The sequence below is a fragment of the Anomalospiza imberbis genome, chromosome 5, assembly GCF_031753505.1.
Source record: "Anomalospiza imberbis isolate Cuckoo-Finch-1a 21T00152 chromosome 5, ASM3175350v1, whole genome shotgun sequence".
NCBI lineage: Eukaryota > Metazoa > Chordata > Aves > Passeriformes > Viduidae > Anomalospiza > Anomalospiza imberbis.
In genome coordinates this window covers 52,096,232-52,168,320 of record NC_089685.1, presented here as the reverse complement: position 1 = coordinate 52,168,320, position 72,089 = coordinate 52,096,232, and the positions used below count along the sequence as shown (strand labels likewise).

General features: G+C 44.5%; 1 long non-coding RNA gene across 2 annotated transcripts; it reads right to left on the bottom strand.

Annotated features, from left to right (window-relative positions):
* Positions 1–32,367: 32,367 nt before the first annotated feature.
* LOC137474322 (uncharacterized) lies at positions 32,368–65,408 on the bottom strand. Of its 2 annotated transcripts, XR_010999297.1 has the most exons (4): positions 65,093–65,408; positions 51,273–51,409; positions 38,581–38,756; positions 32,368–32,685 (listed from the first exon to the last, which is right to left on the bottom strand). It is a non-coding gene; the product is annotated as an uncharacterized lncRNA (long non-coding RNA). The 2 variants fall into 2 exon arrangements; XR_010999296.1 differs by lacking the exon at positions 32,368–32,685 and having other exon boundaries at positions 37,069–38,756.
* Positions 65,409–72,089: the final 6,681 nt, after the last annotated feature.

Here is a 72,089-nt window from a genome sequence, read left to right as displayed (position 1 = left end):
CTGGGGCTCTCACAGAAATTCTCCATGTCTGGACGTGTTCCCAGTCTCCCCACTGGGGAGGATGGACTTGGATAGCCCAGGTTACTGGTTAGGCTAAAACAATAAAGTTATGCAAAGTGTTTTTCTCAAGGAAATGACATATTCTGTGAAACTGGGATAACCTATCCCATGGCTTTCCCCAGAAAGGGTCATAGCTGGATATGGTCTCCCATAAAGGATTCCATATGGGCTCACCTTTTTCTTGGAGCTTGCCTGAATTCCTCAGCAATGCCAGGGAATGAGGCCATTTGAGGGTTTTGGCAGATTTGGCTCATTTGCCTTTTTAGGCTTTGTTTCCTCCTCTCAGCTTTACCACTGTATTGTGGTCTCCAAGGAATATGTCAATCCAATTTGATTCCCATCCTTTTGGACAATTTTTGCACGATTCCTATACAAAACGAGTCCTCCTAATAAGATGATTTTCCCTACCATTCCCCAGCACTTTTATCTGCCAGTCAATTCCCTATATTACTTGGAGTCTTCCAAGATTTCTGAACTCCAAAAGACTTTTGAAAAAAAAAAAAAGATGGACTTGCCTTGGGAACTAAACACTCCTGAGTAATTGTCTGATAACATCTCCACATTTGACAGCTAATCCTTGTGCTGTCCTTCAGACAATTCCAAGGCTCACTCTTCCCATCTGGGAACAGTCCTCAGTCTGGATCTTTCCATGGAGTTTTCATGCTGGGATCCTGCAGGAATCAATGGGATACAAATTTAGCAATTAGTTCTTCTCACCCGTGCCCAGTTCTAATTCCAAAGGACATGGTGTCTACCTTACCCAGCTGGAGTCTGGTTCCAGCTCTGCTCTTCCTCCTTCTGCTGCTTTCCATTCCCCAGGAATTCTACCAACGGAGTGACAGTGTTTTCCACCTCCTCTAGGATTCCCTCTGTTGGGTTGTTTGCTGGAAGAATATCAAAACTTTAGTCCCCAGGACTTTACTACCAGGAATTACATCCCTGAATTTTTTCATTTCCTAATATTATCTCTTCCCAACCAAAGCACTGGACATCCAAGGAATATAGAAATGGATGTGCTAATCACTGGTTACCCCTCTGGAATGTCAGAGCTTAGAAAAATGGACTTTTCCTGGTGGTACCCATGATGTGTGTTTTACCTAAGAGCCCCTTCCCATGTCTTCCCCTGTATCCACCAAAAATCCACCTGTTCACTCCCCAGCTGCTTCCTCCCTCTTTGCCTTTATCCAACAGAATTTTAACAGGTGAATATTCCCCTCTGGAACAGCACCTTTCATTCCAAACCCAATAACAAATGAATAATTTCCTTTGACCTTCATTATCAGGGTTCCACCAAGAGCTGGTGGATGCAAAATGATCCTCTCCTGCTCCCTGCTGGATTCCTGGAATACTACTCCTTGACAGAGCCTATCAAGCAGTCGTAACCATCACTTATGAAGTAACATCAGGAAAACAGGAAAAAATAAGGTGAGCTTTAGTGGCATGATGATGAACACCGCTAATCTTCATTCATATTCGTATTCAAGTAATTTCTGCCACTCATGGGACTAATTGCTATCACTGACAGCGTCTCTCTGAGATGAGTATCTCACTGATCCAAGACCAATCAGAATTTCACCTGGTACTCACACAGAAGTTCTTAACATGGAAAGAGCCTTTGTGCCAAGAGACAGAGATGTGGATAAGGAATAATTATGCACTTCCATTTTATTTTTTCCTGAGACTGATTCAGGAATCTGATCCACTCCAATTCTTGAGCTGCTTTCAAAAACACCTGGAAGGTGTTCATCCAGCATTGAAAAGCATATGGATGATAGAAATTCAGGACAACCATTTGCTGAGGGGCAGAGTTTCCAACAATGCAGCAGATCACCAGGAGGATTCTGTGTCTGTGGTGAACATATTAAGTGTGGATGCCACCAGATTTTCACTGGAACACAGAAACCACTCCAAATCCAAAGAAGCCAAAGGGCACAAAGGATGAGACCACTACTTGAAGGCAAGTGACAGGTAGAAGAGGTTTCCTTTTATCCCAACAGACTCTGTAACCTTGTCATTGCAATGGCATATACAGAGACTAATGAAAAGTCAGATGGCCCTGACCCATGTTTTGTTGTTCTTGGAAAGTCTGGCCATAAATCTCTTGGAATGAGTACAAGTAAAGATAAAAATAGTCCATCCGCAAATGTTACTTGTGTCAATATGGAAGAGACTAAATATGAAGAGACTCTACCTTACAAAAAGACATTTTTGTAAAGCAATAAACCAATCTTTCAATAGAAATAAGCTTTTCTACAAGAGAAGGGTAGGACAACAAGAGAATGAAAAATACCATCACAAATATGTTTTGGCCAAGACAAATTTTGCAGATAGTTTAAGCAAAGAGATACTGATGTATGCAAATAATGAGGTTTCACTCACAGTGGTCTCATGGAAGACCATAAGGTCACGAAAGACTCAATTAAAGTTTGTATTGTGCTGAAAACTCATTACTAGGGCTGTGGTTTCAGACTTTGCAGACTCCTGTACAAAAAGCTTATGTGATATAGCAGACAAGCTCTTGAGTAATTCAGATTTTGTTTCTTCAGCAAAGCAAACTCCATTCCCCCCAGACAATTGTAAGGCTGCAGAAGCAATGATGCATCAATTTCATTGATAGAGCAAAAACCTGAAGGAGATAACACCCAACAGATGTCTCTGTGAAAACAGGTTCAAGAACTGATGCAAAGGCTGAGAACTGAGGTCCGCAGCAATAAGGACTGAAATGTTGCCAAAAGAAAAAAAAATGAGCTGTGCAGATGCAGTGGTAACTACATTATTAATCAAGGGTTTGAACATCAACAGCAATGCATCCAGTATTCAAAATCACAAGCAAGAAGGGAACTGAAAAAAGATCACCAAAGAATGTGCCCTGGAGCTCAGAAATTTGGGATGTAGCCATATTGTTACTAGATTAGTGGGCTTAATTGTGACTGCAGTATTGCCCATAGATTGTCAACTAATCTAGCAGAAGAATACCAGCAAGGAAGTAACAGAAAGTGGCAATGCTGGCAAAGCAGGTCCCACTGCCTTTGGGTTGTCTTATCGGGGGTCCCATGATAGCACTTTCCAAACATTTTTAAAAAGATGTCAATATCCACAAAAAAAAAAAAAAAAAAAAAAAAAAAAAAAAAAAAAAAAAAAAAAAACAAAAACCTGAAGAACCAGATTCATGCAAATCAGAACCTTCAAGGCAGAAGCCCAAAAATGACACGTCCTGTGCTATATTAATGCTAATGTGGAAGTTAATAAAAATAGAAGAGGTTTTTTTCTTTGCAAAGTAGAAGGTCTGGAAATCCAGTTGCTGATGAAACAAACCAAAATACTGGCAAAAACCCACTAGGGAGCATACTGAGTTATCTGAATAATCCTGTGAAGAATCTTAGAGTTGGAAGAGACCTGTCAGGACCATCGAGTCCAACACCTGGCCAAGCACAGACACTCCAACAACCCCACTCTGTGCCTGAGAGCGTTGTCCAAACACTCCATGAGCTCTCCTGGCCTTGTGGCTGTGACCATTTCATTAGGAAGCCTGTTCCAGTGTCCTTTTCCTAATATCCACCCTTACTAAGAGGAATAAAGAAAAATCCATCATTTTAGCTCAACACAATTATTTTATATTATTATTCAATTAGCTCAGCACAATTATTCTATATTTATATTTATTTTATATGGTGTATCTCCAAAAAAATCACTGGGTCTAATTTTAAAGGTAACAAATATATTTGCTTTTAACATTTATTGCATTAATTAAGATGTTTACATTCAGAAATGTTTCTGAAACATTCTAAGAGCAGTTCCATATAACAAAGAAATATTTACACTATAAATATTATGAGTTGTTCATAAACATTTTTACCCTTGTTGCTGTTTTGCTATGTGTTCCAAGTACCCAACTCATAGACTCATAAAATCAAAAAGAATTCTCCTTGAACAGTAAATCTAGTGCCAGAAACTACTTTACCAGAAATACTGAAACAATGAATTTAGAAGACATGATAGAGGTCTACAGGATGTAATTTTTTTGAACGAAGAAACATAACTACAGACTACAAGATTTCATATGAATAGACATATAAAATGCTGCCTGCTTGTACAAGAGATCTTTAAATATTAAAGCAAGAAGGGCATTTATTTAGAAATGTACTAGAAAGCCTAAGTAAAATAACAGAGGTAAAGAAAACACCAGTAAGTAATTGTTCCCCTTCATCAAGATTTATATGTGTGTACTTTGTAGCTGATCCCGACCAGTCATCTGTGTTGTTTTATGAACATTTGCACAGCCAGGAGACAAACATTAGGGTTACAAAGAAGGCCAGTGAATTGAGAACTCACCTTTCTGTTCCTTACAGCCTATTGAATGTGTATTTGCCCCAGTTTGAGCACGTTTCCACTAGCACTCAATCTGGAATGACTCTCCACCCTCACAGGGAAGAATCTTTTCCTCATACCCAATCTAAATCTCCTCTCTGTTGGTGTGAAGCCATTGCCCCTTGTCCTGTCACTCCAGGCCCTTGCCAAGAGTCTCTCTCCATCTTTCCAAGAGTCTCTCTCCATCTTTCCTATGGGCTCTCTTCAGGCACTGGAAAGGCACAATGAGGTCACCTAAAGCCTTCTCCTCTCCAGGCTGAACAATCTCAATTATCCCAGCTTTTCCTTGTAGCAGAGGTTCTCCATTCTTCTGATCAAATTGGTGAGACCCTGGCATAGGTTTCCCAGAGAAACTGTGGCTGCCCCATTCCTGGAAGTGTCCAAGACCAGGCTGGATGGGGCTCTGAGAAAGCTGGATAGTAGAAGGTGTCCCTGCCCATGGCACAAGATGATTTTTTAAGTCCCTTCCAACCCAGGCCATTCTATGATCCTATGACTCTGTTGAGTTCAGAGAACAAACTGACCCTTGCACCCTAAAGGGCTCTGTGACAGACCTGAGACCACAGAGAGGGGACAGGAGACTTGAGAAGCCTGGGCTGTATCCTCCTAGATGGCTCAGCTCCCTGCATGGGCAGATTTTGCCAATCCTGTATTTCTCAGCAGGAGCAGGAAGCTGCCATGGCTTGTGCCAGCAGTTGTGCTGCATTTTCCACCACCGACGGTCCTCAGAGAGGATCACACACAATGAATTCAGTGATTTTGTCCAACACAGCTTCTCTGTGCTTTATCTAGTGAAGTTCAACATCAAGCCCTTTCAATAAGGGTTTGTAAGATACAGGAGTAGCAATAAAAAAAATATCAGACAATGAAATTCCTCTCAGGAACAGGAAAACTTTCATGGAGAAAAACACTCTGCATTGGAAGACCACACAGATCACCCTCATTTGCCAGAGTGTAGCAAGTGCCTTAATTTCAGTCCATGATGTAGTTCAAACAGGGAGATCTAATTAAAGCTCTGTTTGGATAGAGAAACAGTATCAAGAGGAGGAAGAGGGGGAAGGATAGCTTTACTCCATGGCTATCATCTCAACAGAACCAAGAGACAGACATCCAAGGTTGTAGGTCAGTTCCTTTGGAAACATCACCTCCTGTTTCCTGCCACGTGGAGAGGTAAGAGCAGTCAGGAGTCCAAGGGAACATCCAGCTGGAATGGTTAGGAAAGAACACAACAACCACAAAGTGAGTATTGGAGGCAGAGGGAACCATGCTTATTTTAATATCTGGTAATGGACATTGAACTTCTGCACTAAAATGTGCACATTCACTGTGGGAGTCCAAAAATCTCCCACGCAGCAAACACAGACTTTCCCTTCGCCACCATCAGCTGCTTGGACTTGTGCTTATGGCAGGAGTTGCTGGGTGTGCCACTGACAGAATGGAAAACTGCGTTAAAGAAAACACTGACACCAAAATTATTGCTCCTGGAGTCTGTGGAAATAAGTCTCTGAAATTAGACTGTTGTTTTTCTCTCTAACTGGGTAAAAAGTGCTGCCACCCATATAGCAGGTGAGGTGTAGGATTTCTGTCATCTCTGTCTAGCCACATTTTAAGGTCCCTTGCAAGGGCCTTGGAACTGATTGCTCTTATCAGGTGGTGAAGGAATTTTTCCTCAATGGATTTGGATTTCTTTGTGAACAGAAAGGTAGGGAACAGAATTAGTAGCCAAGGCAGGTAAAAGATACTATGTCTCATAATTTGCAAGAGTTATTGTCAATATCTGTGTATGTGGTGGGGTTTTTTTTGCCAGTACTTCATTCTGCTTTCTGTGATTTACCTCATCACTTGAATTCTTTTCCACTTGCCTAGTATTTTCTTCCAACTACTCTCAAAAATTTTGAATATCCACTATTGGTACAATTCTTTGTCCCTAGAAGCCAGCAAGAGGAACTTGAATCTTTACTAATGTCAGGGAGTCAAGATCTTCCTCAAACTGCCTTACTACATGTAAATTGGGGAGAGGTGGGAGGGTGCCTGCTTCCTTGCTGTGTTGGAAACAGTGTCCAGCCTGATTGTCATCAGGCCCTATCTCCAGGCACAGCTGATGGTCTCCAGCTGAAGCTTCAGAGACTCACATTTTCAATCAAACTATAAATCAGCTGGTAGACTCTTACTGTGAGTGCTGGGGGATTTATTTGTGTGCCTCAGGTTGCAGCAGCAAATCTGAATTTGGAAGTTCCAGCTGAGCTCCAGCTGTTATGGTGGTGCTTAAAACGCATCTATCTGATTCACTGTCCTGAATCAGCCCAAAGATTCCTTTGTAAAATAAATGATTTCCAGGTTTTGCTTTCCCACTGAGGATATTATTTAGGATTATATTTCCCCAAGTATGTTAGCGTGGATTTTCCAGGCTGAAGCCTGTTTTATTTTCGGCCCACATTTCAAATGCCTGTGTGTTATTTCTCTGTCATCTTTCATTTGCAGTTCTTCATCTCATATGTATATTTTCTTAAACTTTAGTTTGTATATAAATGGATTTAAAACATTACTGCACACCTTCCCAAGTTTAGCATGTTCTTGGCAAACACTCCTGTTTGTAGGCACAGAATCCAAGAAGATAAATTTACAGGAGACCTGAAGAGGTCTATTCCCCTGCTCCACTATTGCATCAGCACCACCTAAACGGTTCCTAGCAAGCATTAGCCTGGTCTTTGCTGAGAATTCTCTAAAATTAAAAATTCCATTATTTCTCTAGACAATTTATTCTGAAAATGTATTGCAGTATTTAGTTTATCTTTCTCATGAAAGATTTAAAATGGCTGAAGAATCACTTTGATCCTTTGTCTTAAGCAGTTTTTATTCCAGTGTCTTCCTTCAGGCTGAACCTAAAGTCTGTGTTTCTGACTAATTATCAGTGAGGGTGGAAACGAGGAATATTTCCCATTCCTTTACAGCCTCATTATTGCTTTTTGTTGTTGTTGTTGTTGTTCTGTTTTCCCAGTTTAACTTAAGAGCTGTCCATAACAGAAAGTTCTCAAGGAAACACCCTGACTTGCCATTTAAAATCTTTCACAGCACATCAACTGCAATAACTAATAGCCACACAAAGACATCTTGGGAAACATTTTACACAAAACTCACAGTGAGAACAGATTCTAAGAAATCTCAGTTATGTTTGGCAGTGTAGTAGTTATAGGTCCATTCTTGGATTTTTATTTTAAAACAGCAGTTCACTGCTGGTAAAGGGCCTGATCAGCACAGCGACTCCAGCCTGCAGCTCCCTGGATCTTTTGGGAAATAGAATGGGGTTTACATCTCACTATTCTTCTAGACTCCTTGGTGGGAGCAGGTGTGGACTGAAAAATTCATTATTATTGCCTTCATGCCTTTTCCTCCCTGGTCTTCTGACCTCAGACCACTGTGAAGAATGAAAAATATCTTGTGTCTGCAGCCATTGGTCACTAAACATGTTACTGCAACCATCTTTTTGCTTAATGTGACCCTCTGAGTAGTCATTGGTTGGTAGCAACTTCTGGTAACTATGGGCCTCAATTGGATCTCATCCAGTCCCTCGCAGACCAATTCAACACTCAGAGAGACACAGAAATCTTTCCATTGACTTGAAAATGCATTAGCTTGGGCCTCTCCTTGGACTTCACCTTCTATCACAGTATTCTGAGCCTCTCAGCTGTTACTTGCAACCTTCTAGAGTCTATCACTTAGCCACAAGTAGAGCTAAAGACTTCCTCTCAAAATGCCTGAAAATTGCATTTTAATTTTATTTTAATCCATAAATATTTCACACTGGTGTGTTGCTGAAGACAGCCAGGCCCCAGATAGCCAGGTTTTAGCAGAATTATATTAGCACAGGTAAAAGATGACCCCTGGAGGACTAATGAATGCTGGCAGAGTGGTGTGCTGGGGATATGGTTGTGCTGGGTCCTTAAGGAGAGGTTCCACTGCCTTAAACCAATTGTTTTACAGGTTCAGATTACTGAAGGTTTTTTAGGAGATCATGAATGGGGAACTGGGATTAGCAGAGGGCTGGTGAAGGGCAGGATGGTTTTCCTGCTCACTTCTGTGTTTAAACCACTTTCAAATTTCCCTCTGGACAGTGGGAAAGAGCAGGCGTCAGCTGATTTTGGAATGACTATGTTCTGTCTGTGCTCTTCTGCTATTTGTTAACTCCCTTTTCTCACTTTTTAATTTTTCATTTCAGGCCATTCTTTCTCCCTGTCTTCTCTGCTCCTTCACATTCTTTCACCCATATCTCTTTTCATGCCCATCTGCACTCTTCCACCAGCTGATTTGGTTGGTTTGTGTAAGTTATTTACATGTTATTATTTGAACTGCAGTAGCAGCAACAGGCCTGAACTGAGCTCCAGTTGTGCAGTTTAAATGTACAGCAAGGGACAGTCATCACCCTCAGGAGTTTATACTATGAATGGGCAAGAAAACAGAAGCAAATTGAGTTTCCCAGGTTCTGCAGCAGTTCAGTGGTGGAGCAGGAGTTAGTGCTGAAATCTCTCAGCCTGGTCTCCTGAGTCTCAGCCTAGTCCCTGTCTATCTGTCACCACTCTTCCTCTTTTGTGTGTGAAAGTGCATCATTTGTACCTGGCAGCCTTGATCATCTGTCCATGCAGGACCAACCTGGGGAATGTTGGTGTTTTTGTGCTGTTTTTATGGTGTTGTTTTCCTAGAGTTTTGTCCCCAGAGTTGAGACACCCTCCAGAATTTGCATACAAAAATGTTATGCTGTGCATGCTCCAAAGTCTTACAAGCATTCAGCAGTCTATGGAGGAGCAGAATTGGAATAGTTTCTGCTCCTTAAGGTGTGCCAGAGCTCCTCTGTGCAAGGCATGGGACATAGGGATAAGCAGGAATAACACAACCAAGGCTATTTACATACATTGGGTTCATATTGAAGAGGAGACAGTCTAAGCTCTTGTTACAATTAGTCTTGTGGATAGAAAGCCACTGAGCCTGACCTGCTTAATGCTGCTTCTCACCTCACAATACAGGTTTAACACCTGCTATTCCTCCACTTGGGAATTAACACATTTCTAGAAGGAATTGTTTCAGAGCTGTTTCCCTTTGAGAATGAGGGATGAAATTATCTTGTTAACTGCTTTTTCCTTTGCCAGTTCAGCTTTTGGTGGAAACTCTGCAAAGGTACTTCCAAGAGCTCATAGGTGTCATAAGTAGGGAGGTCTATGCAAAAAAAGTACCCCCAGAAGATTAATCCTGAGAGATTTACCCCTTTCCCCCTTCCTTTGTCCTAGATACTCTCCCTACTACATCCAAACATTGATCCCAATCACTCCAACAGTCACTAGGTTAAAAAAAGCCTGTATTTTCAGTCACTTGAACAAGTGTTTGTATATTTTTTTCCAGCCTTGTGGTAAGAAATCTGAATTTCTAATCACTAACTTTGTCAAAGTCAGTCTGGGACATATTAGGAGAGAAAGAAAGCAAACCAAACCCCAAACCCAGGACACAAGCTCACTCGAGAGGCAAACAGAAGGCATAGAATTAAGAAAGAATCTGTGTGGACAGCCTCCTCTCCACAGAAAATCCTGAGCTTGGAGACATTTTGGCAAGCCAAGTGCTGGAGTTGCATGATTTATAGGTGCTGCTGTCAGTAGATTTATTTTGTGGGTCTCTTCCGAGATTATCTCCAGTTCCGTGGTTTTGTATCCTGATGCAGGGTGCATTTTGCACTTTGATTGTCTATGTGCTGGAGATGTTCATTAGGCTTTCAGAGGGATATTCCATAGCTGTAAGCCTTTTAAATCACATACAATGTGTTTCTTATTTCCCTATGGCATTCTGCTTGCATCTGCTTGGTATGTGGGACGTCCAGGCCAGCCGCATTTCAGTGGCCCGTTTGTCTCCCAGGGTCGGAGCACGTGGCCAATAATACAGGGACATGCAAGCATTCATGGTGCTTTTCTTTCGAAAGCACGTGCCCAGTGTCTAATACAGTCAATACTTTTAGGGACAAAAACAAGACAGGATTGTCCCCTGTGCCCAAGAAGGCAGAAAAAACTGGAGCATTTGCACTTATGGAAACTTCGCATTTAAGATTCATAGAAAACAGGCTAGAAATTCATCCTCCTAAGGAAAGGATGAGGATTCATAAAGAATGTTTATTATGTTTGTGAGTTTATTTGCTAGCAAAAACCCTGAATATGTCTCAGAGGCTATGGAATCACTGCATTGCTGCTTTACAATAAAATCCTTTAGTGAAGGCTGCAGCAGACACGCAGGGTGAAGCCTGAGGAATGCTGAAAGAGTATCTGAGGGAAAAATCCTCCTGCTTCTCCTTTTTTTTTTTTCTTTGCTGCACTCATTGCAAATGAGCAAGGAGAAAAGCCTAGGACATGGGCTGGGATTCCTTAAATTCCACAAACACCATGCAGCTGCCTAAGTGCCCTTGCCTCTCCCAAGTGTTTTCCCACAGGTCACTAAGCATCCGAACATCTGCTGCTGGATAGATGTACTTCCCTCCTCTCCCTGGCCAGGGTGAGTGCACTGAACCCTGGTTAAGCTCTGTTAGTCTCTGCAGGAGCTCTCCGTGTAGTTCAGCTGCAGAGTTGAGTCTAATCCATGTTTTCAGAGCACACTTCCTACTAGGTGAGACTCCCCACAGAGAAGGAGTTTCTTTCCTTGCCTCCTGCTGGGCATTTGGATAAAGCAGTTAACATCCAGAGTAGTTAAAATCTCTCTTCAGCCCAAGCACGTGTGTTCCAAAGCAGGTGGTGAATACTCAGGACAACAACTTCAGAAAAAAAAGACTTTCTGGGTGCCTTCCTTAGTCAAGGACTCTGATTTCCATTGAATACATTGGGAATATTAGAAAGCTGAAAGGCCTGTCATGGATCTAGAATGGAAAGCATCCCTACTGGAGTGGTAGTCCTGCTGGAAGAACTCCAGAGAGTTATTGGTACAGCTGTTCTCCCTGCCTTCCCTTTTCAGCGGTTCCCAGTTTTATGTAAAAGGGATGTTGGGTGTATATTCTGCTATTTCCAAAATGAAGATATTTAGGGAGACAGAGGCTCAGCTCCATTAAGCCATAGTACTTCAGAAAAATTGGGAGTGTCAGTTCATATTCACTAAGGAACTGCCATGGGGTTTAGCTTTTTTACTGCTTATTAGTGTTATTCAAAGATCAAAAAATCTCCATATCATGCTTTTTAATGGAGAAAACTGCAGTGTTTTAGCAACTCAGAACCTTAACAAGACATAACTGTGCCCATTTTGTTTCCCCACTTAAAATTTTGCACAGCCTGACTGAGCAGGAGGCGCCATCAAATGGGCTCAGTATCCCCTTTCACAAATAAAGCGTGTACAAAGTGTGTCAGCATTTCAACTGGGGCCCTTCTCCTGAAGGCCTTTAATTAGTGCAGAACGCAGACTTCAGTTCTTTTGCCAGGGTAGATGAAAATGATTTTGGAAGACAGCCCAGACAGAGGAATTTGTCATAGGTTAGAACTGTTCCAACTCTAAGAACCAAGTGTACAGTTTATGCAAATCACTTTGCTAAACACAGATTCTGTGTTAATTTTTTTAAGGCTTTTTCTTTGACTAGCAACAAGAGCTCACTTGCCAGATCTTGTCTGAAATCAAAAAGAAGTGATTCCTTCTCTACACCCAGAAAAAAAAATGTTTCTAGTCTAAAACATGCCGAGAAAGAGCTGGCATGTGAGAATAAGGCAAATGTTCATAGGAAGTAGAAATGGAAAAGTCAGATGACATCACCGCTCCATCTGCCCAGAGCCCTCGGATTCCTCAGGACAATGTGCTCCACAGTCCATTGGGGATGAGGCTGGATGAAGCAGTCAGCAGTGTCTCAGACTGAACTGAAGAAATGGGCCTAAAAATGGAATGTCAGACTTTTTTCCTAAGAACTGGCAGGTGCTGCCACTGTTTCCCCCAACAGTCCTATTCAGAGTGCATCATGCAGGTAGGTCTGGCACCTGCTTCAAATTATTAGTGCCAAATTACATCAACTGTTATCAAGTTTTTTTGATGCTTTAAAATCTGCCAAACCAACATTTGAAAAACTAACAAAATCAACCAGAAAACAAAGCTTGATTGGGAATTGCCCAGGGGGGTTGGAATGAGATGATCTGTTAAGGTCCCTTCCAACCCATACCATTCTGTGATTCTCTGATTCGGTCTTTAGTGGTTGCAGTGACAAAAGTCCCAGCAGATGGTGCCAGCACTTCCCTCAATGAAAGAAATTAAACAAAATTCCAAAACAAGGCACTGAGTGTTCATCAAAGAGAAAGTGGATAAAGGCTTTAGCCTTTGTGGTCTGTCTGGTTCAGCGGAAGCCATGCAGTGATGACATTGGTGGATATTATGGCAGAGTAAAACAAGAAAGATATATTCTTCTTAAAAATTTAAATAATTTCAGAAAGATGTTTGGGTTTGGGCTGTTTTTAAAATAGTTTCTTCTTTTTTTTTTTTTTTTTAATCCACAGAGTTTTGCTCAGGAAACTGCTGATTTCAGTGAAAAGAGATGACAGACCTGGCTTTGAAGCAGAGATGTTACTACTGAAAGTATGATTGTCACCACAAGCAGTGTGCCATAAACACATCAAGGCTTAGGCAGAAAAAAGAAATCATTGGTTGAGGTTAAACCTTGGACTTAACCACGGCAAAAAGAAGAAGTGGATTTAAAGTTGGTACTTTTACACTAGAAGCTGGTTAGTATTTCAAGCTCTTTAAGTAACAGTGCTTAACTATTGCAGGGGTTTATTTGTTTTTTGATAAGTCCAACTCCAGCAAAACTTCAGAGGTACCATTTTTATACTCTTGTAAAGGCAGTGGGAGGATAAGAACTTTAATCACATTTAACCACAACTCTGCAATGGGACTTTAGAGGAATGTTACATTATTTTCTCTGCTTCCCGTGCTGTTTTCTACCAGAAGGGTTAAGTATGTAATTTTTTCCTGCTCCATCCTTCTCAGATCGGGAGAGATCTGAAACAGAACCTCCAGTTACACCAGTAAGACTACAGTTTGTCTCAAGGTCCTCTTAGAGTGCCATGTGAACTTGCCCATCCCTTGCTGCACATAAACCATTTCAGCTGATTGAATTTACAGGCATGTCAGTCGAAGAAAACATAGGTACTGACTGCTGCTGGAAACTAAAAAACCCCAAAGTACACCAGTTGTGCCTTTTGCAAAGGAAACGTGTTGGCCAGAGAATAAGCTGCATTCCCAGTCGGATCTTTGAAACTGACACAAAGCATTTCTAGAAATTATGCATGTTTCTTTCGATGGCAATTCAATGCATTTCTCTCTCTCTCCCCCACCTGCCTGAATCTTTAGCTTCAGTTTGCCAGAGTGGCTGAGAACAGCGACTGACACACTTCCCCAGACATATAAATGTAAGGAAAACCCCAAGGCCTGATTGTATCTGTCTTTTGTACCAACAGTTGTGGGCTGCAAAGGCTGCAAACAATCGTCCCCCCTCCTGTGCCAGGACGGCGCAGTTATTGTTGTTCCCGCTGTTTTGTCCTGCGGCGGTGACCCCGGGATCCCTGGCATGGAGCGTGGAGAGACAGGGAGCAAAACCCAGGGCAAACCGTGAACCGCTTCCAAAGGGGTTCAATAGATAAACAAGGGGGGGATGATAGTTGTTTCCATTTTGCAGTCAGAGAAGCAAGAGCTGGGTCAGTGACACCAAAGGAAGCCAGGAAACCTCTGGCTTGTAGGTCCCAGTTGACTCCTTTGGTCAAAGGTATTGCTGGTTTCTCCCAAAACATCTCCTGCCTCTCCAATGGATGGGTTCTGCTCCCAGTTAGCACCTCCCAAGGCCTCAGGCCTGGTGCATAAAGAGTGCAAAGTGACAAAGTCATGGAATCATAGAATAGTAGAATCACAGAATCATAGAATCACAGAATGGTTTGGTTTGGAAGGGATCTTAAAGACCTCCTCATTCCAACTCCCTGCCATGGGCATGGACACATGCCACTATCCCAGGTTGCTCAGAGTCCAAATCCAGCCTGGCCTTGGACACTGCCAGGGATGGGGCAGCCACAGCTTCTCTGGAAAACCTGTGTCAGGGCCTCAGTACCCTCACAGTGAACAATTTCTTCCATATACCCAATCTAAACCTATTCACTATCAGTGGGAAGCCATTCCCCCTTGTCCTGTCACTCCAGGCCCATATCCAGAGTCTCTCTCCATCTTTCCTGTGGGCTCCCTTCAGGTACTGGAAGGCCACAGTGAGGTCACCCCAAAGCCTTCTCCTCTCCAGGCTGAACAATCCCAATTCCCTCAGCCTCTCCTCACAGCAGAGCTGCTCCATCCCTCTGACCAGCTTGTTCTCCCTCCTGTGGACTTGCTCCAGAATCCATGCTTTGTACTCCTCGCCTTGTTCATGACGGCATTCTCCATGGCTGGGGTGCGAACATTTCTGCCCTGCCCCATGACCACTCACATCTGTGCCTCCATCTCTACTCTGGTCTCATTTTTCCACATATAAGCTATACTTTCCTCCTTTATCCCATGTTCTTCTCTGCTCTTTTCACCTTTCTGCCTTGTGTGTATCTGATACTTTTATTAGTCTCTTGTATTTTCTGTTTCTGATCTATATGCAGTTTAATTCCTATCATGACTATTTGGGTCCTATAAAAAGTGAAGATTATTGTTGGGTCTGATCCAAATCTGGAAGGAAAATGTCATCACTTTTTTTTCTCCCCATCAAAATTTGAGGTTTCATATTCAGGTCTCTGAGTGGGTAGGGGTTTTGCTATTTTCAGAAACATTTCAGTCAAAATCTCCTATTCTGTTGTCAAACAAAATCTGAAATCATGCTGAAAGTTTTCACTGAAGCTCTGAGTTCCAGCCAACTCTGTCCTATTGCTGCAGCTCTACAATAATGTCACTTTGTGGCCATGTCCTAAAAACAGCTTCCAGTATGGGGGGGAAACAGCCTATTCTCATTAAAAGGATTGCTTACCCTGCAGAGTCCATCTCACACAATAATAAGACACCTAAAAGAAATCAGGAAGATGCCTCAGCTTCAAGGGACCCAAATTTTGAAGGGCATTTCAAGTTTCTCAACAGAGAGAAAAGGCTCTTTGCAAGCAGAGCTTATTCTGCTTCCTGTCATAGCCAGCTTTGCACATTTAGCACAGGAAAACCCTGATCTCAACTTGAAAGATGAAGCATGATTTCTAAAAGGTACTAACAGCAAAAGCAACATGAGTTCAGAGTGGTTTCATAGCTCATACCATGGGTAAAACCTGTATTTTCTGCTGTATTCCTATCCTTGCTTCATGACATGGTGGCTGAGATGCCCAGAAAATGGTTGGGAAGACATTTCACAGGACATGGCAAGATCATTTGAGGGTGTACCACAATGGCTCAGGAGGGTTTTGTTTCCTCCTGGATGCAGCTCCCTGAACTGTGTTGCAGCTCTCACTTTGATGGTTCAGATATGCACATCCCATGTGGCAGCCTACAAGATGCTGTTCCTGGTAGATACCAACACAGAGGCATTGCACAGTGCATCATTTGAAGAAGTGTGTTCCTATGCACCCTGTTTCCAAGCAGTCCAGAAGAAGTGAGGACCTTGCTTATATCTGGTGTAACACCACATTAACACCAGATATTAAGGTGTGACAGGCATGTGAAGTATGATGCTCTCACTGCTTTTCTTTGTGGAAAAAAAATGTGTCTGATACTGCTTACCTACATAATGTTGAGGAGATCTGGCCATAGCAGCAATGAAAGACCCAGCTCAGCACTTAAGCACACACTGAATTTCATGAAGGTCCTTAATTGTTTTCTGCTGGTTGGATTACTTTTTCAGACCTCTGGATAGCTCTGCCAAATGGAGGGACTCAAACCACACCACTGAGGTGTCCAGAACAGAGACAACAAGAGCACAGTCCCACTATTGCTGTATATAGAGAAATGGCTGGAAGAGACACAAACCCAGTGGCTGTCATTGTCATGCGAGGCTCTCTCTGGGCACAGCAACATCTCAGCTCTGCATTCTGCACGCGGCTCTCGGAGCAGCTGCTCACAACAATGGGGCCTCTATTCCTTCTGGACCAGGCAGGGAAACAGAAGCATGGTGAAAACATAAGCTGCTCAGACAAGATCAAATGAAGGCCATGTAGTGATGAATCCCACGAGAAGCATTTAGGTTTCCATTCTCGGGTCTGTGCCCTACTGCCTCGAGTAGATGCCTCTCTGGGACTCCGGAGGCTCACCTCCACCTCTATCTCCATTTGTGTTTTCATCATCCCCAGGACAGACATGGAAATGCTGGAGTCCTATTTGAGCTCAGCTAGCAGAAATTCCTTAGTAAATCTGTGAGCAGATTTGCAACTGAATGCAAAGACAACATTTCCACCTTTACTATTGTGAAAGAAGTCTCCAGGACAGACCCCAGTACAGATCCCAGAGCTCTGCTAGTTCATACCATCTAACTATGCTTTCTTCTACATGAGGACACAAAGATATTTTCACAAATAATCATAGGGGCAGGAGGAAAAATTTCCACCAAGGTAGAAATTTTCAGAGTATTTAATATTCCAGCTTTTGTGCAGAAACAATTAACAAGCAAATACATGCTGTATGTCTGATCCTGGAAAATTCTGTCTCAAATCAGCACAGCATTGTGATTAACTGAATGGGTCGCACTGCATAGTCTGTCTTGTAACAGTTGGAAGAACAGCCTTTTCCCTTGATAATGCCTGAGTGTCAGGTTCAGGGAGCCGGTGTAGATTTGGTGGCCATGCCTTCTCCCCTGACTGAGATTAGCCACCATCTGGTAGTGCTTCAGAGAAGAACCTTTCCCCATTGTCACTTCCTTTGTCTGATGGTCTGTAACATCTGACCTCTGCTTCACAGGTCGTGGCCTTCACCTCCTTTCCTTCCAACAGGAGTAACGACAGCAGGGTTAAGTTTATATGATACCTCTGGTAAGTGCTACTTCTGAGCGCTGGGCTTTCGCAGCACTCCTCCTTTCTTTGATGCTAAAGTTTCTGTTTTGACCTCCGTGCAGCATTAAATCAGTCTGCCCTATCTGCCACCAATCTGGCTCCTTGGTTGCAGGGCTCTGCACTCCTGTTTCTCTCTTCTGGCTCATAGTCTGTGAAGAGCGTGTAAGGTGTGTGCCAGTTGTCTTTGCAAAAGTAAACATTTTTTTCTTTTCCCATAATCAGAGCCTTAAATTCTCTCTCTCATTCAATTATATAGCTCTTATTCTTGTTTCATGATGGAGTAAAGGTCCACCAACAATCAAAGCAAGAAACAATCTTGCTCCAAAGTGCTTCCTCTCTGATGTCAAACAGGAGACATTTTACATTTTCCTTTATTAACGGACTGAATTCCATGGCAAGACTCCTATGAGCTGCTGTGAGAACAAGATTCCATGTTAAGTGATTTACTTAAATTTATGGCAGAATGTCATGGCAAGACAAGTATGGGGCCTAAATTCCTGAATGTTGAATCCTGTTTCACACCACTAACAAGAAGAGCACAGAGGCTTCAGTGATAAAAGGAAACCATGGTCTTCCTTCGTCACTCTTCCTGCCACTGTGGAGTGTCTTCCCATTCTCATTCCCTAGACTGAGAGATTCAGGCTGACAAGGAAGTGAATTTAGATTCCATATAAATGACAAACTTGACAACCTTGGAAGTAAACATTTAGCCACACACAAGAGGCTTAGACATGGAAACAGACATACAAATATTCCTTGCATGAACCTGCCGATTCCTGGGCTTGGGATGGAAGCTCTCTCTGTACAATAGCAGTTTTACTTTCCCTGAACATTCAGAGACATGTTTTTGAAGCATTTGGACAAATGCTGGTGCTCTGCTCTCCTGAAAATCAGTTCAGGTCAGATACTTGATTACTTTATATCCCCTAACTGCCATGAGAGTGTCAAGAAGAGCTGCTGAATGCATGGGCAGGTTGGTGATATACCTGGTAGTGTCCTGTGTAACAGTCCCTGCCACTGCCTGGGACCACAAACCAAAAGCAACCTTTGGTTCACAAGCTCTGCAAGCACATGGCTTCACAGTATGACCAGCAGCAAGGATGTGGTTGCACAGGGGAAGCTGAACAATCTGAAGCCCTTGCTCCAGTTAGAGGCAAGGAAAGATAGATGAGAGCAACCATCCCCAGGTCACCCTGGGAACAAGTCACAGGCCCAGCCAGACTTGCTTCAGTCCATGATGGAACAGGGACCCTAGGGCATCCCTTCAGTGCCTCTGTGTCTGATTGTGTCCCAGGGCACCTCTTCTCTTGCTCTCCAAGGTGTGGTGTTTTCAGGCACACACAGATTTTGGTGTCCAGTTCCTGGTTGGGAAAGGCTGGAAACTCCTGATGTACAATTCACCTCAATGATATGTTTGAGACATAGGGCCAGACAGTGCCATCACTGTAATCAGGAGCTGCTTCCGGTGCCATTTCATTTGTAGGTGCTTTTCAGGCTGGTTCCTCTGACACAGCCTTGGAAATTCCATACAGGCAATTTACAAAGGGGTTATCACCAATACTGTTTATCCAGAAAGGCTTGGAGTGACAGGACAAAGGGGAACGGCTTCAAACTGACAGAGAGTAGGTTTAGGTTGGGTATTAGGAAGAAGTTCTTCCTGTGAGGGTGGGGAGGCCCTGGCACAGGTTGCCCAGAGAAGCTGTGGCTGCCCCATCCCTGGCAGTGTCCAAGGACAGGCTGGATGGGGCTCTGAGCAACCTGGGATACTGGGAGGTGTCCCTGCCCATGGCAAGTGGTTGGAATGAGGTGATCTTTATGGTCCCTTCCAGATCAAACCATTCTATAATTCTCTTGGGAGTACCTTTTGCATTTCATTCCCCCCTCTCTGGGGGAGCTGGGCTGGGATGCTGCTGCTTCTCCTTTGGCAGGGAGGGGTGAATCTCTTTCAGGCATCCTTTTATATTTTGGAAAATGTCGGCCTAATAATTACTGAAGCTGCTTTAAAAATTTTTAAAGTCGTGATATAAAGCTCTTTCCAGTATTTCAATGGTCATGCAATTAAGTTTTGGGGGGAAAAAAGAAAAGAAAATAAAGACTATGATTCTGTCCTGGATATTTTGAAAGAAGACCACTAGGCCTCATCGCTGGCAGTGTTCAAGACCAGGCTGGATGGGGCTCTGAGCAACCTTTTCTAGTGGAGGTTGTCCCTGCCCACGGCATGGGGGTTGAAACTGAGTGTCTAAGGTCTCTTCCCAGCCAGGCCATACCTTGATTCCCAGACGTTCCAAACTCCTCCAGCAGGCTCCCGGCGCAGCTGCTGCCGGTGCCGCCAGGGGCCGCGCGCGGGCCGCGGTGCCGGAGCGGATCCCGTTCCCCGCATCCCAGAGCGCTGCAGTGGGCGCTGGTACCTGGCTGCTGCTCTAGCAACAAAAAAATAGCAACAGCCCGTGGCTGAGGCTTTTTAAAAGGCAAGTTTTCTATGTTCTCTTTTCCATCGGGATTTGCTCCTTCTCTTCCTTCGCTTGCCTGTTGAAGCTTGAACTGCTGGGATGGATTCTCCTTCGCAACCACCCTCCGTTCGGCAGAAGATGCCGGCATAAAATACCTTGCCTTTCCTGAAGGGCTCCTCTCTGGACTAGGAGAACCTCGACGGAGAGTGAAGCCCGTGTTTTACAGCTTTTTTAGCCTGATGTCTCAGAGTAATTGCCAACACAGACATGCAGAACTGCTGGAGCTGTGTATAGGTAACACAAGGCAGGCAAAGATTTGCGTGTCATCATTCCTAGGGGATGCCCACTTAAGAATAATTATGTACGTTGTAGTCAAGATGCATATTTTTCCCCCTCCAGAAAGGAAAATGAAACATTTTCTCTGCACATCCAAGGAGGGCACACGATGTGATTCTTGGACTCGATGGTCCTGATGAGTGCCTTCCAACTCAGCATATTCTGTGATTCTAACAACATGGAAAACCTAGGGAAAGAAATTCCAGGGCATCTGACTTTGGATTTGGCATTGACTGTAGCACTCAGAAGTTAACCACACAGCTAATAAAAGAATGTGCAGCAATTCGTTTTTAATGATCGTTTCCTGGGTGTGGCAAGTGGTTTTGTCACTTTAAATTCTTATGCAAATAAAATCAGGCTAATCTTCTTAAATAGGTAGCTGTAGCTGTGTCAGCCTATTCTGGATGGCAGGAGTGCTGCATAATACTTGGAATTCTCAAAATTGTTCATGTCAGTGGGATACCAACTATCAGCACAATAATAATGATAATAGGCATGTGTTTACTTGCATAGAAGTTATTGCATAATTAAAGGCCTCATTAAGGGTTTTCAGTACCTCAGAAGAATGCCCCTAACTTTCTGGTTGTTTTCATCCTATTAATACCAACATCACACAAGCCACTCCCCAGGCGACTTGTTGTTTTAATCACTGGTTAGCTGGGAAATTCAGATGCAGCAACATATCTGAAATTAATTAACAGTGCAATTATGGCCAAAGTGCTTTCATAAAAAGGGAGGAGTGCCTGCTTATGAGACTGCCATCTCTCCAAAGTGATGCTCTTGCATTCTGGCTTTCTTGGATGGTGTGACCATGCCCCTAATCAGATTCCTGTCATGCCACATAAGTGGTATGGGAACAGTAATTGTTAAATGTAAACCTTCTAGTATTTTCAATTCCACTAAAACAAAGTAAGCAGTATCAACACTGCCCCACCCCAGCAACACAGGAAACCAAATGATAGTGCTGTGGCACCCAGGAAAGGTCACCCACATCCACAACTCCAGGGCATCACAACCAAAAGCATTCTGCAGGCTGACAAGTTCCAGGGAGCATCCATATCCCAGTACTCATCACAAGGTGCTCCATCACCCAAAACAACCTGAAAACCTGCTGCACCACAGGGAAAGAACCAAGAGAGAGTTCTAGCATGCCCAGATTTCCAAGTTGCACATTTACAGGGATTCTGTTAGGTTGAGATGCCCACACCACAGGGCAATCTGAAGGATGCTGAGAACCCTGAGGATGCCTTGTGCTGGAGTCTCTGCACAGGGGCCCAAAGTGGCTGCAGTCACTCTCTGAGGTAGGCCTGAGACCTTCGGGGTTGGAGCTACAATTCCACCTGTGGACCTAAAGCCTGGGTCATTAGCATTTCTTAAGATGGCAGTAGATAATCTAGGAAGCCAACCACAACCCACACTGAGAAGCGAGGGAAACAAAAACAACACAGTCCTCCCTGCCAATGTGACCTAGGGCAAAATTCCTTCCTGACCCTAGATCTGGTGATTGGTTTAACCCAACTATGTGAGCCACACCTGCCCACAGGTACTTGAGAAATTTTCCAATACCACTACAAGCATAAGCATGCTTGTCCAGCCTCCTTTTTTTTTCAGCCAGGGCAGTGCCGGTACTTCAAAAGTGAAATTAAACTTTAAGGTGTGGGTGATAAATCATAGGAGCTGTGAAGACTGTTTCTTCCTAGTCCTCAGGCAGCCAGCAGAGCATGAAGTCTGTGACTGACTCTAGCTACAGTAGAGAAAATGGCATCTGAGTCACCTTCAAACTCCTTTTGCTCTTCCTTATTACATGTTTGAGAATAACAACACATCAACCCCAGCATCAATTTTGTAGGTGAAAGCAACACCAATGGCACAAAATCCTCAAAAGAGTCTTCAGCACAAATACTTCTGGTAAAAAAATCTTCAACCACACAAATACTTCTGGTAAAAAATATCAGCCTACCTGTGCTTTTACCCCTCCTGCTGTGGAATGGTAGGCAACTCCCTTTTTTCCTCTGAAATGAGGATGAGTCTATGGATTTTAGCATAAAACAGTGCAAAGCAAACAAGGCAATCACATCACTTTGTGAAAATTAAAAGGTCTGTGTTCTACATTTTAACCCTCTCAAGCTGTATTAAAAAGAAAGAAAACTGGCTACAGCTTTGTTTTTAAACTCCTGTTCTGACAGCCTAAGATAAGGTCAGGTCTGGAAGTAAGAGCAAGGCTGGGGAAAGAATTATGGTTAAGGATAAAGACATCCAGGACTTCAGAAGTGAGGCAAAATGAGCATGTGCAGTTCTTCTTAGGTTATCCTGAATCCTGGTAATCTTGAATACACTAAAGAGTGGCCAGCAAATAGAAATTGGATCATATTATTTATGAAGCCATAATTTTCATGTCTTGCAAACTTGGTTGTGTGTTACAGCAATAGGCAGGAAAATCAGAACCTGATCAGTGCAAGGTGGGCTGGGGAACAACTTCACCCTGATTGTTACAAGCAAGGTGTGAGGTGTTCGGCCTCACTTCCACCCTGGGCATAGACTTGCTGCAGGAACTCTGTCAAATCCCTTGGTCCAGGCTTCTGCTTCCCCCTCACCTTTGGTCTGGTGTGATTTAGTCTGAAAGCCTGGGAACAGGCACGTTTTTCAACAGAGTGTTTTCTTCAGTGCCTGGCATGACAGAGGCTGATTTCACAAGACTTTCCATCCTACAGAAAAGAGACAAAAGCTGCACTAAAGGAATGTTGTTTACACTGTGATTATCTGTAAAACTGTGATCCAGCAATAAAAAAAAAAGTGGTCGAACTCATGTGCCAGGCAAGAAAGGGGATGGACTCTGCATCATCTAGGAAAATGTTAAATCCCCTGCCCTCCCTTTATCCCAATTTCCATGGCTTGGACAATAAGGATGTGTCATTTCTCACTTTTAGACACATGGCTGTGCCAGTTCAGCAAGCCTGGTTTTGCACCTGTTTCCCTTGGATTTATTTAGAGGTAAAATCCTACAATAACTTTTATGCCAGAATCCTCCTACTCATCAACCTGGCCAGGGAAGAGTTTTTCACCAGAATACCTAGGACTGCAATATGCATCCCTAAGGCTTTGTCTTCAAGCCTGTGCTCAGTCTCAGCAGGAATCCTGGGAGCTCAGGAATGGTTTCCTCAGGCACTGTCAGTGGGCTTGGGATGAAAAATAAAGGCCAGGTGCCTCTGTAAGAAGCTACCACCAGATATTCCCAAAGAACACTGGTCTGAAGTGACATTTCATGGGGGGCCTCAAGTGCCCATGTCCCATTGTGGAGACTGCCCATTGTGGAGATTTTCCTGACAATGACAGGGAAAGAGCAAAATTATTTTTAAAGTGGTTTCAGCAGCTAAATCTCTCTGTAGTTTTTTAGGCGACAACAGGTTTTGCCATGTCAAAATTTGCCTTAGGTACATTCCAAAGGTCCACCATAACAGAGGAAAGCACAGATAGGGGTCATCATTGCTCTATCCTGTAATCTCAGCAACAACACCAGCAGAAGACAGACCCAGTAAGGTCAACAGACCCAACTTGGAGCTGACAGGGCTACTCTGTTGAAAGCAGTGGAATTATTTCCATGAAAGTGAGAGGAGAAACCTGGCAGCGTTTTGTCCTGTGGAGCTGAGGCACCACCACCACCATCGCTGTTGTCACCTGCTTTTTCTGCAGGACCACAGGTGACATTGCAGTGACAACAGCTGAAACTGAACCCAAATACTTAGATTTGACAGCAGAATGAAATATGTCTGAAAGAAGGCTCCAGCAACTCTGTCTTTCAGGCACTGAAGGAGTAACAAGCCATCAAGGCAGTGCCTTAACATACCAAGATGTTTCTGAGATAATGCTTTCTGAGAAAGAGATCAAATGAGAATCTGTTTTGTACGGCTGTGTTTTGCCCCACTGCCTCCAGAGTTGTGCAGCTCTTTCTTCTTTGTTTTTGTTCCAGATTGTACCAAGAGTGTCTTGCATCAGGTGCTTCTTAGAAGCCCTTTCAATAGGAGCAAGATAATTGAGGCATCAAATTGCATCCTTTGGGAGTTCCAGGATTAGGCCATAGAGCAGGTCATGTTATATGTTTGAAAGGACAAAGAGCATTTTATGTTTTGTCTGTTCATTTAGCTATGAAATGGTGAATTTTGAAATACCTATCATTTGCCTTAATATTGTTCTCCTAGACTGCCACACCCCAAGTGGTTTTTGCTAGGATGGTATATTATACTCATCATTTCCCGATTCAACAAATCGAATCACAGAGTGGTTTGGGTTGAAGGGGACCTCAAAAATCATCTCTTTCCAACCTCCTGTCATGGGCAGGGACACCTTCCACTAGACCAGGTTCTTCAGAGCCCCCTCCAACCACTGCCTTGGACACTTGCATGGGAGCAGGAACTTGGCATGAGGGACTAAACATCAAGGATTCAGTATCTGGCCTTTTCAAATTCTAGGCCTGAATACTCAGTGGGTTGGCTCTAGACTTCACTCTTTCCTTTGTACACAATTCAAAGCAGGAAAACCATGATCCCTTTGGACCACTAAAGGACTGCCCTGGAGAATTTCTCTTTTCCTCTTGTGCAGCAAGTTAGGCTTCTGCCTTTTACCCTGCCAGACCAGAGACTAGTGGATAGTTATGGTAATTTTTGTGGCTGGTGAAATATCCTGTGGAAGAATTCTTGTACTGTTGCTATTATTTATTATTTGCTGAGTGTTGGCAACATGCTTCCATGCCGAAAAGGAGACTTTAGGCAGGGAAACCTATTTATTTGCATGTGCACATGTACATGAATATGCCCTCACTTCTGCCCCTTGATCCTTCTGGACTTGAGAGCCACAGCCTGAAAGCTCTGGGGCAGCTCCCTTTAAACTCAAACTGGAATTCAATATGAACATGAAAAATACAAGCTGCACATTAGCCTCTATTGTTTATTTTGATATTGAGGAACATTTATCTTAGCCTTTCCCTAAACATCCTCAGCAGTCTTCCGCTGAAGTGGGAAGAGCAGCACAAGGAATACCACAAATACCAAGGTAATGTTATCTGTTTTTTCTTCAGCAAACTTGGCAGATTTTGAAAGGATACCCACTGTGGCAAATTCAAGGCTTCAATAAAATCTTTTGATAATGAAAATAAGGAATGTCAGATATCAATAATGAAGCCAGATTCTGTGTTTTGTGATGGCCTTTTCAGACTGAGGCAGAAAAGGCTCCATTCAGCTTTGCAGCGATGCAGTGTGGAGAGAAGCTCAGGGATGTGCCCTCCCCTAAAGCATCTGGAACAAGGGACTCACCAGGGAGATACGGAGATGTGCTGGGAACACATAGCTCCAGCTGGTAAAACAGCACGTAAGGCTGGGTCAAACTGGCTAGGGAGGCATCAATAAGTGTTCAAGGACAGGCTGGATGGGGCTCTGAGCAACCTGGAATACTGTAAGGTGTCCCTGTCCATGGCAGGGAGTTAGAATGAGATGATCTTTAAGGATCCTTCCAACCCAAATTATTCTATGATTTAGGAGTAATATTTTCATTTTGCATTTCTTTGTTCCTCAACCAACCCAATAATTTTCAACTGAACCATACCTGGACACTGGGCTGTATGGAAAATCTGGCCATTGAACTGGCAATTAAACATTTCAGAGAACTTTTAACTTTGATCATTCTGCCATTTACTGTCATGATAGGGCTGCTTGTGAACACTTGCTCCCTCCTCTTTGGGCAAACAGATGCATATGCAGCACATTATCAAAACAGACTATTTAGGCCAGAAGATTGAGGAAAATATGATGATGATGATGATGAGACATATTGGCCTGCTAAGTAGCATCACTGTTTAAAGATGCTGTATTTGAAGCACCAAGGACTTTAACATTTAAAACCCTAGATCCCTCACATGGATGGTCATGCCATATGCTCTAGCAAATTTTTCTCTCCCTGAATGTGCAATGTAGACAGCTCTGAGGAAAAAACCTCTATCTCTGTTCCCTTTTGTAGGACTTTGTATCCACGCTGGAAGTAGGCTCTGTTTGTGTTGGCCGGAGATAAAGCAGTCCCTTTGCATCCATCAGTGTGTTTGTTTTCACCTCTACCTATGCACAGGTACCACAGCAAATGTTTCCAAACAGCAGATTAATCAGAAAGCACGAGGTGCAGCTGCAGCCAGACTGTGGTTTCTTCTCTCTCTTTGAGGCAGAGAGCATTTGTAACCACTTTCCTGTCTTCACAGAGCTGCTGATGATCGCATCTTCTTGGAATTTGCTGCTTGTGCTGGAGTACAGTGACAGCAGAACCACGGCAGCCGCCGGGGGCTCGCTGATTGTCTCTCTTCTTCTGGGGCTTGCCGTGGTCACTCCAGTTCCTGCTTCCAGAGAAGGGGAAGCCTGGAAGGGAGGTGTGTGATCTGGCTCCAACTAAACTCACGGAGGAGAGCAAAGTCGGGGTGGAAGGAAGTGGAAGTGAAAAGGGATTAACTCCACTGGAGGAGGTGAAACCCCACAAGGTGCTGAAACCTGCAGCGGCAGCTGATGGGCTGCAGGGTGGGTGTGGGACATTTGGTCGTTACCTCTCCACATCAAAGCTCCTGAGAAAAAAAACAGCATTCTGGAAAAAGGGAGGGCAATTAACCAGTGTGACAGTGCCTCTTCCAGGGAGAGCCGGCACTTCTAACAAAAGGCAGCTGATCAGGGCATGGGGGACTGAATGCTGCTTAGGGAAGATGTCCTAGCGTTGAACTTCTGATGAAATCTTTGTGTGGCCTCAGAGGTCCATGGCCCTCTGACCTCTCCCTGCACAGGGGTTGATCGTGGGCTCAGACAGAAGCAGCAGCAGCAGCAGAACACTCAGTAAAGTTTGCCTCTTGCCATCAGCACACCGGGTTGGGTCTCAGCTGGGATGAGTCCTCCTCTCCTGGTGGGAGACCTTTCCCATTTCTCCAGGTGAGGATTTAGCTCACCTCCTGGTATCCATTCAGTAACACCACCTAGCCAGTATTTGGAAAAGAATACTCTGAGGAATTTCCCCTTTATTGATTAAATCTTTCTGCGTGTAATCTGTCTTGCTAATCTTGCCTGCCAGGATGTATCTCTCTATCACTCTATTTAAAGCTGGAAGCTAGTCATCCTTTCTTTTTTTTTTTTTTTTTTTTTTTTTTTTTTTTTTTTTTTAATAATTTTTGCTTTTTTTCCCTGCCCAGTTTAGTTATATCCAGTCAGGAACATGTGTGCTTGCCCTAGTGCTGCTCTCTGTTGGGAAGCTGCTGGTGGGTGCAGACTGTTGATACTCAGAGTAGAAATGAGGAGGTTGAACCCTGTGGACCACCTTTTGCAGCTCCTCCTGCCCAGGCTGCCTGTGTGACCTCCTTGTAGGCTCTGCCATGACTTGTGCAACCCATGGTCATGAAGAGCAGCAGCTTGAGGGAGGGAAGTGGCTGCTCAGTTTTGCCCAGGCCTGCTCAGGCTTTAAAGTATGTTTTGCTCGTTTGCAGCCTATTTAAGCACATACAGCAGGGGGGGTGCCAGCCTCCTGTGCTGATCCATCAGCTGTTTTGGCCTGATGCTTCCAGGGAGGGAATGTGGAAATGATGTGGATGTCCCCATCTTTCTGGCTGACAACATCCCCACCTCTGTGCCAGCATCCTTGCTTGAAAAGCTGTGTGGGTGTCAGATCTGGGACCCAATGCATTGACAGATAAACCCGGGATAGTAAATTATTTGTTTTCAGCCAGGTTGGTTCCCCCATTCCCCTTACCCTGTCACAGTCTGAGATCCCATGGAGCTACAGCACAGTGGACACAAGCAGCCAGAGCAAAGGAAAGAAGGAGTGCCATACTTTCAGTGGCTTCCCAGATAAAAGTAATTTTATCTCAGCTGAGAAGACCACATCCTTGCTATTGCCTTCATTCTGAATGTCCTGAGTCCTGAATCCTGTTCCCACTTTCCATGCAGTCCCATCTGTCTTCTCCTATCCAGCTGTGCTAGACACATCACTCTCTCCCAAGTCTGGATCTTCTGCCTCCTCACCTCAGACCTTCTGATGTGCAGTTCTCAGCCTGTGAATTGCTCCCTGATGGTTGATTATCACCACAGATGACACAATTAATTGAAGCGGCACTGGCCAAATCTTCTACCAAAACCATCCCCATCCTTTCCAAGTAAGAGAATACTTAGTCCTACTGCACGAAGCAGGAGGACAGTATGAACAATTAATGCCAAGAAACAAAAAAGGAGGGTAAGATTAAAAAAAACAGATCCAAACCCCAGATATTTGGCTTAACACAGATCTGTTGCAAAAACAGTGTCTGTGTTTCCATCAAAATCCGGGGAAGATATATATTGCTGAGAAGGACAATGGGGAAATCAAGATGTAGCCCTAAACAGCATTTGGGAACTCCCTCCTGGAGGAAAAGGGGAGGCAGAACTAGGGGGAAAATTATTCTCATGCTTCAAGAATTTTTTCTGGATTCCTTGGGGCGTGTCAGGCTCACAGCATGCCAGCAGCTGGAAAGTGCACATCTGAGTGCTCTCCTTTGCCATCACCTCCCATTGCTAATTGGACAAATAAAGGACCTTCACTACATCTGACTTACTCTGTAGTGCTATTGGAATAGCCCTCTTGAATTGTAAAGTCACAAAGGGCTCTCAGCCTGGGGAAAAATGGTGTTGTCCACTAGATGAAAACACTGGGGTTTCTTATAGAGGTCTTGAGAACAGGAATTACAGAAGGAGGAATTCACTGTTCTTCCTCTTTTTATTCCATTTCAGCCTTAATTCAGAATGATGGCAATGTGTCTGCCTGACTTAGGCACAGAGCCCAAGTCTGGATACCCACAGAAATTCCTCAAATTGGCTGCCTGCTGGCACTGGAAAACTTGAGATTTTTGTTAGTAGACATGATCTCTAGCATAAGCAGTAAAAGCAAATTGAAAAAAAAAAAAAAAAACCCACAGCCAAAGCCACATTTAGTTCAAGAGCTAAACAGATGAATAAAGAGCAGATTAAAAGTAAAAAATGTGCCAGGTCGAAATATCAAACAAATCTATGTCCTTTGCACATCAAAGACTGCAATACCCTGAAAGGCAACAGCCACTCCAATTCTATTTAACCTCAGTAGTGAGGCGAGGAATTCAGGTGTGACTCATGCAGGTGAGTTAAACCACAAACCAAGAGCTGTTCCACATTTGGAATAAAGTGATTTGTAAAGACCCAAGTGCTGGAGGAGGGGCACACAGACCCCACAGGGGTTTCAGATGTGGGTGCTGGTTCTTTCTGAAGTCCACAATCACTTGGAACAGTGACATGAGTCTGGGAGCACTGAAGAGCTTCCTGACTGCATTCTTGAATCCTCCTAAAAAGACTTGCCTCCTCAGGATTGCTATAATCTATAGCCAGAGCACAGGAGGTAGAGCTAAAGGATGCTAAAGGACGCTCAGGACAGATAAAGGGAGGAATTTCAGTTCAGGAATTTATAAACAGAGAGTTGAGAAACATTTAAGCATCAAGCAGAATCAGACTGAGCTCCTCCACAACTGCCTGCATGTGAGCAGGAGGCTCTCAGGGTCACCACTCTCATTAGGGGGTGCTTGGCACCCTCTGCCTTTGTTCTTGTGTCTGTCCTTCCATGCACACCTTCCAGTTTAAGGAAGAGGGAGACCTCATGCTAACACAGGCTCAATCCCACTGGACCACGGCACTCCTGCCAACCCCAGCACCAATTCTGCGAAAGGGACCTGGGAAATGACCAGGCAGCCGAACCTGGGGCTGTGGTGTGCCAAAGGGACACTGCTGGGGTGTGTAATGGGCTGCACATGTGCTGTCTGCTTTGTGTGTTTGTGTGAGTGGGCATGAGCCTTCATGGTTTTGAATGGCTTTTTTCTGCTTTGGCCAGCATGAGAAGGCTGCCTCCCACCACTCACCACAGCCTCTCCCTCCTCCCTGGCTGCTGCAAACCTTTCAGCTGCATCCATCGAACCCATTCGAATATTAAACCTGTTAAATTGATGGGCTGAGTAAATAGGATTAGCTCTGTGTGCCCAAGGGGGGAGGCTGCTGCTTGCACAGACTGATAGGGAGACAGGGGAGAAGGCTGAGGAGGAGAGGGTTGCTTTCAAGCCGACAAGAATATGCTATCTGGGAGGTACACGGATAGCTTCCAATCTGCCCCTGATTGGATTAGACATGCTCCTAAATGTGAAGTGCCTATACAAGTCTGGGGCTTAGCTGGTGCCGGGCTGCTGAGAACCTGCCGAGGTGCTCCCCAAGGATTGCTGCCACCCCGGCGGGCCCTGGAGATGTCTGACTGTCAGGGGGCAGAAAGCCCCTGCTGCTGGGCCCTGTCTCGCCCACCGTCCCAGGCGTCGGATCTTTAACCCGCTCCCGTGAAAGCTGAGATCCTTTGCCTCCATCTGTTCACATGCGATGGCTTTACAATTCCCCTCTAACCTACCAAAGGGAAGCGTGAAGTGATCTCTGCTGCCTGGTGGAAGGAAATCTCTCCCTCCCGCCATCTCCCCCTCCTCTTTTTTCTCTTCCAGATGAAGAATTTGAATGTCTTTATGGTCTGTTTGAAATATAAAGTGAGTTCTTGACACATTTTTTGAAGCTGTGCTTGTCTGGGCATTGATTATTGTCACTAACAGCAATATGAGCCACATGCTTTCCTTTTTCCCCAAGCTTTGATAATATTTCCAAGAACTTTGACTGCTTTTTTGCAAAGTTAGTTCCAGAACCAAAATACTAGTAAAGAAGATTACACCTAGCCTGTTATGTAGGATAGCAGGGAGTGGCAGTGGCTTGGTTGGACCTTTCTAACGTTTATAGAAGAATAGCTCTAAATATTTTTAATTGGAACAGAAAAAATCTGAGCAAAAATACTGTAGATGCTGAACGGAGGAAAACTGTACAACTATGATAACTGTGGTTTATTCCATGAATAAACCTTTACTTATTTTCTAGTCACAGGGAAAATATTGGGGAGGGAAATCTTCATATAACACCTATTTTGATAGTAGTTAGGCAGCACTCTGATGTCCATGTGCTCACTCTAAATTAAACACTGTCCTTATTTTGGAAACAGATGCTTGCCCTGATATTCTATAGAGGTAAAAGTTATGTATCTTTATTTTCTTTTTTCTCTATTTTTGTTTATTCTGGCTGGAGATAACAGTAACTCACCTGTGAGGTCTAAGCTGCAACAATAATTTAGATTAATAGAAATAGCTGAGAAAAATACAGGAAGGACCATGAGCTCTGTAGTCTGATGCAATAATTATTCCTGTTTTAGCCAGGGAGATAAAAAGGAAAAAGGAAGTGATTTCACTTCAAGAAGTGAGCTGTGGAGCCAGAATTCAGGCCCTGGTGCTGGTACTGACTCCTAACCTAATGCTCTTGTTACTTTTCCTGGTAAAGGCAGGTAAAAGTGTGAGGCGGGAATAGAGCAACGGGAACATCCAGAATGGAATTGCAGCACTTATCTCTGCAGGAAAGGTCTAGGCTTCCTTATCATCACCCAAAAGCTGACTGAGAAATACATCTAGGCTTCAGGAAGACATTTTTGTCAGAATATCCAGCTATGAATACAGCTGTGATATGCCACATAGATACTCTTAGTAAATGATGTCATAAATAGAATGCAAGAACATCCATCAGTGTTAGACACCCTGTTTTCCCCCAGCCCAGCCCACATGAACACCTGAAAATATGAATTACCCCCCCATTAATTTCGGAGTTGTGGTGACAACATTTGGTTGTGCTGTTTTCCCATTAGGCTTGGGGGTATCATAAGTGGGCCCGATTGCATTACCTTGTGTTGGAAATTGAATTGCTGTGTCCAGTGCCCTTGAACTACTGTGTAAATCAAAATTTCTGTCTAGCAGGCAATGGCATCCTTCACCTTCCTCTGGAATAACTGGATATTAACAAACACTCTTCATAGGAGATGAAATTCCCCTTCCTTCCCATCTTTGTATCAGGTTTAAATTTAACTGATAATTTAATACAAGTTAGTGCAGCAAATTGATGCTTTCTGTGTAAATGTGTGTTCCTCAGCACTCCCCCTCCCTGGCCAGCATCAGTCTTGGCCAGACCTCTGTGTGGATGTGGCTGTTCTTCTGTGGCCATCCATCTTATCTGTGTCACTCCCCTCAGTCCTTCCCCCTGCAACAGACACATCACTTGACAGCAGGCAGAGGTGCCTCAATGGGATGTTTGATGTTTTCTTAGCTCTGTGTGTTCCTGACACCATCTAACTTTAAGGCTCCCTGCTGAAACCAGTGAATGCTCTGCTAGTTCCAAATCAACCTTCTGACTCCACCCAGCTTCTTCTGTTTTAGCAGTATTCCCATTTATTTGCTTGAATAGCACCAAAAGGACCTTGAAGTTCTCCTGAGTTGACTCCATTTTTCTTCCTTTTCTGGCCTCATTAAAGCTGTTCTTGATTTTATCACTTCTTCCTGCACTCCTGCACTTGAATGCTGTGTAATTATATCAGATAACCTATTCAAACAAAGAAAGGGGAAATTAGAGATGGAAAGGCTTCTTTAGATTGAGGAGAGAAGCCCCACTCCCTTGGGAAGAGGGCAGGAAAGGACCATGCACTCCTCACTCACCCAAGTGACATGGGGTTCATTTCTCCCTTGAGATCCAGCTACACTTTCAGACCACACTGCTAGGAAGAATTTCCTGATCCTTTCCTTAACGGTTCCACTGCTTAATTCCTTGGCCCACACCTAGTTTTGCCCTTCACCACCCAAAATAATTTCTAAAAGGTTTATTTTTCACATTTTGTAGTTAAGAAAAGTGACACTGAGTAGGTTTAAATGATGGCTGTAGACCCACAGTACTTGAGACAGATAGGGATCTCTTGGACACTTAAATTTGCTCATTGAAATCCCATAAAATATGTCCTAAAATTCGTTCCCAAAACTCACCAAGCATCACCTTAATTAAACATCTTAATTAGCCTTTCTGCCCCCATGCCTTTAGTCTGGCTGACCCCCAAACTGTAGTTCATATGCAGCTGATATAGGGCTTGCCCTATGCACAAAAGTCACTGGTATGCTGAGCTGGGTTTGAGGTTTCCTGCCATGAATTTGGGGAGGTTTAGCATTTAAGCAGCCATGTCTGCTCTTTACTCAGCCACACTGAGGTGACATTAGGACATGGCACTGTTCTCCACCAGTTGGCTGCAAGGTCCAGCACAGCCTGGCTGAGTGCCCCCTGATTGTTGAGTCACCCTCGGCTTGCTGTGTGGATCCCTGCCAGGGCCACCTGAACTGTTCCTGCTTTCCTGGCCAGGCACTGCTGCCTCCTGCTCCTCAGCCTTCACATTCCACACTGCTGCAAGCACGTGAACAATGCATGGCATCTCGGGTTGTTCCCACCCAGCCTCCCTGCTTTTACTGGAAATGAAAGTCTTTCCAGGAGGAAGGAATCCCTTGAGATCCAAGCAGAGGTTCCCTCAGCTGGCTGCTAAGAATAAAAGATCTGAGAGCTATTTCCATTCCTGGTTGCGCAACACAAAGCAAGTCACTTAACCTTTCCATGCCTTATTTTCCCTCTGAACGAAATGAGACATAGTATCCCACATTTTTTGGGGAAATGCTGTGGTGTAATACCAGGGCAGGCCTTCAGATGCCTCGGAAGGCTGCAACTGATCCCTACACAAGCTGGCTGCCATCCTATGGGCTATGAAAGACCCACATGAGGGATGGAGCAGCTTTGCTGTGAGGAAAGGCTGAGAGGATTTGGATTGTTCAGCCTGGATAGGACAAGGCTTTGGGGTGACTTTATTGTGGCCTTCAGTACCAGAAGGGAGCCTACAAGAAAGATGGAGAGACTATTGACAAGGGCCTGAAGTGACAGGACAAGGGGCAACAGCCTAATTCAAAGTAGGTTTACTTTAGATATAAAAAACAAAATTGTTCCCTCTGAGGGTGCTGAGGCCCTGGCACCGGTTGCCCAGAGAAGCTGTGGCTGACCCGTTCCTGGTAGTGTCCAAGGCCGGGTTGTACAGGACTGAGCAACCTGGGATAGTGGCATGTGTCCCTGCCCATGGCAGGGGTTGGAACTGGGCAATCTTTAAGGTTACTTTCAACTCAAACCATTCTATGATTCTATGACTCTGTCTATTTTGCCCTTATCACCCTGGAGTCTCTCAGCATCGAATGCTTTCCAAATTCCACCCTCCTGCTGAGTAGTTCGATTTCTGAGTATTTTCTCCCAGATGTTTAAGAATCTTTTTTTTTGCCAAACAGTATTTCCAGTTCCCTCTGTACTGTCTGTCCATCCCCACTGTGCTGTTGTATAATATGCCAACATTTTGATCTTCTTACTCATGTCAGCTAGCAATTCCTTGCAGGATTTTCAGCAGCACAATCTGTCTCTCTATTTTCATTCTGTACCATAAGAGTCTTGCAGTACTCTTTAATCCCCCCTTACCTCTTTGCAGATACAGATAAAACCAGTTTTAACAGCAGTCCAACTCTGACCTCTATCAGACTACTATACACTCTCAGAACTACCCCTTGCACAGCAACTTTCAGCTCCCTCTACATATCTGACTCCCCAGCTAGGCTGAATTTAGTTTTCACATTTCATTTCAAGCTCTGCATCTCCTGCATCTTTGTTCATTAATTAAGTGAGCCGGCTTGGACAGGTTTATCTAAAAGGCTGAGGCTTTGAAAATAGTCCTTCGATTATGAGTTTTACATGATTTTAAAGCTCATGGGTGAGGCTTTCTTTGGGATTTGTCAAAGGAGAAATAGGCCCACACAGAGTTTTCTACAGCTAGCTAAAATGCAGAGGGGCTGGTTTTATGGGTACATATTATCACTGCAAGAGGAAGCAAGACAGAGTGTTCACAGAATCACAGAATCATTTAGGCTGGAAAAGATATCCCAATATCATTGAGTACAACCTGTGACCAATCACCACTGTGTCAACCAGATCAGAGCTCTGAGTCTTGAACACCTCCAGGGATGGTGACTCCACCACCTCCCTGAGCAGCCTGTTCCAATGCTTTCAGTGAAGAATTTTTTCTGATGTCTAGCCTGAGCCTTCCCTGACATAGCTTGAAACCATTTCCCCTTGTCCTGTCCCTTGTTCCCTGGAAGCCGAGCCCAATCCCCCCTGGCTGCCCCCTCCTGTCAGGGGGTTGTGGAGAGCCAGAAGATCCCCCCTGAGCCTCCTTTTGTCCAGGCTGAGCACCCCCAGCTCCTTCAGCTGCTCCTCATATGACTGACTCTCCAGACCCTTCCCCAGCTCCATTCCCTTCTCTGGACACCTTCCAGCCCCTCAATATCTTTGTCATGAGGGGCCCAGAACAGGAGACAGGATTTGAAATGTAGCTTCACCAGTGGCCATGGCAGGGGGACAGTCACTGCCCTGGCTCTGCTGGTCACACCATTGCTGATCCAGGCCAGGTGCCACAGACCTCTTGGCCACCTGTGCACAGCTAGCTCACATTCAGCTGCTGTTGCTGAGAACCCTCAGGTCACTTTCATCTGAGACAGAGCTCTAGGATGGATAGCCATGGGATCCATGCTTGCAGTGCAACTGCACCTCCCCAGAAAATACACACATCTTCACTCCATGAGGAAGAAGCAAAACTGTGTTGCCATCCAAGAGGGTGCTCTGGGATAACAGCAGGACACAGCTGATTGCAGCTGGGTGTGATGGAAGCTCATGCTCAACCCTCTCGATAAGCCCTTCCATCAGTGCAGGAGGTGTTTCTCCGCTGCTCTGCCCCTGGACTGGAGGTACACAGAGCAGTGTCCGGCTGGCTGAGGTTGTGGCAGAGCTCAGGGAGCAGGGACCGTGCCGGTTCCTGCCGTTCTTGCGGATGCTGCAGGAGGCAGTGCCCGGTGGGACGGTACCCAGCAGAGGGCAGCGGTGCCCGCGCTACCGCAGCCGCCCGACCCGCGGCTTTCCCCCACACTAACCCCCCCAAAAACCACCCTGCATTGCCTCTAGGCTGGCAAACAGCCCACACGTGTAAACCTGCTCTCCTTCCCTTTGCAGCTGTAATCTCGACCACCCAAGCATCGACATCTGCCAGCGCTTGCTGACCAACCAGCGGGGGTCATGGCCCCCAGTTGTTCAATCATAACATGGAATGGCCTGGTTTGGAAGGGACCTTAAAGATCATCTCATTCCAACCCCCTGCCATGGGCACGGACACCTTCCACTTGACTAAGTTGCTCAGAGCACCATCTAACCTGGCTTTAGTCCTCCTGTCACTTGAACAGCCATGTGATAAGAAAGCTTTGGGATGAAGGAAGATAACAGTGGGAGTACTTCTAAACGCCATCCCCCCCTTCTGGGAAAACTGGTTTTCTCAGGGTAAAAAATAAAACTGTGACCTAGTGGTTAATTTACATGCAGAGGAGTCAAGAGTCAATTTTAATGTGGTTTGAACTGGTTCATTCATTTCTAATTAAAACAGTAAGGGGAGGAAGGCTCATTTTATGCTCAGTTAATCAAAAGACTGCAGTAGCTACTTCTTTTCCTCTGGGGATATTGATAACTGCTGGATTCAGCCCTCTGGAATTAGGTTGGTTAAACTATTCCTCTCCAAAATCTGTGAAGCTTAAATCCACTTGAAGTCTTATTCCAATCCTGAAATACATCTGATCTCAGCCCACATTATAAATGACTGGTCCTGTGCCTACAGGCTATTGCAGAATCATGGAATAGTCTCGGCTGGAAGGGACCTTAAAGCTCATCCAGTTCCCACCCCACTGCCATGGGCAGGGACATCTTCAACTATCCCATGTTGCTCAGAGCCCTGTCCAACCTGGCTTTAGACACTTCCAGGGATTCAGGGGCAGCCACAGCTTCCCTGGGCAACCTGTTCCAGGGCCTCACCACCTCTCACAGGGAAGAATTTCTCCCTAATATCCAGTTTAAACCTACTCTCTCTCAGTTTGAAATAGACATATTAATACATATCAATATTGGGATATTCAGAACTTAGCTAGAAAAGATCCTGAAATTCTTTTTTGTAAAGACAGAAATTAACTTGGCTCTAAGTGGGGTGTAGGACTTCACAGATGTCTGTGGACCTCAATTTTTCTGTCACCTTCTGAATTTATGGCTCAGATCCTGCTCTTCGTGTATATGCTGAATATTCCATGCAGGAAGGAGCTGGTGAAAAGGATCTTCAGCCCTTCCCACCCTTTCTGCCCAGTCCCCTCGGACTCACAGTGTAGCCAGGTAAGCACTGAAATCTACTTCCCTGTTGAACAGCTCTGCATTTTGTGATCCTGTTCCAGGACAGGAAACTCAAGATGCTCCTTCATAACACACTGGCATGTTGCTATTCTTATTCTCCTGGAGTTGGACTCAATGATTCTTGTGAGTCCCTTCCAATTCAGGATATTCTATATTTCTATGATTCTAGTTGGATGGGAACCATATGTCATGTTGTAAATGAGGATCTTGCAGTGTTTCTACAAACCTTCAAGAACCTGCCAGACAGGTCAGCAGTAGTTTCCTATCAACAGAAGCAAAAGAAATCAAGATCTTAGGGTCTTGCAACAACAACCTGTAATTTCTTATAAACTATAACACAGAACAACAAATCCTTAGTTCCTGTTAAAATTTGTCCTCAGAAAGATTAAAATAAAAAAACTTCAGAGGTGCCCACCTTGTCTTTTTCTTCTAATGATACCATCTGGACTTATAAAGGGTATTTTCCTTCCCTATAAAAACTGACCTCACTTAGAAGGACAATCACATGCAAAGCAGCAGAAGTGATCAGTAGACCAAAGTAAACTGATTAACTGAACTGATGAAAAACGGCCTCTAAATTCCACTATATTTTCTTAAAAGCTGCTTCTCTGAGGCATATGCGAACAGCTTAGTAGAAATAGTTATAGAATCACAGGACCTCGTTCTGCTTTCCCATCAGAACAATTCTGAAGTAATTCCACTAAAGTGAGCAGAGTTACACTGATGTGAGATCACAGTCAGTCAGAAATGGAAAATTCCTAATAGCTTATCCAGTTCATAACCCTAGGGCTAGCATACAGTTATTCCTTGCACTAAAACCGCATTTAATTCTTCCAAATATGAATAGTGGAAAATGGTGCTTGGGAGGTGTTTTGGTCACTTCGTGGAGTTTCTTTCATCCCTCATCCAATTTCTCTTTTTGGGAAAATCCTTGATTTTGATTGAAAGCCAAAACCTCAGCTATATTGCCCAATAAATGAAATATGGAACAAAATGGATATGCCACATTATAAGAGTGTAATTTTGGGTGCCTCATGTACCCATCCTCCACACTGTGCTGGTTGTGGATTCTCATTAGGCTGGTGACACATGGAGACTTTAGAGAACTTACTGTAAAGACAAAGCAACAGGGCAATGCCAGACACACTGAAGTGTCACCTCCAGGGCTCTCCAGCAGAATTCCTCGTGCATAGCATTGGGTTAACACATGGCAGAGCATCCATCCTTTTGTCAGAGGCATTTCTGTTTTCCAGTGAAATATCTAAACATTCTATAGCAGGAAGATCTTCCTCGGTGAATCTACTCTTCTGTGAGATCTGCCCTGTCTGAAACAGCTTTTCCCACTGAACAATTTCAATAGAAACATTTTAATCAGACCTCATGGTAAAGAGATTACAAACAAAAAAGAAACTCTCTTTTTTATTATATTTTTTTTATTCTGGTAATACCTAATTATATCTATTTGCTTGTTTTCAGGCACAAGGGCATTGCTAATGTGTCTGACACAGGAACACTGAAGTTGGGCAATGTTCCTTTACTCTCTCCTTGCTTACTTAGCACCAGAGGTGTTTTCCAAGAGCCATTTCTATAGAGGCACCTGGGGCATCCCATGGTTGGTGTGCACTGCTTCCTGAATGTAAAGGGGTCCATGCCAGCTGCTCTGAAAAAAGCTTAGATGCTAAACAAGATTCCAAAAATAAGTTTCTATGAATTAACCATTTGTCTTCCACCTTTAAAAGCAAGGGTCTACAATCAGTCTGCTTGTGCAAGTCCTTGCTGAAGCGTGTGAGATAAATGTGACAGTAAATCACACAAGCCACTAAACAGAGTCTGATACTACTTCCCTGTGAATGAAAAGCAGTAAGAAATCTCACAGCTGCTGTTCCTGCCCTTCAGCAACTTTTAATTTTTATTGATTGACATGACACCTACGCGCCACATCATCCACAAGAGGCATCAGGTCTGTTTCAGGAAAAGCAAATTATTTGGTATTGTCAACAGCTGGCAGAGGCCACCAGGAACTGCTTCTTCATTCATTTGTTTTTCTCAGACACCTATAAAGAGCTGTCATCACATATCAAACGAAGCAAGTATCGGGCAGCATGTGTGTCTCAATGCTGGCACACAGCCTCCATCGCTGGGAGGCACAAACGGAGGCATGTCAGCCATGGCAAGTGAGCAAAGTGGGGACAAAGTGAGTCCTGGAGCAGTTTGGGGCATCTCAATATAAGAAAAATATGAAGTTATTATAGTGTCCAAGAGAGGACTACGAAGATGCTGAAGGGTCTGGAGGTGAAGCCACACAAAGAGCAGCTGAGAGCACTTGGCCTGTTCAGCTGGAGAAGAGCAGACTGAGGTCAGAGCTCACAGCAGTTCTGCAGCTTCCTCCCCTCAAGAGGAGGGGCAGGCCCTGATCTCTGCTCTGTGTGACCAGGGACAGGACCCAAGGAATGGCTGGAGTTGTGTCAGGGGAGGGTTAGGGTGGATATCAGAAAAGGTTCTTCCCCCAGAGGGTGCTGAGGCACTGAACAGGCTCCCCAGGGAATGGTCACGGCCCCAAGGCTGCTGGAGCTCCAGGAGTGTTTGGACAGCGCTCTCAGGGATGCACAGGGTGGGATGGTTGGGGTGTCCTAAGCCAGGCCAGGGGTTGGACTGGATGATCTCTTCCAGTTATGGATATTCTGTGATTCCAAAGTGAGCTCAAGCATACATTTTGCAGAGTTGGTTGCTTTCAAAAATCACTGTTGCTGTGGGTGGAATAGCAAGAGGACATGGTGAAGAGTTTGGACCTTCTGAGACCAGGAGAAGCCATCTGTGCTGAAGGCTGTTGCCTCAGTGACACTAATACTTGCAATTCACTGTCAACTGATGGTGTAAAAGAATTATTAAATCAATAGCCACCCCATTGTATTATTTGCCCTGAGATAAACTGGCCTGTGAGATGTGATGCTCTCTTTACCTGTGCAGATCCCTGATTAACAGTTGTGGAAGTACTGTGCATTTGTGAGCAGGATAACCCTTGATACGCATCAAAGAGACATATGGAAAAAAGTTTTGCAATGTGTATGCAAGCTATTTTGGCCAATGTTAAAGCCAAAAGGCCACATGAAATACTGCGTATCCTTACTGATATATTGTGCTGCAGTGGTGAAGAATGAAGTGTTTCACTGGGGTAACAGAGGGAGCTGGAGGTGAGTGAAATACATTTTCCACACTGGAATGTGGTCAAGACAGTGGATAAATGCTACTGCTGCTGAGTAAGGACCACAGATGCTCCTGAAGAGGTCGGTGGTTGGGAGTTAGGTTTCTCAGTTGTGTCCCAAACCCAGCAGCTGGAGCAGCACAGTCCCCCTTAGCACCCCTTGACTCAGCCCTGACTCAGGGGGAAGAATTGTGCCCATTGAATCACCAGCCCAGCCTCCTCCAGCTCTGCCTCCTTCTCCTGGTGATCTACTCAAGCCCAAACCTGCACAGCAAATGGGAGCTGACAGGGCTGAGCCCCAAGCAGGATGGGTGGCCCAGAACAAAGCCTTGGCAGTGCCAGCCCGTCCAGATGACCCACAGGACAACCGTGTTTAGGGGGTCTGCTGTGGGATTTATGGGATGGGCACCATGCTCACCTCAAGGACAGCTCGCTCTGGATGTTCATTCTGCTTTCTGGGGCCTCCACAAACATGGCCTGGGTGCTTTGGACAGATTGCTGAGCCCAAGCTCGTGCCCTGCAAGGCCAGGACTGAACAGCCTGAGGAATGTTACTGTCTCCCACCCACCTCCTCTGGAAATGTCTGAGCTTCCCAGAAAAGATGAGAAAAAGCACAAAATGCACACTATGCTTGATGTGGACTGTGCTTAGCCTATCGCTTTCCCTTGAAACTATACTGAACTCATTTTGGGGTGGTGAGAAGGGAGCTTGCACTAGAAATAGAAGATCTATAATTAACACATGGTCCGAACACAAAATAGAACCGCAGTGGCCTCTCAAAGTTAGTAAACTTTGCAAGGAAGTGCATTCCAGGTTTTATCAGATTTCTCTCATCTGCAGAAACAGAACTTCCTAGATCTGTTATATTGCAAGCCCAACAGACTGGACCCAAACACATACTTTAGTTTTATGATTAAAAAAATCCTCCACTGACACACATTGTGCACATGTAAGTGAGTTCAAGCCTTCAAGTACTAACCCTTCCCACCCTGAAGCAGGGGCAAATTCTTCCTCTCTTCTCACAGGCCTGCTACCATTATGCCAGCTTTCATTCTGAAACCCAAACTCACCTGACAAACACACAGGTTAGTGAATCTGACACTCAGCCTCCAACCATTCAGCAACCCAAATGAAAATGTTGTGTGTCTGTTAACCCATTCTTGTTTTCTCCTCTCAAGGCCAGGCTGTTTATTCTCCCAGCAGCCCAGCTCATCCTGCCATTTAGGAAATTTTCTGCAGGTACAATGACCTGCACACTTGAACCTGTATAACCTGTATCTTTCCATGTCTCCAAGGAGGCATGCATCTGAAGTTCAACAAGAGCAAATGTGGGATTCTGCACCTGAGGAAAAATAGCCTCATGCACCAGTACAGGCTGGGGGTGATGTGCTGGCCAGCAGCTCTGCTGAGAAGGACCTGGGGGTCCTGGTGGACAACATGGTGTCCATGAGCCAGCACTGCCCTGGGGGCCAGGAAGGCAAATGGTGTTCTGGGGTGCACTGCCAGCATTGCCAGCAGGTCAGGGAGTGATCCTGCCCCTCTGCCCAGCCCTGCAAGGCACATCTGGAGCGCTGTGTCCAGTCCTGGGCTCCTCAGCACAGGAGGGACATGGAGCTCCTGGAGCAGGGCCAGCAGAGGCTGCAGAGATGATTTAGGGCCTGGAGCATCTCTGGCAGGGAAAGGCTGAGGGAGCTGGGGCTGTCCAGTCTCGAGAGGAGCCCCAGCTGAGAGGGACCCTCAGCCCTGGGTGTCCCTGTCTGCAGGGAGCACTCCGAGCAGGGCCCAAGCTCTGCTCTGGGGGCCCAGCAGTGGCACCAGAGGAACGGGCAGGGACTGATCCCAGGAGGTTCCACCTGGGCGGGAGGCAGAACTTCTGTCCTGTGCAGTGACCGAGTCTGGAGAGCGTGTGGAGTCTCCTCACTGGGGATATTCCAGAACCATCTGGACACAGTCCTGTGCCCTGTGCTCTGGGATGGCCCTGCTGGAGCAGGGAGGTGGGACCAGATGACCCTCTGTGGTCCCTTCTAACCTGACCCATCCTGTGAATCTGTGGTTCTGTGGAATGAAGTGTCCTTGATCTTCACAACTTTTTTTTCTGTATTTCTCACTGTATGGCCATGAGCAGTGACCTCAGATGCTGCCAGTGGTGCTTTCTTACCCATCTCCCCTCAGGCCCAATGCTTCTGCTGCTGCTGCCTGGTGATCTCCACATGAAAAAGTTTGTGGGACAAGTTTCAAGTGATGGAAGATGAAGAATAAAGTAGGGTTGAAGCCTACAGAAGTCCTGACCACAGGATAGGATGAAAGAAACATCAGATCTATTGAAGAATTTATCAATATTTGTGCCTTTAGTTTTTCCCACATATAAAATTAATAGAATAATATTTACTTTTTGAGCTCTTGTAGTATTGTCATTAAAAATTGCTTATTCTTTTTAAAGCCTTATGGAGTATGTGCTATTCAGAGATACAGGTGGGAAAGATTGCCAACATACATTAATATCCAGAGAGAAAACAAAGAAATGAAAGCACAGGTAATAAAGGTGCCAGAAAGAATTAAAGATGGAAGCTGGAAGGAACAAAGATTATTAGAGATATCTAACTGCTGGACATAAAAGGGAGGGGATGAATATGATATGGAAAAGATAAAGGAAAGATAACTTCTCATAAATTGACAGAAAAAGAACAGTAACAAACAACGACAAAGGAAAAAAATAGTGAGAGAAGAACTGATGAAGATGAAAGCACTGGTTTCCCTAAGTAGGACTGGTTACCATGTAAGTATCACCCAGTGGGCTACACATGACAAGGAGAGGGCAGAAAACAGAAAAAGGAAAGAAGCAGGAAAGCAGATTAACAGGGGGAAAAAATGTAAGCTCAGCCTAACATCCTAACGATTTTTTAAAATTATTTTGTCAGTAGCTGTGGTTTTCTTTGAGGAACCAATATATTTTGTTAAAATGAAATCCCAACAAAAATCTTCATGTTGGTCAAAAAGAAGTACATAAAACCTAAGCTTGGTAACCCAAAACCTTTCTGCATTATACTTAAAACTTCCATGTTTTTAGAGTTTTTTATGAAAACCTGATGTTTCTGTGGGAAAATCATCACTTCCCAGGCACATCTATTTTTAGGCCTGTGTTCTCAATTAGCCTGGTACTCACTTGCAGCACCACAGCAAAAGGGTGTATCAAAGGGTTACAAAGGAGCCTGCCTGGCATTAAAAACCCACCCCAGTGACTTTATGGGAGCTGCCAGCCAGCCTTTCTTTTTGTCTCTGCATCTCAGAAGAGAAGTATGAGGTGTCAGATATTCTGGTGAGAACTTCTCATGGCACCAGATCATGATGTGAAATAAAGTGAACTCTAAAAGCACAATGCAAAAGAATTATAGCATCATGGATTGTGTTGGGCTGGAAGGGACCTTAAAAGATCAACCAGTTCCAGCCCCCTGCCATAGGGCAGGGACACCTTCCATTATCCCAGGCTTCTCCAAGCCCCATCCAATCCAGCCTTGTACACTTCCAGGGATGGGGTACCCACAGCTTCTCTCAGCAACCTGTACCAGGGCCTCCCCACCTTGACAGGGAAAAATTTCTTCCTCATATCCAATCTAAACCTCCTCTCTGTCAATATGAAGCCATTCCCCTGTCCTGTCACTCCAGGCCCTTGTAAAGAGTCTCTCTCCATCTTTCCAGTAGGTTCACTTCAGGTACTGGAAAGCCACAGCTGGGTCACCCTGAGAATGAACAATCCCAATTCCCTCAGTCTTTCCTCACAGCAGAGCTGCTCCATCCCTCTGATCACCTTGCTGTCCCTGCTCTGGACTCATCCCTTAACAAAGCTGAATTCTGAATTCCACTTTGGATATGTGATTGATCCCAGCATCATCTGTAAGTAATCCTTTTGATTCTGCCTTTACATGTCTGAATCATCAGCTAAACTTGCTCTGGGAGAGAACCTGTAGTGGCTCTGTCAGAACAGACAACCGCAGTGCTAAATGTGAATAAGTCACCCGAGCAGAAATTTGTCCTAGTGGCACTGTTCCCACTTACAAGCTTTGTGCTTGAGGGGATGAGAAAAGCAGTCCAGATGATCCTGGGAAAGTTTGTACACACAGCGACTCAGCCAGCAAAGTGCTGGGCGTAGCACGCTGCCCACAAGTGGGTGTTCAGCCTTGGAGCAGGTTGGATCCTGGATCCATGGATCTGCTCCAGCACCTGCTCCACCTTGGTGACCAGAGCAAAGCAGCCCTCCCAGAGGCAGGAGGGCACCATGCAAGAAATAAGCCACCAAAGGGCTCTGGAATGTTTTGGTGGATACATGTATCAACTCCTGCTGTGTGGTTGAGTGTTCAGAGTCCTGATGGGTCCAGCATCTCTCTCACCCCACTGACTACCCTGAACCTCTCCACTGGGCAGCCCCCAAGCTCTCTGGCACTGCCAGAAGATCATAACCCAGCACCTTGCTGTGATGGAAACCCAGAAACTGCTTCTCTCAGATTCACCGACCTGGCACAAGGGAGCTCTTGTATTTGTCATCACCAGTGTTGCTATGGCCACGGCACACAGGTATAAACCTTGCCCAGGGGACATTGTTACAGGAGAGCAGGGTGCAGCCCAGGAACCAGTACTGCTTTACTGACATGATTTATCTCTGTGACCCGTCCAGGTCTTTGGAGTTTATCCATTCAATTGCTTTTGCAGGAAGTCTCCTTACAATAGAGCCCTCAGCACATTTAGTAATAATATTTTACATCTATAGTGGGCTCTGTGCATTCCAAGTGCAATACAAACTCATTCATCTTATCTTTTTATCTCATGACAGTTGCCTGCAGTGCTGAGTTGGTTTGATCCCAGCCTCACAGGCTTTTCAACAGTGGAATTGTTACCTGACTAATTATCCGTCGAAGTCACGATGAGGGACTGGTGGCTGGGCTCCACTCTCAGTTTTAACCAGCAGCTCCTGCCACTCCAGCGAGAGGGCTCTTGGTCTTTCTGCTGCTCAAGAGAGGGATTTAGTTTGTTTTATGGTGTTCTCTAGGGGCAAAACTGTTTTCAGAAATAGAAATACCTTGCCATTGATCCATGGGAAACACAGTCAAGCATCTCTGTTTCAATTTTACCCACAGGAGATAAGGCTAACATAGGCCCAGCTTGTATTGCTCTTATCCTTTCTCCATTTGCTGCACTAAATGATGCACTAATTCAGTGTGGAGTCTGTGGCCATGCCTTTAGAGATTATTTATATTAAATTGCTAGGTCACTGGTTATAAATAAATGATCATTTCCATAGGAGGCACTCTTGCATGTTGCATGCAGCTCAGGTCACTCAAGTCCAATAGTCCACCCAGACTAGAGGAGCTGCAAAAAGGATTTCAATGAAGGTGTACAAGGAGTGGCTGCAAAGGATGGGAGAAAAATTAGCAAAATGTTCAGAATTGTCAAAAAGAAGTGGGTTCTAAAAGTTACAATTAGCACAAGGTGATAATTTTCAAAAGCTGAAATTAGTTATCTACATCAAAAGAAATTAAGACAAATGGAACAAGTGATCTCACACTAAAAACACAACAGAAAGTGGCTTATTTAGCTTTTTTTTTAATTTAGGGGAAAAAAATCTCAGCAGGTATATGACTTTTTCAGGTTAAACATGTGATTTGAAACTTTGGTCTTTAATATTAATGCTGACCACTAGCATGACAGATATGAGTAAAAAGATTGCTCCAAGCTTAAGTTTTCCAAACTTAGTTTACCCTAAGGAATGGAAAAACACACGGGAAAGATCTCTCACTGGGCATCATCTTTCCCATCATATTGGCTGCCTTCAGGACTCTGCTTCATTGCAGCAAAATGAAACAGATCAGGACCATAGTTACTGTTTTTAAAGTGACTTCCAAGAATTTTCTTATCAGGACTAAAATGAAGTAAATTACATAATGCTGTGGAGCCTGGATCCAGCAACTCTTAAGGCTGCCAGAAATATCAGCTGTGTAATACAGATGGGCTGCATTAGGTGAGACTGAAACACATTTAGAAAATGCTTTTTTTTTTTTTTTTTTTTTTTTTTTTTTCGAGAGACCTCTTGCAACCTGCTACCCTCAGTTTTTGCTACCTCAAGCTTTACTCACAGACTTGGAAAATAGTTCACTAGGAATTTTATGTTCAGTTAATGTATTAAAAGTTCCTTAAAACTTGTCAAGCTACTTTTTGCATAGAATTACAGAATGGTCTGGGTTGGAAGGGACTTTAAAGATCACATTGTTGCAACCCCCTGCCATGGGCGGGGACACCTGCCACTATCCCAGCTTGCTCAGAGCCCCATCCAACCTGGCCTTGGACGCTTCCAGGGATGCAGGGGTAGCCACAGCTTCTCTGGGCAACCTGTGCCAAGGCCTCCCCACCCTCACAGGGAAAAATTTCTTCTTGATATCCAATCTAAACCTCCCCTCTGTCAGTTTAAATCCATTTCCCCTTGTCCTGTCACCACAATTCCAGATGAAAAGTCCCCCTCCAACTTCCCTATAGACCCATTAGATACTGGAAGTTGCTCTGAGGTCTCCATACAACCTTGTCCTCTCCAAGCTGAACAGCCCCAAATCTCCAAGCCTATCTCCACAGGGAGGGTGCTCCAGTCCCTTTATCATTTTTTTGGCCTCCTCTGGACTTGCTGCAGCATTTCCATGTCCTTCCTATGTACATTTATCCAGCACATCATCGTTACTTTGTAGTGGAAAGGTAAGTTTGCCACAGAACTTGGTATTTAAGACCATGTGGGATCTTGCACCCTCTCCTGATGAAGTCCTTGTGACCCAGGGCAAATGTATTTTTACGCTACTATTGCCAGTTCAATATCTTCTGTTGTGTATGTTATGTCTTCAGCATCTTCTTCGTGGATCTCCTTCCTCTAACTGAAAACCTGATCTGTGGAGAGGAACTCCAGCACTAACACTGCACTCCCAGCTCCAAGGGTTTGGTTGACTTACCTACCCAAAATAATATTGTCTTTCTGGCCTTCACTGAGTAATTCCATGACAGAGCACGATCTGAAGCCACATTTGCTGTATTGTGTAAGACAATTTGTCAGGTACGTGTAGCCCTAGTGCTTTGGAGACATGTATGGACAAATTTGGTGAGCTGGAAAAAACCCACTTCATGCAGCCAACAAAAGCTGCAGTGATTCAATACCTCTATTTCTTCTCAAGAGAGGCCCTGTTTCTTTGTCAAAGTTATTGATTCAAGTCAATTCTGTGTGCAAGTATCTGGAAACTCTGTGGCTTCAACACTGTGAGGAAGCTTCAAGTTTGAAAAGGTCACCTCTGCTAAAACACAAATGTGACTGTTCCCAAGTCCCACCTTTCTGCCACCACTAGAGATGACTGTTTTAACATCCATAAAGAGGACTGTCCTCACTGCCATTCAGTTTTGGCCTGAGTGGGGGCTGACCTGTGAGACTCTTGGTCTCAAAATTATCTTAGTCTGGCAGAGCTGGGTTGGTGACAGCTGAGCTTCTTCTGGTGGCCTGAGGCACACGTTCTGCCTAGGATCCTTCAACCAGGTAGCTCCTGGGCAAGTCCCCTGGCTGGAGAGGCACTGCCCTGCCCAGCCTGTCCTGGAGAAGGGGCTGGCACTACGGTTGGGCACCATCTGCTGCAGCCTCTCCTCAGCTGCCAATGCTGTTTGGGTGCCCATAGGGATGTGAAACTGCTGTTTGCCCACGAGGTGTAACTGTTTGTCAGCCCAGCCTACCACGTCCTTGCTGCTCCCTCAGCACGGTTATTGCTGTCCCAGCCTTTGATAAGGCGAGGGCTGAGATAGCTACTGTACTTTCAGGCGAGGCTCCAAGTCAGCGGCTACCTTTCATCTTCATTTTATTGCCAAGGACAGGGGCACACAGGCCAGACCACTAGCTAGCTAATAAGTAATAGGGAGCTTTCCTGAGTCCCACGAACCTCCTCATCAGGTGGTACATTTTTCATCCATATAGATTATATAGATTATATACATTTTCTGGGTATCTACAGTTCCCATAGCATGAGGAGCAGGCGAGGGCCAGCTCATGGTGCGTGCGTGTGTGTGTGTGTGTGTGTGTGTGTGTGTAGGCTAGTGGAAATGCAAGTCTGCAAAGGGACTCAGCTGTAACTGGGTAACTTGACAGGTAGAACAAACTCTTGCAGCCCTTTGCTCTTTTCAGTCCCCAAATATGACAGCTTAATCATTTCCTAGACGCAAAATGTCACAGAGATAAAGCAAAGTTTATAAAGGACGGCTGGTCACATCACAGAAAAATCTGGTGATATATAAAAGCAAAGAAACTCAAAGTTCAGGAAGCATTTGTTTTCCTCTGAACTTCCCTCCTTCCTCTCTCTCAGCACTCACAAAGCTGGAAATTCAGCCTGAAGGTTCCTTAAACAAATATAGTTCTGTCCTTTACATCACCATAACGGTTCACCATCAATGCCACGTTAGGTAAACTGTGAAAGTTGAAACCCAGTTGCTTTGTTCCAGGCCTTCAAATGTACAGAGGTGCTGAAATTTTGCTGAAATAACTGAAATAGGAGTTTCCTGTAATAATTACCTTGTAGCTTTATGTGTCTTATAGTATCATCAAACACATTCAAATTTAGACATGATTTTCTCCCTGCCAAAGTGGAAGCATCTTGGTGCCTTCAAAGCCATATTTCAGCTGACAGGAGAAACACTTCCTCACTGTGAGGGATGGGGTCACAGCCTTTCACCTCCCTTCCAGGGACATCACTTATAACTCCATGGACGCTCATCAGCCTCCTCTGCTCAAAGTCCCAACCCAGTTATCTGGGGTGTATCACTAAATTGCAGCTTAAAAGACAGGGTCTGCTTTTGCCTTTGTGTGTGTAGCATGGCTGAAGTCTCCCCCACATAAAATGCCACCACACAAAAATCAGCATGGGCAGGTGGCAATTTGGGCCTTTCACTTTTTGGTTTTGCCGTTTAGGGTTTTCTTTTTTGTTGCTTGTGTAACTATTTTGCCAGGTATTGGGCGAAGAATACATGAGTAGGAGAAGGAACCCAAGAAGGAGAATGTTATTCCAAGCAATTCATACCATTAGCACAATAATACCTTTAGTACAGCAGATATTATTTACCTTGAGAGGACAAGGGTTTGTTTTTCTGAAATGCTAAATTACATGTGTTGATTGCACTGGACTGTCCCTGAGCTCCAGCATGATTAGTCAGGTGGTTTCTTGTAAGTGCTTTTTGGGTGCCTGGATGAATCACTCCGGTTTGAGGTTTGTCATTTCTTGGTATTCTGGTAACACATCTTAGCCAGCAGAACAATTATCCATATTTGTTTGCTTTTGATTTTGACATTCCTTTACCAGAAGAGCTTTGGGGAGGTTGGTGGCTTTCTGCAGCTCACAGTCTGAATGGCAAGATGGGGCTCACTCACTGTGTTTATCTGTAATGTCTTAGCAACTGTAAAAACACCCTGGGACCTTCACAGACATGCTAGAGGATGGAGGCCTAGCCCTGGGCAACTTTTATTCTCCATCAAGAGCCACACGGGGTGGAAAAGCCACAAGAAAAGCTCTGAGAACAAGAATAAATATGACCCCATTAGCTGTGGCTTTCCAGAAGGCTGTAGATACCACAGAATCGTGGAATGGTGTGGGTTGGAAGGGACCTTAAAGATGATCTTATTCTAACCCACCTGCCATGTACAGGGACACCTACCACTATCCCAGTTTACTCCAAACCTCATCCAGCCTGGCCTTGTACACTGTCAGGGATGGGGCAGCCACAGCTTCTCTGAGACACCTGTTCCAGGGCCTCACTGTCCTCACAAGGAAGAATTTCTTCCTAACACCCAACCTAAACCTCCTCTCTGACAGTGTGAAGCCATTCCCTCTTGTCCTGTTCACTCCAGGCCCTTGTCAAGAGTCTTTCTCCATCTTTCCTCTGGGCTCCCTTCAGGCACTGCAAGGCCACAATGAGGTCACCCCAAAGCCTTCTCTTCTCCAGGCTGAACAACCCCAAATTTCCTCAGCCTTTCCTTGTAGCAGAGCTGCTCCATCCCTCTGATCCCCTTGGTGTGCCTGCTTTAGCCAGGCTCCAGCAGCTCCTGTCCTTCCTGTGCTGGGATCCCAAAGCTGGATGCAGCCCTGCAGGGAGGTCTCAGCAGAGCTGTGGTCATTGTCCTTTATTTAAGTGGACCAAATCAGGACAAGTAGTGAGATGTCACTGGAGGATGAAACACTCTATTTAGGGTTTGAAATTTCTATAAAAAGAAAATATGCTTGGTTCAGAGAAGTCCAGCTCACAAAGTAGGTATTGCAACCACAGAGGCAGCCCTTTCCTTTAAAATCCTAATTTGAAGCTACCAAATTTGCTCTCCACTTGGATTATTCTCAACACAGTTGTGACAGTATACGGGACTTGGCCAGCCAGCCACTGACTTTCACCTCTGGATGCTTTCTTGATCTCCTATAACTCATTGCTGACAATATTATTTTGCCTTTTTTTTTTCTTTTCAGGAGTGTGGGTGCATATTAGCTGTTAGAAAGCAATTTGCATACCTTAGCTGCACTCAGCCAAGAAGCAGCTACAGAACCCAACCCAATAAATCACAACAAGGGGAAAACAAAGAGGAGGTGCAAAGTGAGGGCAGCAGGACACTCACAGTTTCAGCCCAAAGGAAGGGGACTTGAGTGTTCCCAGCAGTTTCCAAGAAACAGTGCTCTCTTGTTCAAACTCTGTCACTGTTCTCTGGCATAGTTTCTGTTATCTGGCCACTCTTATCAGTAGTTTCTCCTGGAACCAAAAGAAACCACATAGAACATCTTGCAAAGTGACAGAACATTCTTTGATTGCTTTTTAGAAAGGTTTTCTTCAGGTTTAGCAGGATGGATTTATCTTGTGGATTACAGGAAGGGAGTGGGAAGGGGTAAGGCAGCCCTGGTTCAGATCAGCTGCAGTCACTGTGGAAGCTCAGCTACAACCTGAGCCCACAGCACATTCAAAACAAATAATGACACTTGGGATTCACCCGCTTCATGTTGAGGGGAATGTTGGCTCTGGAACTGTGGGTAGTAACACAGATAAGCTATCTGGCTTAGGGAGTTTTATTAGAAACTTCCATCAAGCAGCTCTCCCAAGGGTCAGAAGCCACAACTATGCTCAGCCCATACAGAAGAACCACAGGTTTTCTCCACAATAGCTTCCTGTAAAAGTCACACATTTGTCAATACAAGAATCTGCTGGATATTGGAAATGGAGAATGTGGAGAGAGTATGAAATGGAACATAATTTAAAACAAATAACACAGGGACTACCACCAAGTGTACTACTGGCTTTTATATACATCTGAGTGAGTGAAACCCACTGGAGTTTTCATGTTTAAAAGAAGCTGCCACATAATTTTGAGATTGTAATCCCAGTGTCATATATTTTTGGAATGTGAGAAGAGATTTTGTCTCTACTTTGGCACAGATCACATGTGAGCTTACTGAAAACCCAAATTCAAACACAAAAATGGACCAGATTAAATACAAAGGGAAAATGACAAATAACTTAAACCTAAACATTATTTGAGGGCAACCAGTGATAAGAAAATGGAAAGTGAGGGACAGATACCCAATTAATAACATGTCTTACAACAGAACTCTTTCAGAGGAGTATTAGAAATAAAGCAGAAGCCAGTTGGAAACAGCAAGTGACGTTGTCTTGCCTGCTTTACTTTCACTGAGCAAAAGAGCAGAGAGTAAACAAAAAGTTCAGGGAGAAAATGCAAAGGTTAGTTCAAAATCCTTTTAGCTTTAAAATTTCAGCAACACATTGGCCTGAAGCTTTAACTCCCTCTGTGTCTCTCTGAGTGCTGCAAAATTCCATCTCTATTTCCATCAGTGCTTTGTGGGTTGTTCTGGGACTTTGCTCAGCATGCACTTGCCTTTCTAACAAGCCAGAACAGCCAGAGGATGCACTCCGTGGTAATATTACAAGAGCAGAAAACCACTCCAGAAACACGTGGCAGGGATGAGTAAGCAAAGCCTTCCTGGTTGTTGATCTGTGATAGACTCAGCAACTCCAGCAGAGGAAATATTTATCTTAGAAGGGTGCACAGCTTCCGTTAGGTTTTCACTCCAGCACTAAAACCTGGTTCTGAAAGCTTTCATGATCAGATGATTTTCTTTCTTTCTTCCTTTGAGTCACAGCAGTGCCTTATGCTGTGTGCTGTACCTGCTTAAGCAAACAGCCAGTGCTATTTGGTGAACTTTGCGGGCCAGGCAGGAAATTTCTCGCAACAGTGCAGTGACAGAGCAAAACATTCACCTCCACTGAAAGTTAGCAACACAGATAAATAACAGAGTAGATTGGCTGGGTCACAGGTAGGAGACCTCCCCTCCTCCAATAAAAGCTGCCTTCCAAGGCTGGGTCCCTGGAATCCTAACAGTGCTGCTAGGCCAAGAGCAGAGATCCTCATGCCTGTGGTATTTGCTCAGAGGGCATGACCACTTTGGGCAAGTCTTTCATGTGAGTCAGCTTTAGCTGATCCATGGGAAAATTCCTTTGTGTTGTCAGGCAGGGTTTGCTCACAGTTTCAAAGGATAATCCGACTGAAAGAAAAATACATCTCAATTTTAGCATATTTTGGTCAGGTCTTTGACTAAACACAGTGCAAGGCAAAGGATGCTCATTTTTTTTTGCAGGCCACTTTTAATGAGGAAAGCCCTCTATAAGGAACATGCAGAAATACTCCACCCTATCTCTGGATTCTATGTCATCTTTGACCACACCAAATGTCCTGTGTGCAAATACTGATGAAATAGATTCAGGTAAAAAGTGTAAGTTGCAATAGTAATGCCTGGAGAAAGTGAAGAACTAATCCTGCAAACATTTATTCATTTGGTTACCCTGTGTCTTGTCAGGTTATTCAGTCACTCAAGAAGGGGCAGCAGGGTCAGGGCAAAAGCAGGGCAGAGCATCTTCCAGTCCCCTTCTGCATTTCTGTGTGAGGAGCATCCAGAAACCTTCTCTACCTCACTGCTGTAGTAGAGCTGTTCATTCAGAACTGAGCAGGGGCACTGGAAATCTTTGTGTCATTTCGTTGCCACATGGCTGTGATACTCAGACCAGTTGAATCCACTGCCAATAGGGTGCAGCATTAATGAGATGGCAGAATGCAGGTCTGCCTTCTTCCAAAGCCTTCCTGTACCTGAAGGTATTCTGCAAGAAAGGTAGGAAGAGACTTTTTGCATGGGCATGGAATGACAGGACAAGGGGAAATGGATTTAAACTGACAGAGAGTAGGTTTAGATGGGATATTGGGAAGAAATTCTTCCCTGTGAAGGTGGGGAGGCCCTGGCACAGGTTGTCCAGAGAAGCTGTGGCTGACCCATCCCTGGAAGTGTCCAAGACCAGGCAGGATGGGGCTCTGAGCAAGCTGGGATAGTGGCAGGTGTCCCTGCCCATGGCAGGGGGTTGGAACCAGGTGATCTTTAAGTTCTCTTCCAACCCAATCCATGATTCTGTGATTCCGTAACACACACACACACCTTGCCCATCCTTGGTGTCCTACTGCCATGTAAACAAATGATGGTTCCTGTAGGATGGTGAACATGTCCTGGGCTTTCAGAGCCATGCTGCACTGTACCTCCAACCTGGCTTGGTTCAGGTATTGCTTCCCTAAAAAAGCCAGTTTCCATGATGCCTCAAAGACAAGTTCAGTGACTAGAAGGGGTTCATATGTTGGCCATTGAGAAATCCTGCTCTTCTGGCACACAGAACTTAAGGACAGTTGAAGGGAATGAAGAGCTTGCAAAATGGATGCATGGACACAGTAGTTTAGTTACAGACCCCTGGCTAATATAAATTCTCCTAGCCTTTTGCCTTCATTGGATGAAACTACACCAGCTGAGAAGGGCAATACAGTGCATTGTAATCACTCAGCCATCAGTAGTGTCAAGAAAGAAGTTGCTAATCACACTTTTGGTTTTTTCCAGTGTAAGTTGCCAGTCCTTTTTTTGTGAAGATAACCTTCAAAATGCCTTCAACCTCACTGCTGCTGGAAGTCTGTCAAGGTGAGCTCTCTGACAGAAATCAGGTTAGTCACTACTCTTGCCTTTACTCACAACAGGCTGTGAATCTTCAGAAAGTATAAACATAAGATCCATAGCCTGAATCACAGTCCAGCCCCTGCATCCTCATGAAATGAAGGATCTGGGTGCTGCTCTGAAGATGTGTCACAGGTGAGGTGAACCCTGTGAGATTTCTGGTGGCCTGCAAATGCAGAGAGAGTAGAGATCCCACTAGATGTCCCTCTGCCCCTTTATGCTCTTGCAGAGCATTGGCATTATGAACTGTCCCAGCTGTACTCAGGTGCTGGACCTGGAAAATGGGATGGATAGATTCCTGTTACATGGAGCTTAAGGAAGAAGCAATGCATAAACAGCTAGGAGATGCCTGGATACTGCAGCAGTGGAATTCATAATCATTCCTGAATGTGCCCAATGTCTGATGGCTGCCCGTGCAAATAACTACACATTACTCAAATCTGCCACACTTCTTGCTCACAAAAGTCTTACAAAGAAGGAGGAGGAGTCTCTGGTCCTGTAGAAGACATCCTGGTGGGCACTGAAACTCTCCATATGATGCAGCCCTTCTGGGGATACATGCTGACTAAAAGGGCTTCAGTGACTGCTGATACTCTCACCATTTAACAAAGGTTTTATGAAAATCTGTTTCAGCTTCTTGGCTGTTTATGAAGAACTTGTTCTGACTACAATTTGCATATTTGATGTCCTCACAGATGTTTGCAAAGACCTTGTCAGAGTACGTGTGTGTGTGTTACTTGCTACAACATGAAGAACTTGAAAAGTAAATACCAGTACATAACATTCCTCAACACAAGTCACTGGAAAATTGTTTGCAGGTTGTGTGTCATGTACACAGAGGTTTCCACAGGTGTTCCCTATAAATTCGATTGAAAGTCCTTGTTTTACAAAGGCTCCTGTACAACCAGTCTCAAGTCCATGTGCTCAGACCCTCACAGTTGCATGAGGCCAATCAGGATATTTATTTCAGTACCAAATTTTAGAAGATGACTGAATCAATCCTAAGGTGCACAGACATCTAAACCCCATTGAAAATACTAACAATTAGACACAAACACTATAAAGAGTTGGGGGTTTGGATATTGTATCAGGTGGAAGAGGGCACAATTTTCAAATTCACAAACAGTAAATTACAAATGATTGCTGACATGGTTTTACCCTAGAATTGGGAATAAATTAATTTGCAAACCAGCAGAGGCAAAACCCACACATTAATAAATGATGTTTGAAACAGATACAGTTATGGAACCAGGGTGAGGGAAGAGATTCTGCCCCTCTGCCCTGTTCTGCTGAGACCCCCTTGCAGGGCTGCATCTAGCTTTGTGATCCCAGCACAGGAAGGACAGGAGCTGCTGGAGCCAGAGCAAGGACACCAAGGGGATCAGAGGGATGGAGCACCTCTGCTGGGAGGAAAACTGAGGGAACTGGGATTGTTCAGCCTGGAGAAGAGAAGGCTTTGGGGTGACCTCATTGTGGCCTTGCAGTGCCTGAAGGGAGCCCAGAGGAAAGATGGAGAGAGACTCCTGACAAGGGCCTGGACTTACAGGACAAGGGGGAATGGCTCCAAAGTGACAGAGAGTAGGTTAAGATTGGATATGAGGAAGAAATTGTTCCCTGGGAGGATGGTGAGGCCCTGGCACAGGTTGCCCAGAAAAGCAACCATCTTTTAAATGTGATGCAGGCTTTAGACAAGATGTTTTCTGCGATAATCATTGCTTACTTAATTAATTGCTGAAGGGACACATCTCTTCCTGGCAATTTTACATCACCTGTTATGCTTTCAATATCTGTTGGAAAATACTTGGAAGTGACCATTAGTGACCAATAGTGTCATTATGAAAACACAATAACTTGGCTACTAATACTGCAAACAAGGCTGTGTTACATGTACTGTTCATCAGGGAAGAGCAGGCTGAGGTCAGAGCTCACAGCAGTTCTGCAGCCTCCTCACGAAGGGAAGAGGAGGGGGCAGGCCCTGATATGTGACCAGGGACAGGAGCTGAGGGCACGGCTGGAGCTGTGTCAGGGAAGGGTTAGGGTGGATATCAGAAAAGGTTCTTCCCCCAGAGGATGTCGAGCACTGAACAGGCTCCCCAGGGAATGGCCACAGCCCCAAGGCTGCCAGAGCTCCAGGAGCATTTGGACAGCATTCTCAGGGATGCACAGGGTGGGATTGTTGGGGTGTCTTGAGCAGGGCCAGGGATTGGACTGGATGATCCCTGTTTGTCCCTGCCAACTCAGAATATTCTGTGATTCTGTGATGCCATGTTTCATCTCTGATATATGTAAAATTTCTGTGTGACATTGCCAGCCTTAGAAACTCTGAGTAGTGCACTAAGTCAGCTAACCCAAGCCCCCTCACAGGCGTTCTCAGTACAATTAAAGCTAATGAGTGTTTATAGGTGCATGCTTACTAGTACTTTTGATACCAGGACTAAGAATAATTTGCATATGAGATAGAATCCAGTACTCAAGTTTAGGCCTGTAGAGCACATGACTTTTGCCTTTAGTTTTGAAAGCAGAGATTGCTTTCTGGGGTACCAGGTTTATTTGCACAGAGGGAAAACTAAAAAAGCCACTTATCTGCCAGGGCCCAGATTATTTTTGAGGCACTGTTTGCACACAGAACTGCCCAAGGGCTTTGCTACGAGGCAGAGCCTTGGGTTCCTGGACCCGGCAGTGAAAATGAGACCTGGGAGGCAGGGCGGGAATCTGGCAGGGCAGGGAATCACAGGGAAGGGAAAAGGGCACCATCCCAGCACCTCTGAAGGAGGCAGAGGAGAAAGCAGCAATGTCATCAGGAGTCTCAGTTGCTGAAGAGCTGTAGACAGAGTTCTGAGATTGCCATGCAGCATTTGTCACAGCTTTCTATTCCTCATAAACTCCACAAAACAGCTGTGCCCAGCCATCAAAGTACCTGAATACAGGGCACTGTGCCTTCTGCAAGGTCCTTGATCTCATAAAAGCATGTCCTTGCAAACAGAGGCCATTCCACCTGAGCAGATGAACACAGAGGCGAAGACCAGCTTCTGGTCCTAATAAAGAGGTTTCTGGAAATCTGGAGCATTTTTCTTTCCCCCTTGCTTTTCACTTAGGTCACAGCTTGGGCTTTTCTAGCAATGGCTAGGAGCCAAATTCCCTAAAACTGCTAGAAAGACAGTTCTCATACTATTTACAGCATAACTTGAAGCCAGAATTAGCAGATATCTCATGAGTAAGCTCATTCTCATGAGATTTCTGGTCCAACTTTGCACAATGGGGGAGACAGAAGTGTTATGGCAGGACCATCTTAAGCTCCATACAAATATTACACGCCCAGACTGGTGCATAGTCCTTTAAACTGAAGTATTTTAATCAAAGGTGTGCCAGCACCCCAGAAACAGAAAAAGGGAGTTCCCTAATGGCACATTTATCTCATATTCTGGCAGGGAGAGCTTTTCAAAGCCTCTAGTCTGAGTGCTGCACACAGATGAGGCCAGGAAACAAAATGTTTCCTGGCTGATTTTGGTGGGGCTGTCCTTTTTCAGGAGCTAGGAGATGTGTTTTGGATTTCTCCCACTTTTCCCCAAAAAGACCTTCTCCTTTCTCAAGATGAAACATTAATTACTGGGCTATGAGGAAAAAGAAGACACATCCCAAAAAGGTCAGGCTCTTGGGCTTCTGAGGATCCTTCTAGTTTGGACTCAGAGGTGACACGAGATGGAGTGACAAGCTTCAGGATTTGGGTGTTTGCTGCATGTCTCCTACTGTAAAAACTCCAGTGCCAAGGGAACCTCAACCAAGCAATGCACCTGGAGTGCTCAGGTGCACTAGGCATGAGTATTTCAGAGCCTCAGGGTGCCTCATGATGCACTTGAGGATCAAATAAACACATTTTATGGGTTTGGACCAATGTGCTCGTCCCTCTTCTAGTTCCTGGATTTGCAGATTGGTGTCGCATTTAGTTTCAATTTATTGCCAGGTAGCAAAAGTGAAAACTACACAATTATTCTGGGTGAACTCCCCATCTAAATTATAACTTCCTTTACTCTGAAAACACAAGGTAAACCTCAATTCAAAGGAGCATCTTCTTGCCAAGCAGGTATTTATTTGATGATTCAACACTTGAGGTTCTTACGTCAAACTTTAAAGCAATTAAAAATTATGATTTATGAACTAAAGTGGTATGGAAACCATATATCAAGAGACACAGGGAGCTTCATAGGCCTTCCTCAACAGCAGCAGCAGGACTTAAATTTATTTCAATGTGTTTAGACTTTAGATTTAGCTTTTAAATTTGGCTCAGTGAAGAGTCCTTTTCTATTACTGTTTCTGTTAGAAAGGAAGATCTGTTCCTATGCATACTAGAGGCAAGGCCAAAATTCTTTTTTTAATATATATTTAAGAGCAGGACCAAACCACTATTTATTTATACACCAATTAAGAAGTTCCATCCTTTCAGCTGGGAAAATGCTGTCAGACCAAATTTGTTACGTACTGTATGTTTTATTTTTGGAGCAGAGAGCTAAGAGTAAGTTGAGAGATTTTTTTTTTCCCAGCAGAAAAGATATAGTGAATGTTTTCAGGCATTCCTGGAATTAGATCAAGCTTTGAACTGGAGACAAAATCAGTGGCTCATATAATAAAAAACAATGAATAAAAAAAGAACAGAATAGAAAAAAAAAATCAAAACCTGTGTAATTATATTAGTTAGACTAATATTAACAGCAATTCATGTCACTGTTATTTATTGATCAATGCATATTGCAATTGCCATTTGGGAATCAATTCCCAAGAAGCTGGGAATAGCTGCTCTACCCCTGGAAGTGCCCAGGCCAGCTTGAATGGGACTCTGAGCAACCTGGGACAGTGGCAGGTGTCCCTGCCCATGGCAAGGGGTTGAAAGTGGATGATCCTTAAGGTCCCTTCCAAACCAAACCATTCCAGGATTCCATGATAGCTGTGGTTTCAAGAAAGTTGTGGTAATTTTTCAGCAAATTCTCATTCACTATTTCCAGCACATCAGTCCCACTTCTCCATCTTGCTCATGTTTGGTCTTCACAGCAAACAGCTCAGTGAACTTTTTATGGAAAAGTTTTTCTGCTTCAGGGTAAATTTTACCCAAATCCTGCAGAACAGTTCTGTGAAGCAGCTGGAATGAACATTTGTGATTTGCTTTAGAAACCTAACTGCAGGATTTACATTCCTCAGGGAACAGGGACATTAGCTCTGATGACATTTTTTCCAGTAAACTGGTTGGAAGTTCAAATATTTTGCAGCAAAATATTTCTGTTGACCACTGAGATATGTGTATGGATCACAACAGCGACAGAAATAAATTTTAAATAGGTCAATGAGATAACTTCCAGGGCTAGTCAGGAAACAAGGATTCCATTCCACACCTAAAAAAAAACTGACACTGCTGAGAAAAGTATTACTCAACAAAAGCTGAAATTTCACTAAGTTCCATGATCACCACTGGCAAGTCAATTGAACGAAGGTTCATCAATTAAATTATTTATTTTATCTCAGTTAATCTTACTGGATATAACACTCAAATTATGTTTTTTAATCACACTCTGGATGAAGTTTTCTCCATCTGGAACAGCTGCCTCTCTCAGCAGGTGTCTCTTGAGTTCAGAACATGAAGAGAAGAGGGGTAGCCCAAGAAATTATTCCTACATATTATTTTCTGTAATAATGCAGATTAATACAGAAAACATTCTTTTTCTTTGAAAAGAAAATAAAAAAGGAAACAGTTATTTAATTTTCTAGTTTGCTCACACAGAAAAACCCCAAACAACCAAAAACCCAAAGAAATGGTCAAAAGAGCTGGATCTAGAAACTCCACAAACCTTTTGTACCCTGGGATCAAAGCAGCATCCAAAAAGATTTGGCATCAAGGGCATCCCATGGTTTGGGAGTACCTGATGTATGAGCAAGTGATTAGAGGGAGGGATGCCTAAAGCTTTTTATAACATCTATAATAAATCCATATAAACTCACTCTCTGGCTCTGATTTCATTCACTGATACATTGGGCCATCATATAAAGAACTTGATGCAGTAAAATTCTGAGGAACTCCCAAATTACTATCTGGGATCTGTTAGAACTGGTGGAACTTGACAAAAATAAGAACTCCTTTCATTTTCCTCAGGCACTGAGGCTGAGAAGGCAAAACTTTTCACCAAGGACAGACAGCAATATTTTTCAGATCATCCTGTACTCCATCAAAAACAAGTCCTGCAGGAAGATCTGTGTGTATTACACTGTGCTAGCAGCAGGTTAGTAAAAAAAAAAGGCAATACACCTGAAAATGTCTGTATTATGAAATACTTTATGTCTTGGCTAGTTTTTGTTATTCCCACAGCAAAAACAGCTCATCCTGTCTTTTTCATTAAAGAAGGAATTTTTTTTTTTATGCAAAAGCTTCTTACAAAATTACATGTTTGGGATTTGAAACTTCTAGAAATTCACTTTTTCCCAGACTAAGATGGGAAAATATCCTTCTCAGAAAAAAAAAAAAAAAGGTGCTTTGAAAAGCTGTAAGCATCTGAAATGAACATGTTTTAACAGATCATAATTTTTAATGTCAGCAGACCCAAAAGATGCTTGCAACAATCCGGATGAAAGGACAGTGCAATGAAGGTTTATTAAAGCAGACTTTTTTCCTTTTTTAAATTTTCACAAGTTGCTTGCTTTGGCATCTGAGAAAGGCCTAATTGCACACATATCCTAGTTCCTGCTACTTTTTTGCAAAATATTACACTTCTTTTGTAGGAAGCATGAGCTGCTGGTGTGAGGAGAAGGAGGAGGAAGGTGAGCAGGTCTGATTGGGTTCTGTCCATGTCACTTGGTGTCTTAAGTTCTGGTCAGTTTTGGATGTTATCTTGTTTTGTCAGTGCCAGACATCTCTGTTTATCAGTTTGATTGAAATTAACCCATGTGGTCCTTAACCTACCAAATACCCCTGTGCAGGAGTCCAGGGACAGTGAGAAACCCAAAATGCTCAAAAACTTGCTCATGAACTTCTCTCAAAGCTGAGCACTGCTCTGAGCAGGAGTTTGAGAGAGACAATAATATGTAGTTTGTGATCTAGTATCTCAATAGGAAGCAGCAGAGGAGCTGCTTAAATATCCCAGCCTCTAATGTGTTGAATGGGCACCGAGGCTGCTCATTCCCTGCCATCTGCTGAGTGAGGATAAAGAGCACTATGGAGTTCTTTCAGCCTGACAGATCCAAAGACACTTTAATCTGGGAGAAAAGTGTCCTCAAGGGGGAAATGGTAGGAGATAAACCTTCTGCTAAGACTGTGCTTGCTGGCATCATGGCCATCATTCAGGACCACTGAAGAGAAGTGGGATTAGAGCAAAAACTGCTGACGTGTTTGAATGAGACCTATGCAAGACTGTTGGTCAAGTAGTTCCCTAAATCTGCATCTGTTCCAGGTGCATGCCATGATTGGTCTCCACAGGGGGTAGGGATGAGCCAAAGGGAAGCAGATCACAGAGTCTGCTTTTGGCATCCCCACATTTTGGTTGCACAGCCACACACGAGCATGACCTTACGTTGCCATATGGAGGGGGCATCCTTGTGAGGTAGATTTTTCACAGCCTGGGTGGGCAAATGGAGCACCAGGAAAGAATGCCAGCACAGGAAGCCAAGGGCTTGCTCAGCCCAGAGTGTCATCAGGGGTGGCTGCTTCCATCCTTGGCCCAAGAGGACAAACCCTGGGCAAGCAAAGCATGGCTGAAGCTGCCTGGGAGACACAATCAGTTTCTTGCGTCCGTTCCACCATTTCCAGTGAAGGGTTGAGGGAGCAGCAGAACAATGTCACCTCTGCACCCATCCAGCTGCTTGCCGGAGGCAAATGGACACCCCTGGGGGTCAGCTGCCTGTGCCCCAGCCCAGCCCAGCTGTGGTGCAGCTATGTGACCTTGGATCTGGCTGATGGGAAAGAGCTGGGAAAAGCCTCACTGGGAGACTCTCCTCTTCCCTTGGGAGCCACCCTTAAGACCCTCAGCTTTGGTGTGTGCATGAGCTACAAAGCAGCTGTGCCTGTGTCTGGCCATGCACCTCACTGACGCACACCAGGGTCCTGCCTCATTCCTCCAAATTTTCCTGGCCATCACTGACCAGATGGCTGCTCCTGCTCACTGCCCCTCAGGTCCTGTGACACTTTTGCATTCAGGTGCTGCAGGGCTGCACCCTGGTTGGTGAGACACCACTTTGCCCACCCCCTTGGTTCCCAGATTACCTCCCCATGGGGAGCATCATTCAGCTCCCAGCTGTAGCTTCCTGCTCCATCACACCAGTCAATGGTGGGCACTCCAGAGAGGGAATAGCTAAGCCATGGTTATTTATCACTGGCTTAAATCAACTGAATTTAGGGACCTGTTTCAGATGCTTGGTAACCAGAAGAGAACCACTGTGCATTCATTATGGGTGGGAAAGGCTTGTGCATTTGCTTTTGCTGTCAGGAAAATATTGTCCCCTGTAATCTCCAGAGATGTGTCCTGCTTATCTTCACATGACTTAGAAACTGGAAAATTCATAATTTCCTAGAAAGACTATCATACAACCTAGAAAAGTGTTAGCATTCGGAAATACGAAGAAAGAAAATATCTTCTGGGAGGAAAAGCTTTTAATCAGAAGCCTGTGAATTGAGCTACTGACCAAATAACAGATTCTATGCTTAACTAGAAAGTATTTTTTGCCTTTGAAAGCAATGGACCACTGGAAGTGGGACCCACAAAAATCCCAGAGAAACCAACCAATCAGTATGTTCCAGAGACCATCTTCCCCAGTGCCAAGAGCACAAGGACCACCAAAAGCCAGAGTAACCAGGACATTTGAGTTGACATGTACATTCCCACCCAATGGAAAACTCCCCATGGCTCCTGAGCAGCCTGGGGATCCCCATGGATCTACCTGTTGCCTCGTGGTTTGTTGCAAGTACAGTAAAGCAGCCAGGGAAGATTCCATGAATGTCCACAAAGACAGTTTGCTGTTCACAGAGAACTACTTTTGTGTAATTCAGAGACCTGATCTCCATTGATTTTTTTCCATGGTTTGACCTGTATAAAAGGTCACTATAATATACAAAAATAAAGTTCTATGTTGTATGGGAAATCACACTGTGAACAGCCAGTGCCCATAAAGAAGACAGAGGAGTCCTGCAACTTTATTCAAATAAAGGGAGAGAGTCCACCGGGGCGCACCCGCGGGGCTTTCTCTCTCGAGGTTTTGGAGAGTGCAGCCTCCTTTTATCCTGAACTCCCCGCCGCCTGTTGCCCTCTGCCTTTCCCCTCTGGCTGAGGTACACCTGCAACATATCCCGCCTTGAACCTGTCATGTTACCCCAAAGTTCAGGAACTCAGGCTTATGCGGCCCCATTTCTCTGCTTCGGGAGTACAACTGCCCGGGTCCTGTAACAAACCAGTGGCTTGAAGTTGATAGAGACATTAAGACCTATTTCAAAGACGTTAACACCCATACCTTCACCCATGGAATTGTTTGTAAAGACATTAGCACACCTCTCCTTTCACATGCAACCACTTGTTTTCTTTTTTCACTGACCACCCCAACCTGACATGCTTGTCCCCTAACATCCTTCCCCTTTTCAGGCTATAGATTTATTACCACCTACTGGCACGGTATTTTTTAAGCAGTACTGCTGGAAGATGCAGAGAGAAAGAAGAGTAATTTTAAAGGCAGTGCAGTGCCTGCCTGGAAGTCCCTTTCCCAATCCCGACCCAAGTGTGGGAGGGTGTGTTTCTTTAAAGGCGGTTATGTGTTCATGTAACAAGGCAAGTGCATACGTGAAATGAGCGTCTCCTGAAGCTTTAAGTCTGCAGGGAATTTTCTAATGATCGTTTTTAGTTAATAGGCACAAGTTGTTAGACTGAGCTGGGAAAGCCTTCTTTTTTTTTTTTTTTTTTTTTTTTTTTTTTTTTTTTTTTTTGTGCGAGCCAATTCCACCCTTTTTTTTTTTTTTTGGTCATGGATTTAGTTCCCACAGCTAATGCACCTAATAATGAGACTGGGCAAGCGAATGCCAGCGTAATGATATGGAGCTTGTTTGGCCCTGACAAAGAACACAGAGCGGCTGGACGGCCTAAACGACAGGCCAAGGGCTCTATTCATCCCAAAGGATCTCTCGCCTTGCGTGCCACCGAATCCCACAGAGGGAAGGCCGCACCTCAGGGCGGACGGGGCGTCCGGCAGGCCCCACATCGCCCCCCACACAGTGCCCCCTGAGCCCCCGGCGCAGGGCCTGTCACCAAATGAGGGGTGAGACACAGAAACAGTCGAGGGTTAAGCCCTTGGCTGAATATTTTAATTGCTGTTTCGTAACACACATACGCACCAGCCAGTTAGAGGGAAAACATCCTTTAAAACTTACCAGACAGGTTACAAGGACCTCGCTCAGCCGCGGCTCCCTCAGCTCCGGTGGACGGCAGGGGGTGGTGGTCTGTCTTTTTAGCCGGCATTTTCCCCTCAGCGGTTTTCCTCTGCCCTTCCCCTCCTCTTGCAAGCTGAGTTAATAAACACCTAGCAGCTTACTCCGTGGCGTCTGTGTGCAAACAGCTCCCACTGAGCCAGGGAAAACTGTCCCTGCAGGAATTCCATTAGAGCCTTTTCCACCTTGGCCTCCCAGAGCACCGCACAAAGGAAGGTGGTATTCCTGCATGCAGGCCATGCGACGGAGCAGGCCAGCCCAGTTCGTGTCCTGCCAGTTCAGTCACCGACCCGATATTTCTGTGGCTTGGCTCTTGTTTTCCACTTGTCACAGCTCACCAGATCCTCCTCAGCTCGGGGAGCTTCAGGCATGAGAGAAGAGCAGGTTAAAATTGCTGTGGACATGAGAGACATTGGAGTGGGATAGGGCTGGCAGCAGATGGAAGCTCAGTGGTGTCCTAGAAGACCCCGCTAGGCCTCTTCTTTAACAGGGATCAAACCAGAGAAACTTATGGGCTAAGCCTTGTCTTAGGGTTGTCTTAGGTTACAAAGATTTCTTTTTAAGTAGCTCTATGGATAAGTAATTTGAGACAAACCATTTACTTTAACGTATTTTACCTCTTACAGAATTTCTGCCAGGAAATGATCAGATTCTCACTGCTCTACAAAAATATTCAGCACTGAGGAGTTGTTTTTTTTTTCTCATCATTTACATAATATTGCATTATTTTAAACAGATTTCTCTCTTTTCTAGAGGAAATAATTTGCTTTGGTGTAGCTGAGTCTATGACGTGTTGCTTGTCCTGAGCTGGATGACCATGAACTCCAGTATCGTATGTGGAAACACTGACCCATCCAAGGCTGAAATGTGTATAGACTGGTTGTTGGTGATAAATAAACTGTGAATGCTCACAGAAAGCTGACCTCAGGGTCATACATTAGTATGACTGGAGCAAATTCCTGTATGGATTTTAATGAACTCTCATGGAGAAATGTTTGCAGAAACAGTTTGATCTGAAAGTGTCTGATGAGATGCTTCCACGTACAATCAGTACTTGACATATTGGCAGGATGTCCATAAAACTGCTTTACACACTCTTTATGATCTTGTTATAAGGCACAGGGGAGATGCCATTACACAGATACATCTTCTTTTCTTCCCTCAAAAGAAAATTACTAACTCAGCTTTGCCTGTGGTTATGACAGGCGGGGAGATGGCACATGAGGTTATGGACTCTGCTTTGCTACTGCAGGCTCTAGAAGGAAACTCTCAAGAAGCAATAGTCTGGGTTAGAGGTAGCACTGAGGTGTAGCATTATTATTATTTTAAATCAGAGCCTTTTACTGTACTCTATAAAAACCCCCATTAGCATTTTCTTTTCAGATGCTCTGCTGCACCACAGCTGCTGTGACTCTGCAGTCAGGAAAGCAGAACTGGTGTGACTACAATTCAGGAAAGAAGCTGAAAAGAGAGAAGAAAAAAAATAAGGCTTTCTAAGACAGCTTGAAGAAAGCAAGCCAATTAAATTTTTAAAGAGAGACAGAGGGTAGGAAGAAAAAAAAAAGGAGCTAAAAATCTGGAGGAACCTGAGGAAAGCTGGGGAGGGGAGAGGGGAAGGAGCACAAGAGAACTATAGAAATGAGAAATGGGATGAAGGATGAAGTGAGGAAAGTTAAGGCATTGTGCAGCACCAGCACGCAGATTGAAGCTAATTACTGAGGGAGAAGAAGGAAAGGAGGACCAGAAGAGGACATGTGATGAAACAAGGAAAGTCCTTACAAGAAAAGAGGGGAATCCACACAGAAACAAGAGAGAAAGCAAAGAGGAATGTGACCAGGACAAGAAACCTTTCTTAGGGCAGTGCTGTGTGACTGAGCAGGAAGGCAGGGAACGAGTGAGACAGGATGTGTGTACAGGATGTGGGACACATTTTCCCACTGTTCCCTCCAGCAAGCATTTGAATTTCGCTGCAAGCAATGGCTTTGCACTTGGTGGGGAGCCTCGAGTGTCACATCCCACTGGTGGGGGTAGAAACAGCCATTCACCAGCTCGGGTGCAGTGAGGAACCCTCTGGCACCATCATGGAACCTCCCAGCAAAAGTGTCTCCAGGTAGGGCAGGGTCATCCTGCAAGCCTTGGATGTTCACTGCACCTCTTATTGCAGTGCTGTGTATTCCACATGGATGTGTCCCCTCCAGCCCCTCAGAGAATAATTCCTAGCACAGTGGCTGTGTTGTGGCATTTAAAGCCCAGGATTCAAGTTGTATTTCCGACAAATGACATTTCTGAGGCTCCCTCGCATTTCCCATCCAGCTCAGTTTAATCACATCCTGGGATAAGAGAAAGGGGAGCAGTTTCTCCCCATGCCTCTCTCAGAGATCCTCTGTGTCACAGCTGCTCTGGAAACCTCTCTTCTGGCCAAGGAGAGAAAAAAATCTCAGGAACACATGTGGGCACCTAGAGGCACAGCCAAACACCCACAGAATTTCTCAGGAATACCTCAGCTGCCTCGGTGCTTTCCTAGTGCCTGTCTTCATCCTAAGGTGCCTACATGCCTTTGAAAAGTTGGCCTTTAGCCCCTTATCCTTATAAAAGTATTTCCCCTGGAATAAATGACAGGCAATTAGTTTAAGAATGAGGCACTCCCTTTTAAATCCAGTACAAACAGTGAGAGTAGATCAATCACCACAAGACCAGTGACTCCAAATAGATATTTTGCCAAAGTAAATCATAAGAATATAATTTTTAAGCTGCCTATGTTAATGCATGGATAAAATGTTTAAATCCTGTTAGAGAAGCTTTTTAAATACAGTTCTCACTTAGCAACTATTTTCCAAAATAAAGGTACTCATGTCAGAATTAAGGTATGTTGAAAAAGAGGTTTTCTGAAAGCTGATGATACGTCCTGAGATACAGATGTGAATGAACAATTAGAGGTTAAAATACTAAAAATCCTATAATATTTTAAAAACCAAACATAAAATACATCAACTAGCTGGGGCAAGGAAAACAATTCCTTCACAAGTACAATGGTGCAAAGTTCTTCATTATAATGTGCTTGACCAACCACTTTCAAAGATACCAAATCAGAGAGATAAAATGTGATAATCCCCGTAGAGATGATTTTATGTCTTTCTCAACACATTCATGTCTATTAATGCTCATTGACAAAGATTCTCAATGACCACCAGTTACAGAAAAACCTTTCCAGCTAGTTCAAGCATTCAGGGATGAATAACTGCTAGGGAGGAATGAAATCCATTAACAAATGAGGACAAGGAAGAGGAAGTTCAAAAGAGCAACAGCGAACTCCTTTTCAAAATGTATCATCAGGACAATAAGCTGGAGTTCTCTGAGAAGGACCAAGTATCCTGTGAATATAAACTGTTGGTAAATGGCAGGAAAGAGGCCTCCTGGCACTTGTGAACATGCAAGAAACATCTGGTGCTGGCCATAGTCTTCCCAAACCTCAGCTGACACACGGAGCACAGTGACACCCTGCACTTCAGATGGCGAGTAGCCAGGGGACATTTCAAAATCAGAGGATGACAAGTTGCAGGAGATGTCTGTGGATTTTAGTCTGTCACATGCTTATCCAGCGAAATAATAAAAAATCAATTGATCAATCAAATCTTCAATTTTGCTGAAAATTGAATGGCTTTGACTAGACAGAAAACCCACTGAAATCTGTTGAGATTTATTTACCTTGTTGTAATTTTAATCTTTTTGGCTGTAAAAAAAAAAAAAAAAAAAAAAAAAAAAACAAAACAACCAAAAAAACCATCACCCTGATGCTGATTTATATCTTTAGAGGTATCAGCTCCATTTCTAGAAGGTGTTCCAAAAAATAGTAAAATGCTCAGCTTGGGGGGAGTCTAATGGCTTGATTTGGGTTTGGTTGCATTTCAGGAGTGCCCAAGGGGGTAGAGGAGGAAAACGTGCTGTGGTATGAGTTGTGAGTCTCTCCACACTAGGAGAAGAACTGGTGAATAACTGAGGAGAGAGGGTAACAGTCGAAAGAGGCAGTGCTGTTGAAAACAGAGAAGAAATAAAGTAACTTTGTTCAGAAACATGCTTTCTTCAATCAAGCCCTTTCCACAGTTTCTTTTGACTGATTATGTTACAGCACACCATACAGATGATCACAGTGATATCTTCTGGCCTTGTATCATGACCACAAGAATTTTAGCCCTGTTTCTGGGAATGGCATCCTCAGGTGCCAATCCCTGACAACCACACCTCCCAGACCCACACACTTAAAGCTCTTGTGAAGGAACAGAAAACCAGGAGGTCTCCCAGAGGAGGCCTTCTCTGAGGAGAATACCTGCACCATAAACTTCATGGTGGGTGCAGAAGACGTGGAGGCAAGGGTTGAAAGATCCCATGCTTGGTGGCCCAGCTTTCAGCTCCCTGTAGTGACACCAGGGCTCTACCTATTGAAATTACTGCAGTTTGAGCAGTTAGGACTCTCAAAAGAACATATCTTCCCATTCCTCAAGCTGTTGCCAAGATTTTCTTCATGCTATTAAAAAGGCAAGGAGCATCACCAGTGTAAAGCCTGTGCCAAGCAAGAGAGAAACCAGACTTCTTAGGTTCAGTTTTTGCACTCAGAAAATAGGACAGCTGCAGAGGCTCAGCAGTAAGATGTGGTGTGAGCAGCGGTGGCCCCAAGCCACAGGGGCTGGTGACAGAGTCACACATCAACATAGAACAAAGCATGGGTGAAGAATTTTCACACTGGAAATGTGCTTCAACCTCATAACAAAGCAACAACCTTCTGTGAAACCCAAATATAGGTTTGAACTTGCTGTTCCTCCAGAGCATGAGTGTGTTCTGTGAGCTCCCCACTTCATTTTGGTATCATTGTCTAGCTAACTAGCACTGGAAATGTGTATATGTTTATGTAAATACCTTGGCTGCTTCTCTAATCCTGTCTTAAGAAGAATCCCAGTTTATTGATTTATTTTTGTGGGTGAGAAGGTATGTCCCTCAAGCATCCTCATGTTCTTTAGGAACACTGGTTCATTCCTTCCTCATGTGACAGCAAGGAAATTTGGCTTCCACATTGCAGCTGCAACATTTATTCTTATCCTGTGGTTGTCTTTTTACCAATTCAGCCCAAAGCATGACATTCCCTTTGCATTTATACCATGCTTCTGGTACAAACATCATGGCCACCAGCAGAGTTGTGATCCAGAGCTCTGGAGACACAAATCCTCATCAGTCAGGCTGGGCAATAATCATAGAATCATGGAATGGTTTGGGTTGGAAGAGACCTTAAAAACCATTTTGTTCCAACCCCCTGCCATGGGCAGGGACACCTTTCACTATCCCAGGGTGCCCAGAGCCCCATCCAGCCTGGCCTTGGACACTTCCAGGGATCCAGGGGCAGCCACAGCTTCTCTGGAGAACCTGTTCCAGTGTCTTCCCACCCTCACAGAGAAAAATTTCTTTCTAAATTCCAATCTTAACCTACTCTCTTTCTGCTTGAAGCCATTCTCCCTTGTCCTGTAATTACAGTTACAGATAGAGTCCATCTCCAGGAATAACAATAATAATAACAACAACAACAATAATAATAATAATAGAAGGGCTTGCATCCATGTATGCTTCATACACATAGCAGTGCCTTGTAACAGATTTCCAGACCAGGAAGTTCCATTATGATAATCTAAGACTTCAGAATCCAGGCAATAGTGTCAGTATTAAGGCTGAGCTCTGACTGAGGTAGATCAAAAGATTTACAGTACTTCAAAGAAGCAATGAAGACCCCCCCTCAATGCTCCCCTGAGAAGCCATGCCAACAGTTCCTGCCTCTCCTTCTTAAAAATGTGCATCTTAATTCAGACATGAGCTATCTGGGGAGATTTATGACTGGATTTTGTTATGCTTTTGTCCACACAAATAAATGGTTCCTGTCCAGCTGTAATTATCCCCTCACATGGAGGTGCTCTCTAAGAGATCACAACTCCACCTGCAGCAGGTGGCTTGTGGGTTTGACCAGCCCTGATCACACACTGGCACCAGCACCTGTGACTGTTGATTATCCCACCTGAAACACCTTTTTCCTGGGCTTTCCCTGCCAAAACTCCAGCTGTCCAGCAGCACCCATGCACTGAACAGTGCCATGCTCCGGACATGGCTGCAGCTTGATGGGGGGAAAAGGCGCATGAGTGTGTGTGTCCATGGGATCTGCTGCTTAAATGTTTTCCTTTCCCAGGGGATATATTTGACATCAAGATAAAGGGGCAGCGTGGAAAACAAACTTACTTTCCACTCCCCCCGCTTGGAGTCTGGTATTGTAAAACAAGCTGCGCTAGCTGGGATTCCTTTTGAAAGCTCCCAGTTATCTTAGCAGCTGTAATATAAACCACAGTCTCCTTGAAGTATATCCCTGCCACAGATCCCTTCCTGGTGCGGGGTGGAGGGGCAATACATACCATAGTATTCACAAGGAATAATGCTTTTTTTTTTTGGCAGGTCAGACATTTTCTGAAGCTGGCAAATGCAACCCCTTATATTTTCTTTGGGAGCTCTGCTAAACCCCCTCGTTACAGATGTGTGAAGTGTGATATCGTCCATCCCCCTGCACCTCATTAACGGTATCTCCCTTGCCTTTTGTTTTGGTCAGGATGAACTGGAGTGGGAAGTAAAAGGGGTGATGGTTATGAAGTGTGTGGGTGAAGGGCATAATCAGAGGGGTTCTGCCTGAGTGTTGCTTGTTTTGGTGTTATGGCTGTTTGAGGTGCCTCCTGCTGAACCGTGTCCCATGCAAGCCAGCTCACGTCTGTGTGCCTCAGAGGAAACATTCCTGTCATTCTGACACCCCGCGAGGAGCATGCCTGGAGTACAAGCACCTGTGTGGTTGCCAGTCACAAGACTTTCGACTGGTACCTCTTATGGCTGCCCAAAGAGACCTTTCCTCCTCTTGCAGCTTCTG